Consider the following 71,652-nt stretch of genomic DNA (forward strand, 5'->3'; position numbering starts at 1 on the left):
TGGTTGTTGAACCAATAGATGAACCGGCATGACCCCCGGATCCTGTTGAGCAGCAGCGTGAGGGGCAGCGTGAGGGGCAGAGGGAGCTGGAGCGGGAATATATGCGGGAACCGAGTCATGAGACGATCCCGATGCATGGGAACTGCTCACCGAACTACGTCGAAGACGGGCTGCGGGGCGGGCTTCATCCTCGGCCCTAAAAAAAAAAATTAATACATCAAACATATTTTCAAATCATTTCTATTTTTAATGTTTTCATTTATATATTTACAAAAGGTTTTATAAACGTTTTAAAAAAACTATTAAACCTTTTTTATATATATATATATATATATGTATACAAAATTATAAAAAATTTATAAATATAGAAAAATGTTGTTAAAAATTTATAAATGAAGAAAAATGTTGTTAAATATTTATATATTTTTTTTAAAAACGTTTTATTATACATAGTTTATTAGTGGAAACTTATAAAAAATTATAAAAATTTTTAAAATTTTTATTATACATGATTTACATATATATATATGTATACAAAATTATAAAAAAATTATAAATATAGAAAAATGTTGTTAAATATTTTTAAAAAATTTTAAAAACGTTTTATTATATATATTTCATTACTGGAAACTTGAAAAACGTTTTTAAAAATAAAAAAAAAACGTTTTAAAAAATCAAAAAACGTTTTTAAAAATCAAAAAACGTTTTTAAAAATCAAAAAATGTTCCAAAAAAAACTAAAACAACAATCCAAACAACAATCCTAACTTATATATCCTAAACTATCAATCAAACAACCTAAAATCCGAGATCTAACATCCAAAACCCTAAACAATTGAGATTAAAGAAGGTTTGGGATGATTCTTACATGATTTAGGGTTTGGGGGAGGAATCGCCGGTGTAGAGGGAGGAATCGCCGGTGTAGAGAGAGGAATCGCCGGTGGAGAGAGGAATTTAGAGAGAGAGATGCGGAGATAACGAAGAAAGAAGAAGGAGGAGGGTTATTATATCAGACGATTCCGACGGACACGGGTTCGTCGGTATTCCGTCGGTATAATTAAAATATACCAAATGCCAATTCGCGAAAATTTTCAAGCGGTTTGGTTCTCCCGGGCAAATTGAAATTCCGACGGAATTCCGACGACTTAGTGTTTAGGGTGTTGATTTCAAGTTTCTAAATGCAAAATCCAAATCTCTACAATTTTGATACAAAGGTTGTTTTCCTGCATCCAACATGTCAAAAAATCTCCTAGATTCGGGGTTTGGTTCTTCCCCTCTATAATGATCATGTACCATCTGCTCAGTACCTACACCATAATCTATATCCATTCTAGATTCTTCTAACCTAATATCAGGCTGAGGTTCACTAACAGGCTGAGGTTCGCTAGTACTACGATATTCATAACCAGTTTCCCCATGAAGGTACCAAACTTTATAATTACGTGAAAACCCTTTCATATACAAATGAGTCCAAACATCAAATTCTTTTATAACCTTATTATTATTGCAAGAAGAGCAGGGACATCTTAACATACCACTTTTTGCATCCGGTTGCTGTTGAACAAGCCTCATTAATTCTCCAATTCCTTGAACGTATTCTTCCGTAAGCAAATTGGTGTTCGGATCCAAATGAGGTTTATCCATCCACGAACGATAATAAACTTCTGAAGACATGATTTTCACGGAATTGTTATGACTAAAGAGAATGAAGAGAGAATGAAGTGTGAATGAGTTGAATGAGGAGGGGTTGTATTTATAGGAAATTGCTTACGGACCTCCGACGACTTTCCGACGAAATTCCGACGGATGTAAAGCAGTCCGTCGGAATTCCGTCGGTATTGTCCAATCTCAAACGGCTATACAACGGTCATATATATTTGTCGGCAACGGTCACATGGTTCGTCGGAATTCCGTCGGAAAATACCGATGGAATTCCGACGACTTTGCTGTTAATCGGAATGTCGTCGGAAATTCGTCGGAATATACCGACAAACTTCCGACGACTACAACGGTTACATTTTTTATCGGAATGTCGTCGAAAAGTCGTCGGAAAATTCCGACGAACCGTATGTCGTCGGAATTCCGTCGGAAATGGCCGACGGAATTCCGACGACTTCATTTTTTTGGATTTGGTCGGAAATTTGTCAGTATTCCGTCGCAAATGTCCGACGACCTTGGTGTCCGTCGGAAGCTCCGTCGGAATTCGGAGTGTTTTCTTGTGGTGATAATATAATAATTTTATATATGAATCATTTACTGTTTTATCAATCATTTTATTAAAAATATTAATGAGAGCATACAACTTTTGATTACAGTGCATCTATAACATATTATTACTGCTTTATTATGGGTTCTACCAATCAATCAAGGCCTAAGTTACTTAGAAGATTATGCGTTCACAATCACCTGTCTTTGATGCTACAAGTAGGCTGGAAATGTTCTTGCTTGGCTGCAATATAAGCTTTACATCCTTCAGTGACTCTGTTGATAAACACGAGAGAAGTTCTTCCAATGAGCTACAACACAAGACAGATTTGATCAGACAACATCGAAAAAGATGATCAGATTTTCAAGATGCCCAAGAAACAAAGTTTGTTCTTTTACCAGATAAGCATCGCGTTTGGCCTGAGTAGCGGGGAACTCTTTGGGAACGTTTTTGAGTCTTTCAGCGAAAGAAGAAGATGCATCGGTGAAGAAGGGCTTCCTCGTGCTTTGGCTGATGTGTGGGATCGTCAATGTCTTCAGCAACCTCCTCCAAAAAGTGTAAGTTAAATTTACATGTACCCTAAGATCTTTAAACATCTAGGTTAATCAAATAATAGAATCATATGAATGTTTATAGAGTTACCTAGATTCATTTTGCCTGAGAATTTTCCTGAATGGATTGAATCATGAATGGAAGATGAACAACTCAATCTCTTTTTAGGAACTCTTAGGTTTCTCTCGCCTCGCCTATAACGTTAATTGTTGATTTTAGGATATCTTTATGATGGTCTAAAGATATGTATTTATAGGTGGAGAGAGGACCTAATTCCTCTTTAGAGTTTCCTTTAGATTAATCTCAACCGTCCATCAAGGTAGAGATAAATTAGGAATTACCCTTTTATTTCCAATTTCATTGGTCACCAAATATATTAAGGAATATCAATATTCCAATAGAAAACAGATAACTATAAGACCATATAATAGGAAAATGAAATATTCCTTACAGTCTCCCACTTGGTCGTTAGTGAGATCCACTAATGTTTTCTTTATGGAATCATAAGGCCGGCATAATATGCTATAACTTTATTTTTTTCATTTGGTCATCATAAGTGTCTTGACTAATCTAGTAATCAATGAGAGTCATGGCGGTCGCACATCATTCTGCAACATGATCCCTTCCATGTACTACCGCATTGACCACCTTCATAGTTAGACCATAAACATAAGTAGGAAGTAGGAGTATCGTAATGGTCCCTTTAATGTCTGTAACGAGAGACTCATTTTGTTATCATAAATCCAACCAACAATAATGTGTGTGCACATTGGAAACAGAATATATAAAAGATGTAAAAGTCATAAAAGAGCTCAAATCATTGTCATACATAGGCTAATCGTAAACAAACAACATTAGGCTCTATCCTCAAGACCCATACTTTCAGCATACTTCATGAAAGTCTTTGGAGGTAAAGCTTTTGTAAATATGTCTGCAACCATAAGTTCAGTGCCTATATGTTCAATGACAAACTTTTCTCTTTTGACATCTTGCTTCAGTGATAGATATTTGAGGTCCATATGCTTGGCTCCCTTAGATATCCTATCATGCTTAGCGAAGAAGATTGCAGCTTGATTGTCACAGTAAAGAGTGAGAGGCTTGTCAACAAAACTCAAAGCCCCAAATTCTGACACAAAATTCCGCAACCATGTTCCTTGAATAGAAGCCTCATAACATGCAACATACTCAGCTTCCATAGTGGATGTGTATATCAACTCTGACTTCTGGCTTTTCAATGAGATGTCACCTCCACCAAGGAGATACACATAGCCGAGAGTACAGTGTCTAGAGTCTTTGCATCCACCAAAATCTGAGTCCGAAAATCCAACCATCTGTGGATGTGTTGATTTTCGATATGTCAACATGTAGTTTCTTGTTCCCTTTAAGTATCTCAAAACTTTCTTTGCAGCTTGCCAATGAGCGAGTCCTGGGTTACTCTGAAATCTACCCAGCATGCCAACTGCGTGGCTAATATCAGGTCTGGTACAAACCTGTGCATACATTAAACTTCCCACAAGAGATGCATAAGAGTATTTTTGCATTTCATTACGTTCCATTTCATTCTGCGGACATTGCTTAAGATTAAGCGTGTCACCTTTATGCATAGGAACAATGCTAGAAGAACATTTCATCATGCCGAATCTCTCAAGAACTTTATCAATATATGCTTTCTGAGACAATCCCAATATTCCTAGTGATCTGTCACGGAATATCTAAATTCCTATCACATAGGATGCCTCACCCATATCTTTCATTTCAAAGTTCTCAGAGAGATAACTCTTAGTCTCATGTAATAAACCAAGATCATTACTGGCTAATAATATGTCATCAACATACAAAACCAAAAATATGAACTTACTCCCACTGATCTTGAGGTATATACATGGATCCACAATGTTTTCTTTGATACCGAATTTCGTAATGGTTTCATCAAACTTTAAGTACCATTGCCTCGAAGATTGTTTCAGTCCATATATTGATTTCTTCAATTTGCAGACCATATCTTCCTGACCTTCGATTATGAAGCCTTCAGGTTGACGCATATAGACTTCTTCTTCTAAGTCTCCATTAAGAAAGGCGGTTTTCACATCTATTTGATGTAACTCAAGATCATATTCAGCTACATATGCCATTATAATTCTGAGAGAGTCTTTTCTAGACACTGGTGAAAAAGTCTCACCATAATCAATGCCTTCTTTCTGATTATACCCTTTGGCTACAAGTCTGGATCTACGTCGTTTAACATTGCCATGACAATCGAGCTTGGATTTATAGATCCATTTGCACCTAATTGCTTTGTGTCCTTCAGACAATGGAACAACATCCCAAACTTCATTCTTAACCATTGAGTCTATTTCATCTTTATTGGCCTCGATCCATTGATCAGAATTAACATCTTTCATGGCTTGTGAATAAGAAACCGGATCTTTTAAATCTCATTCTCCAAATTCTATTTGATAAAGCACATAGTCATCAGAAATAGTTGATCTTCTCTCGCGAGTTGATCTTCTTAATGCTGGTTCCTCGTGTGCTTCATGTTCATTATTGGCGATATTTTCATTAAGGAGTGGTGGATCATTCAACTGGTTTTCCTCGTTGTGCAACGGTTCTACAACAGGAGGATTCCCAACATTCGGAGCTAAGGGTAAAGGGATATTTACCCTAATTTCTTGAATGATCACATCTTGAATTTTATCACTCCCACTAATCTCACCATTCTCATAAAATATGGCATTACCGGTTTCTACTATTCTCGTAGTATGGGTTGGACAGTAAAATCTATATCCTTTAGACTTCTCAGGGTAACCAATAAAGAAACCACTGACCGTTCTGAAATCTAATTTTTTTTCATGTGGATTGTATATTCTTGCTTCAGCTGGACATCCCCAAACTTGGAGGTGTGACAAACTAGGTTTCCAGCCTTTCCACAGTTCAAAAGGAGTCTTTGGAACTGCCTTGCTAGGAACTCGGTTCAAGATATAGACTGCAGTTCGTAATGCATCCATCCACAAGGATATATGTAAATTAGCATGAGTCATCATGGATCTAACCATTCTCATATAAGTACGATTACGCCTTTCAGCTACACCATTCTGCCATGGAGAACCAGGCGTTGTGTATTGAGCAACGATTCCTAATTTCTGGAGAAGTTTGGCAAATGGTCCAGGATGTTGTCTTGTTTCATCATATCTGCCATAAAATTCACCACCTCTATATGACCTAATGATTTTCACCTTTCTATCTGATTGTCTCTCAAATTCAATAATGAATACTTGTACAGCATCCACAGATTGAGACTTTGCATGCAATAGATAGAGATAACAATAACGTGAATAATCATCGATAAAAGTAATGAAGTACTTTTCACCTCCAAAAGTTGGAACGTCAAAAGGTTCACAAATATCTGTATGTATGATTTCAAGAAGCTGTGTACTTCTTGTGGCTCCTCTTTTAGTGTGTTTAGTTTGCTTACCTTAATGCAATCTACACACTCTTTACCGTTGGTAAAATCAAGATTCGGTATGACTCCATCTTTTACCAATTTCTTTCACTAGAATTGTGTCCTAGTCTTTTATGCCACAAGAAATATGAATCATTCGCACATGCTTTAGTTTTACGTTTATCTTGCAGGGTGAGATGTATTTCATAATTTTGATCAGACAAATTTAATTTGTAAAGACCATGAACTAATATTCCAGAACCAATTTTATTAGAGTTTAGAAATGAATTGAAACAACCATCTCCTTGAGAAGACTTAAAACCAGCCAAATCAAGTTTGCTTACTGAAACTAAATTACGGGAAATAGATGGAACATAAAGAGTTGAAATAAATCCAAATAAAATCCACTATCTAAAATGAGACGATAAGTGCCAATAGCTTCAACTGGCGCTTTGTCTCGATTCCCCATAAGTATATAGTTTTCACTTGGATTTATGGTCTGGGTTGTAAGGAATCCCTGCAAGGAATTAGTTATATGTACATTAGCACCACTATCAATCCACCAAGTATCAGAAGAAACATGAGCAAAGTTAGATTCGAAAAAGCTTATTGAACCCATAGGATTACGTTTCTTTTCAAACCATTCTTTTCTTTTAGGGCAATCTTTCTGAAAGTGTCCAGACTTTTTGCAAAAGTTGCATCGGTCATCTTTTCTTGCCTTCTTCTCATTGACTTTATTAGAATCATTAATCCTGGGTGGTGCTCTTTTATGACTTGGTTGATGTCTTTTCCCAGCTTTAGGTCCAGTTCCTTGGACATAGTGGGCAACCTTAATACCTTCACGACCAAGCCTTGATTCCTCTTGGACCAGTTTGTTAGCCAATTCAATCGACGTCCACTTTTCAACAATGGCGTTGTAATTGATTTGGAATGGTCCATACTGAGGAGGTAAAGAGTTTAGGATAAACTGGACAAGAAATGAATCATCCACACTCATTCCTAAACCCTTTAGCTTAGCCGCAAGATTGGTCATTTCAATGCAATGTTCATGTATAGACCTTGTGCCATCATGTTTCATGGTTGTAAGATCTGCCATAAGTTTCCCAGCAAGGGATTTTTCTGCAGTCTTAAACCGTTCTTCTATAGCCGCTAGATAAGCCTTAGCTTTCTCTGCAACTGGAAGGGAAGTTTTGATGTTGCTAGCTATTGTCATCCTTAAGAACATGATGCTCAATCTGTTAGCTTTCTCCCACGCTTTATGGAAAGCATTTTCTTCCTCAGTACTATCATTAGTGAGTTGGCTAGGCTCTTCTTCACGAAGTGCCAAGTCCAAATCTAGTACACCTAATGTGAACTCAACTTTCTCTTTCCATACGAAGAAGTTGGTTCCAATGAAGATGGGGACAGAAGAGACCATAGATGACAAACTAGCGGAAGAAGTTGCTGCATTTTAGAGATAGAACAAGTATTAATTAGGCTTCATAACTTAATCAACACGAAAAAATTGAATGTATATGACAAGAAATTATAATGTCCCTGTGAGAATCACAATCTCATTTAAGGTCACAGATTCATGAAACTTTATTGAATGATGTACCGAATTATTCAAACTAAGTTATCTGTGGATATCATTAGCTTTCACGATAACAATCATTCCATTATTGAGTGATGTATTGAATTACTCAAACCAAATCATATGTGGATGTCTTTAGTTTACACAATACATACGCTCTTAAGTAATTAATCAATTCTCATGATTATAGTCTACCTGTAGGTAACTAAATAATTCATAAGAAGATAAAAAACTTGGCTTAAATAATGATTTTTAGTTGCAACTATTAAGGTAAAGTCACTGTGGTGATATCTAAACCCTAATAAGCACTTTATGTGAAATAATGTTTTGTACTAATTGTATTTTAGTATATAAATTATTTCTATACGGATTATGAATAGAAAAGTTTATAACTTTAAGTGCAAAATCGGTTTTGTACGAATTCTGTGCAAAACGATTCTGCAGTATATACAAAACATGATGTACTAATTATGCACAGACCAATTATTATTATCAATTTTGCACAAAAACTTCCCGAATCATTATTTACAGGATAGGTCTTTGGAAACCCTAATTTACATAATCCCGAAATTTGCACGGAAAAGGGTTTGCGGAAAAACCCTAATTTGCAGAACACCGTTTTTGCACGGATTCTGTACTGCAGAAAATTATAATTCGGGTATGCACAAACTATGCACGATTCTTTTAAACAGTAAATTATAATACTTAGATGCACAAACTATGCACGACTCTCATAAACAGAAAAATAATTATTTCAGATGCACAAAGTTCGCACACATACGAAAATAAAACTCATAATAAGCAGATCTAGAAATCTTAATACTCATATCTATCAATTTCAATTATCAAGTTTATAGATCTATTATTCTTAATGGATTAAACATATGTTCATAACCATGCTCTGATACCACATGTAAGTTAAATTTACATGAACCTTAAGATCTTTAAACATCTAGGTTAATCACATAATAGAGTCATATGAATGTTTATAGAGTTACCTGGATTCATTTTGCCTGAGAATCTTCCTGAATGGATTGAATCCTGAATGAAAGATGAACATCTCAATCTCTTCTTAGGAACTCTTAGGTTTCTCTCGCCTCGCCTATAACGTTAGTTGTTTCTTTTAGGATATTTTTATGATGGTCTAAAGATATGTATTTATAGGTGGAGAGAGGACCTAATTCCTCTTTAGAGTTTCCTTTAGATTAATCTCAACCGTCCATCAAAGTAGAGATAAATTAGGAATTACTCATTTATTTCCAATTTTATTGGTCACCAAATATATTAAGGAATAGCAATATTCCAATAGAAAACGGATAACTATAAGACCATATAATAGGGAAAGGAAATATTCCTTACAAAAAGTAGCCATTGGTGAATAAACAAAGCAGAAACTTAAGTGCGAAGAGAGAGAGAGAAAATCAAAAACAAAGTAGTGAGAGAGCAGAGTTGGAGAAGCAAACAATCTTATAAATGGCTTTGAGCTCGCTGAAAAAGACAATTGCATTGTATTATCTTCCTTTAATGGTTAAGTGTACAGTGATACTAATTACCAAAAAAGGAAAGTGTATAAATGCTAGGTATATACATACAAAATGTTTAACAAAAAATATTTTCTACCAAAAAAAATCCTTACATAAATATTAAATACAAAGAGGCGTTGCGTTATCTTTTAATTCGATAACTAGCGCGCGGGTATGAATTTTCGCTTTATGGTTATTTATTTATCTAAATGATGTATTTGTAATATTTGATGTATTATATTGACGAAGTAAATAATTTTTTTGGCATATTAAGGAGGTGTTATTGGTTTATATATTTTGATTGATTTAGAAATCCATATAGTATTTATAAATCCAAGTAAAATATGCAAATCCGGAGGTTTTTCCTCGGATTTGAGTCTTTGTATTTTTAACTAAAAAATCCAAACAAATCCATTCAAATCCATTATTAAATCAAATATATTAGTAAATCCGTACCATTGAATAACACTTGATTTGATATAGAATTTATGAATCATTAAACCAATAACACATGACTTTAATACAAATTTGAAAATCATAGAACCAATAACACTATATTTAGTTCGGATTTTCAAATCCATTAAAATACAACAACCAATAACCCCTACTAAACCATCTATTTATGATGAATATTCGAAATCATATACAAAATTGAACAAATAACCGTAATTAGAGAATTGTATACGATATATAAAAACAATGGTTATTAATGTAAAATATGAAGAAATATTATATCATGACTAAGTATGGCATAAAAGATTATAAATTAGTTATACATGTTTAAAGAAAATAAAATGATTTTTAAACTTCTATGAAAAATTTAACATATAAAAAAGGGTGATGAATTAGTCATCAAATTGTAAATAATTTCATACTTTTGTTAATAATAAATTATTTATAGTATTTGTTTTTTGTCAAGATAATTATTAAATGTCCATAACATTAATATGTTAAAAGGTCATATTATGAAAGTCTATGTTGTAATCGTTTTTTTTCCGGGAAGTGTAACAAAAAAAAATTACCTTTAACTCTTCGTTTTGTTTAAGTTCTGTGTCGGTAAAAGATTAAAAAAAATCTCTCTATCTTTTTCAATGTTCAATTTGAAGCTTATTATGCGAAAATCATACGCAAATATAGGCAATTGGTTGGAATCTCTATATCTTTATATTCTTATAAATTTTAAATTTATTGTTTGCTCTTCTGCAACCAAATCAATTACCGAAGTAATAGATCAATTGGTTGGAATCAAATCTATTCTTATAATTAATGTAATTATGGTTACAATTTCTATATTTAATAGGTACATTAAAGATTCGACTTTGAAGATATTATGTTTTGATTAATATAAGATATTGGATTTTGAGTTTGTATGTATTGATTTGTTTTTTTTATAAAGCTTAGAAAATCAGTGGGATGATTGGTTGGTTGATACATCCTATTAAGAAAACGAAAACTATATGTGGTTTGACTATTGTACATCGATCGATGCATGATGTAAGTTGACTATATAAAACTTGAGCATGATCATTTCAAACTAAAGTATAGGTAGGTTATATGCATTTGTTATATTGTAGCTAATATATTTAAAATATTACATAAGTCAAGTGATTCACGTTTTCGTAAAAATAAAATTCAAGTTCATTATTGGGCCGTACTTGTCCGTAATAAGCTACGTTAAATATGATGTATTTTTAGGTTCATTTAATGACATTAAGTTTAAATTTCATTAAGGAAAACTCATTAATTTAACTGGAAAAGGCAAGTATTAAAATAGGTAGGTTCATTTAATGACATTAAATTTAAATGTGATTAAGGAAAACTCATTAATTTAACTGGAAAAAACAAGCATTAAAATATGTAGTTTAATTTAATTCTCAGTGGCATGAAAGTGTAAATAAGTTAGAAAACTTAGGGGTATTTTTAAGGGAAATTTGCCAATATGGAACTAAATCTCTAAAGTATTGTCCCCTTAGAACTAAATTCTCTAACCTTGTCCGTATAGAATTAATTCTTGTCCCCTTAGAACTAATACTTTGTGAATCTACTGTTTTGTCATTTTCTTTATAATATAATTAATAAAATTTTAAAAACTATATGAATTAAAAAGGAAATACTTAATTAAATAAAAATAGGGCAATTTTTTCCCAACTCTCGGTCCCGTTCTCTCCGACTCTCTTTCCCAATCGAGAGACGATTTCTTTCTCGCCGGCGACACTTTCCGCCTCTGAGATTCTTGGTTCGTCGGAGAGCTTCAACGAGGAGTCACATCGCTTCTCCCTCCTCCTTCTTGCGTATTTCCTCTGTTAGTGCCACCGGTTAGATTATCGTTCTTATCTCCGCCGCCGCCGCCGATCGAAGCTGCTCAAGCTCGGGAGTAGCTTCTCCTCCCCGATTAAGGACGATTAGTTTCACAGTTGTTTTCTTTTGCTCTTCCTTCATCTCGGTTCTGACAATTTGAAGGTTAGGCTTTGAAATCCCCTTTACGATTTTGCTTTTTTTTTGTTTGTTCTTTATGTTTATTTGCATGTACTACAAATTGTACTAGATAGATAGTTAGTTTAAAACACAAATCGAAACAAGTTTATGGTTTTCAGAGGCGGAATGTGGTTGAGTGGGGTGTGAGATTGGCTTGTTGTTGAGGTGATTTTGAGTTCTAGTTTGTTTGGTATCGGCTTTATTAAGGTTTAGAATTCATAATAGACTTGAAAAAGCTAATGACTTTGACATGCTTTAGACATCGATTTTACATACTTGTTTTGGGATCGAGTTTGTTATTTGAATTGAATTTGTCGATAGTGTGTAATCTTTTGTTATTCATTTGGTGCGTAGCTTTGACTCTGTTTTATTTTAGAGGTAAACACATTTGCTAGTTGATTATATTTTGTTTCGATTTGTGTTTCTAAGTAGTTTTGAATTGTAAAAAACTAGTTAAATGTGAGATGGTTATATTTGGTTCGCTGTTAACTTATGGAATTCATGTTTTTTAGGAATGGCTCACCAGTTTCCTAAACGCATTCTTCAAGAAGGTGCTGAGACGTAGATGGATAAGATTAACAACACATGTAGAAGGACGCTTCTGAAGGCGGTAAAGGTGGCTCTGAAAGATGAGTATGAGGAAGTTTTGAAAGACCCTGTCTTCGTGCCTCTTCTGGCGATCATAGAGAACAACCTCATCTACTCAGGGAAGATTATTCACAGCTTCATGTGCAAGCAGCTCAGGGTTTCCAAGCTTCACGAGCTGTGGTTTATTTTTGCGAAGAGGCCTCTTAGGTTTTCTATGCAAGAATTTTATGCTGTGACTGGATTGAAGTACAAAAAGGAACCCGACGTAGACTTCATTAACTGGAAGAATGATAAGGGGTTCTGGGCTAATGCGCTGAAGACCAATGCAAAGATCAACTTATATACTATAAGGGATGAGCTCCTTAAGGTGTGTAACGAGTGGTCGTATGTGGACAGAGTGAGGTTAGTATATCCCTCAAGAATACATCCGCTTGGTGATGGATTTTGAGAAATTGAGGATGTATCCTTGGGGTCTTCGCGCTTATGATGAGCTGATTGCATCAATACTCAGAGCAAGAGAAGATGTGCATACGAAGAACAGCTACATGTTGGATGGATTCTCATATGCGTTTCAGATATGGATTATGGAGGCAATTCCAGACATTGGTTCTATGGTGGGTAAAAAAATAAAAAAATACGTGAAGAAAATGAGATGTAGGAATTGGAAAGGTAGTGGTAAAGTATCCTACCAAGATATCACCAGCCTAGAGTCCCACTTTGATAAGGTAACTGATATTTCTTCTTTAAATATTGAGTTCAATAAATGTTCAATGTAAGCTTAGTGTTTTGTTTGTTCTTGCAGGGAGAGCTGTTCACATTTATATCATCTACTGGTGATTTCGATGTGATTGCTGATACTGAGTTCCTTAGGGAAGATGAAAAGAAGGACGAAAGAGTTGGTCGTATTGTTGAATTGATCAATGCGAAACAAGACTGGACGCATTTCGATTGGGAAGTTGAGTCTTTGCCTGCACATATGGACCTTTCTGATTCAGAACAAGATGAACCGGCTGATGTTGCAGAAGAACCGTCAGCTGTTGCAGAGGAACCGACTGTAGTTGCAGGGGAACCGGCTGTTACTGCGAAAAGAGGCAAGCGCAAGCTAATTGATCCTGGTGCCGAGTCTCGAAAGAAACAACTGCTTTGTCAACGTGCGGCTGAACACAACAGTGGTGTCTCTAGTGAAATGAAGACCTTCATTGAAGGTTTGTTCACCGCTTCTTTCAACTCTTTTAAGGAAGTGGTGCAGAAGGACATACATGAGCGTTTTGACAACGTTGCCAATGAGGTGGCTCAACTCAAGGAACAAGTCTCTCAGCTTAAGGGTCTATCGAAACAGTGGGAAAAGGCAACACATCTGAGATTCTCTCTCCTTCAGCAACAATTGGAAAAGACCAAGGACCATCATCTCATAGTACGGGTCCTCCCGCAGCAAAGGGAAAAGGCAAGGCATCTGCAAATGTGGATCCTCCTCCGGTTCGTCGTAGCCCTCGGCCAGTAAGAGAGGTAACCAAAAAATGAAGCTCTGTGTATTTTGCTATGTCGACTCTTTTGATGTAATGTCCTTGTATTGTAATATGTAATATATCGGCTTGTATGAACTAATGATGATGACTTGTGGGATTGACTATTTTGTAATGTACTTTTCTATATTTTGCTATGGACTGTCTTTTTAGTATTAATGTTATGCTTGTTTTTATTAACAGGATGTTCAAACTGATGAAAATGAAATGATGGATTTTTTGAAGAATTTGACCAAATCAGCGAGATGTGTAGATAAGGGGACCCAAGACTCTTTACAAGAAGCCATGGGAAACCTTTCTCAAGCATCTCATGTTAAAGGTTTTGATCCTTCACAACATCTGGATGGTGATGAACCAGCTGAATTTGCCACTCCACTGTCTTCGTTTAAGCCTGCGGATTGGAGACCACCTACTCTGAAAGACGTGGACTCACTTGAGGACCGGATACATGATCCCGATTACTCACTAGTGTTTGTCCCTGAGGCATTATGGGGCAAACTTGTTGACTGGACCAAAACTTTCAAGTAAGTTGATATTTTTTAATTTTTTTAACAATTCTACCATTTTGATACTGAATTTTGTAATGCAGAGAACTAAAAATTGGACCATTTATGCTCACAAATGAGTTAGTATCTAGTGTCGTCGGACCTTCAGAGTGGCTCCTGAATAAGGTCAGTTATTAGCTTGTTCTTTTTTATTTTGTGTACACAAACTTACAGTCTTTTATCAAATTATGCAGGAAATTGATGGTATGATGTGGTTATTCACTGAGAGGACTTCCTTGCGGCGATGGTTTCCAAATAAAGTAGCCTTCATGACATGCTTGTTCAGTAATCAAATTACGAACTCTTACAACGAGTATAAGAAGGACAAGAAGAAATTCAAAGTGGGCGGACTGCTACGACAGTACGGCATTGGCGAACTTCCAGCACACGGACGAACAAGACTAATGTGGGATCTTGATGTTAACCACATGTATGTCCCCCTAAATGTTGGTAAGCACTGGATCTCTATGTGCGTCAACTTTGTTACTCGGTCGATAGAGGTCTTTGACTGTGAGGGACTGAGACACCCCGGTGCAGTGGAGCCATTTGCAGTTCTCATCCCTAGAATTGTCAAAGCCATTCAGTCTTCTAAGAGTCGACAGTATCAAGTCAAGCAGTATACCGTCTCCTACGTCTCAATGCCCTTCTTATTGAACAAAAGTAGCAGTGACTGTGGAGTATATGCCTTGAAGCACATTGAATGCCATCTTCTAGGCTTGGACTTTTCCCTGGTGAATGACAACAACATTCGTGAAGCGCGGCAGAAGATTGCTTATGACCTATGGGAAGCTGCTATTGATCCTGTCCTTATTGAAAGGATGGCAAAATTTACTCCCCCGAAGACAATTTCAAGTGCTCTAGTGGAACTTGAATAAAATTCTTTCCGTTATGACTTGTGTAGGAAGTATATTGTTGTTTGGTGATTTTATTTGACTCTTTTAGTTACCATTTTACTCCTTTAGTTACTACCTTATTTCACTGTTTTATTTGACTCTTGAAGTTGCTTTCTCTTTACTTTTTAGGTGACAATATGAAACCCTATCTATACCCTAAATGATTGATATGCGATGTCCTAATTCTTATCAAAACATAACCGAAATCTAAACCTATCTATACCCTAAATGGCATTAAAGTAGGACAAACTATATTAAACCTTATACCTTAAATGACACTAAAGAAGACAAACGATTTCAAACCCTATACCCTAAATGACACTAAAATACCACAATCTATTTGGTGCCAAAATTTATCAACACAATCATTAGTAATCTGAAAAATTCATAATAATCAAAACAAATCTTTATAATGAAAACACATACAAGTTGACCATATGTGCCGATCCGATTAGAAACATTGTAAACCCTAATTATATTGCTTATATAAGATCATAAAGCGGCCACAAACACTACATCTTGCGGTGTTTTTTTCTCCTACTTGTTCTTAAAAAATCTCTCCTCAAAAGAGAATGACGAACACGAAATACCATGGAGCGATCCCTTCCAGATGCTGGTGTGGAAAGAAGATTGTCACTTATGTTTCAAAAACGGAAGAGAACCCATACAGACGATTCTTCAGATGTGAGATTGGTTTACAGGTAAATCTGATAATTCATTACTTCATATTCTTCTATATGTCAATTGATTTGTTTTGTGTTTTGAAACAGAGAAAAAAAGAAAATCATCTTTTTAAGTGGGTGGACGAGGCTCTGCTTGATGAGATTGAAAGGATGTCTGAGCATCAGGCGAGAGTTGCTGAGGAAATTGAAGATCTGAGAATTTCCATGAAGAAGACAGTGCAGGAAGAAGTTATGAACCATAAGCATTCGCTTAATGTAGGTTGCGTAGGAACCTTTTCAGTTTGTTATGTCTCTGGTCCAAATGTGATTAATATTGTAATGGTTCTCTGATTCAAGTTATATTTTCAAATATTGAACCAATCTGATTTCCAGTTTTATTGTCGTGTTATGAACAACGTTATCAAACAAACCTAATTTTCATAGTCTCTGAAACATAGTATCCTAAAAAATGTGAAACATAACTTGCATAAATCAAGATGAACAAAGCTGAAACATAACTTTGATAATCTCTGAAACATAACTTGCATAAATCAAGATGAATAAAGCTTGCGTAAACAGAACTTGCATAAAGTCTGAAACATAGTAACCCAAAAAAAACCGGAAACATAACTTGCATAAATCAACATAAACAAAGCTTGCATGAAACAAACTGAGTATCCTATATTGCTCGATCACATGTTCTCCTATCGTGCCCTCGAATCCCACATCGGCTACATTTGCGACCTTTAGAGCCTTGATTTCCTTGTGACGAACGGATCTTATCTTCGGCTGTCTCGTATCTGCGTTTCTTTCTTCTACCTACAGCTCGTCTAGACTCTGGAGGAAGGACTTTCGTCTGCTCCACATGAGATGGAACAGTCCAAGCATCTTCAGGGACACCAATAGGATTTATGCTTTCTTCATAAGCCGTGCGCCATGACGTAGTAGTGTATATGTCGTCTGTGAGTGAGTGTGTTTGTATTCCAACACTGAAGCCTGCTTTTATGGTGTGCCTGCATGGGATTTTCATCAGATCAAACTTCCCACAAGAACACGTGCGTCTGACCAAGTCAACCATGCAGTCAAAAGTGTCACCTTGAACCAAAAACCTGTCATCGCTAATCGGGAAGACCTTAAACTTTTTACCCTTCTCAATCCTTCTGTCTATCTTCTTGTTCACAGCAATGGTCAGTGGCTTCGAGTGCTTAGAACTTAAAGTTCTACGTTGGAAAAACCATCGAGTCATCATTTCCCTAATGCTGTCCATTAGAGGTATTACTGGAAACTCTCTAGGCGTACGCAAAGCAGAATTTATTGACTCCGCAGGGTTAGTAGTGTTGATATCATACCTGTAACCCGGGAATTGACAACGAGCCCACTTCCTCACATCGGCTTCTATTAGATAATTTCCAATTTCAGGACTAATAGAGTAAATAGCAGTGAACAGCTTACGAAAATCAGCAGCTCGATAAGCTTTAGAAGCCTTTGCAACCAAACCAGCCACACCTTTCCCACTAAAATATGTTACGACATTATTCAGCAAGTGGTGAATGCAAATTCCGTGATGAGCTTGCGGGTACAAGTTAGCAATAGCTTTAGCAATCGAGGAATTCCTATCAGACACAAAAGCTAAACTATGCTCGTCAGCAATAACCTCATTAAGTTGTCTCATAAACCAGTTCCACGCTAGGTCATTCTCTGAGTCGACAACTCCAAATGCAATAGGATATAAACTAGAGTTTCCATCTAATGCAGTAGCAACCAGTAATACCCCTTTGTATTTGCTCTTCAAGAACGTCTCATCCACAACAATAACTTTCCGAATTGCAACATAGAAACCGCGAAGACTCTGACCAAAGGAGATGAAGAGGAATCTGAATCGCCCTTCAGAATCCCTTTCATAAGACGTGTGTGACCCTGGATTAGCTTCCCTCATCATGTGCAAGTATTTGGGAATTTTTTCATAGCCTTCCTCTGGAAGGCCTTTCACTTTGTTGATTGCATACTCACGTGCATCCCATGCCAAAGAATAGGATATCTCAAGTCCATCTTCTGAACGCATATACTGGACTATATCATTAGATCTCGGCCCTTCTTTAGCAGTTTCATACATATGCATAACCAGAGTACCAATTGTTTTTGCTGAAGCTGTCCGAACAGAACCCTTCCTTTTGGATGCAGCACATGAATGATGAGGTACATACTTTTTGATGATAAAATAAGATGAACCAGGTAACCCCTCTGCACGAACACGCCAGCTGCAATCATCATCTGCGCAACGAATGTACCACATTTTTTTATCCGACTTGACAAGCTTATAGTCGAAATTATGTTTCATTGCACATATTTCGAATGCTGCCTTCAAAAGCATTTTCGAAATAAAATGTTGACCCTCCTTCACAAAATCCACCAAAGAAAATCGCACATCATTTCCATTGGTCTTCTCTTTGTCACACCATTCAACCTCTTCTTGTGAATCCATAGTTTAGATAGGAAAAAATTAGAGAAGAAGAAAAAAAAAAAGAAATCGTTAGACAATGATGAAGAAGACCACAATTTAGGAAAAATAACAATTAAAAAAGGAAAACAAAATATTTAAAAGATTTAGAGAATATTTCATAACCGTTTTTACCAAGATTTCCGGATTTTGTTTACTAACCGTTATAGAACTTGCATTCTACCAATTTAGAAAATAGAATAATAAATAGGATGTTATATACTACTACAGTAGATATAAAGACATGTTGTAGATTGTATTTTCTTGCGTGGTTTATAATAAGGAAGGATTTAGATTTTATTTTCTAGCGCGGTTGATGAGATGACATTGTTTAGTGTTTTAAATCTACCTGAAATATAGAGCATAGAGGAAATCCTGAACTTCATATTCTGCCTTACTAGTTGTATACGTTTTCGTTATAATATGCATCCTACATGCCTTAGAACATTGTGTTTCTTTCAGATTACGTATTCTAAACCGTCGTAGATGGCAGATATGGTTAACTAGCATATTTAGCCAATTTTTCAAATAATTATGTAAACATCTTTGATGTCAAAAATATTTTTCTCACATGCACATGCTTATCTACATTAAGTTAACTATTTTTCCATATTTTTTTCCTTTGTAAAAAAAAATCATATGAATTTTTATATACAAAAAGGGTAGTCACTGTCCAAATGTGTGAAAATTTAATTTAGTTCTAAGGGGACAATACTTTAGAGATTTAGTTCCATATTGGCAAATTTCCCTATTTTTAATGGGTACTTCTCTTTTAATAATATAGATGCAATGACCTTCTTGTATTGAATTCTTATTGAATGTTAAGATACACTTCTTATCTTATAAATTTTCGAATTGTTATTATTTTTAGTGCTTATAATATCTACACATATATAAAATAAAATAAAATTTTCTTTATATTTAGTGTAAAAGTTAACATTTATATTTAAAAATAAATAAAATACTATTATTGAAGTATATATTAGAGCAAAACTACGGGAAAATAACACTTATGATGTGTATAACTTTTCATAAATATTCTAAATCGGGTTTAGTAAGTTCATAAAAATCAACCAAGCGTTCGTAGCTTGGTGGTAAAGGATGTACAGCTGTACCGCCGCCACCCGGGTTCGAGCATTGACCACAACGGATTTAACATCCCTTCCGTTGGGGCGCTGGACCCCTTTCGGGGAGATAGTTGGAAATGTGGCTGCCCAGATACCAGAGTTATAAAAAAAAAAAAAAGTTCATAAAAATCCTTCCAACAGAAAACCCAAACCCTTCCACTAAAATAGCAGCACTCTCTACACCAATTGTCGAATACCACCAATATATCTCAAACTTAGCCTAGCCTCACACTTTGATACTTACCCAATAAGTGATATCCTCAGCGTCGAGACAGAACAACTCAAGACATACAATTAACAAGTTAAAAATATCTTTGATAGCGGAGCTATGTGACGTAGGGAGGGGGTGACGTAGGGAGAGGGCAGCTGCCTCCAAAGATTTTTTTTTAAATATTAAATGTTACCATAGTAAAAAGATAACGAGAGTTTGATCCGCACCGCCTGTGTGGATGTTCATTTTAAATTAAATATACAGACATTTCATGGGACCTGCGTGGGTGTCTTTTTTGTATATAGATTTTATATACATGGCCAAGTTTATGGATGTGACTGAATGGTATTAATAGCGAAAAAGTTATTTACTCCCATTTCAGCTTACATTTCACCAATCAGGTGAAAACACTTTTAATTCTTTTTACTCAGTGTACTATTTGTATAAAGGTAAATAGTCACACTTATTCTCTCAATGTATTTGAGGAAGAAAACATATGTTACGCTGCTTTTTAACTTTTTGAGCTTTTATTATTTTATTTATTTTGTCATTTTACTCTCAATTGCTCCATTTAATTTACTCTGAATTCCTCTAATTTATTTACTCTGAGTTACTCTTTAATAGAGTTCAAAGAAATCTAAATGAATGTCACGTTAAAGTATTGTTGAAAAATTGCGAAAGCATATATATATTAGTCGGATAATTGGTTTAAAAAAAATAGTCGGATAGTAAATATCAAACTCCAGCACAAAGAAGATCTTACTTTATGTCACGTAATGAAATTGAACTTTCTTAGTTTCAAAAAAAAGAAATTGAACTTTCTTCCTATTTGCCTTGTTCTTTTACAATTTGTATTGCACCAAAATCAACAAAGTCACCAAGGACAATTGTATACAATAAAAAAGTAATATACTACGTAGATCCTAATCGTTAACAAAAGAGAGCAATATATACATTATTCAAGAAACTAAATATCATACCAATTAGGTAGTACGTTTTCAGTTTACCATTAACGATATCTTCATAACTCGCAAGAGAAAGGAAGTGATTGTTGTCACAAAAAATCAGATCCTGTTATTTTAGTGTCACCTATGACCTAATTATATTGATGATTTGTTAGACGATATTACCAGAAGCCTGAGAGATTGTAAAGTTTTTGAGAACCCTCCATTCATTAATAGGTAGATAGTGTTGCAAATGAAACATTTGACTTTTTCGCTGGACGCTTGAATTTTAACACCCTATATGTGAGGCATGAAGTAGTTTAATGTGATTACAGTTTCTTCTTTAAATATGTATTCAAGCGATACTCCTCCATAACTCATGGTTTGTTCTATCAAAAAGCACTTTTGTTGATCGCCATTTAGTCTTTTGTCTTTCTCTCTGTGACTTTTAGATGGGAGATACACACTATATATATATATATATAACGTGATCAATAGAATAAAAAACAGTTAATAGTTATATATGGTGCTTGATTGTAGGGTTGTTGTTGATGATAGAACAAATTGATTGCTCTAAGGGAGGTTAGTTAGGTTTGTATCCTAATATATATGCAAATTATGAATTTATGATGTTGATTTTGCTTAAAATATTCCTATCGTACAATTTTAAAATTGATTGCACTATCTCCAAAATCTTCCAATTAAGAACATTTAAATACGATTGAATCACACCGAATATCTTCAGCAAAACGTGGAAGTTAAGTTTAAAATTTTATATCCACATTTTTTGTTGTTGCCGTAGTAAGTGCATATCTTAGAAGAATTTTTCACAATTTACTAAATATACGACCACCAACTGTTTCATGTATATTTTTTTTAACAAAAGCTTTATTTTTTGTAAGAAAAAAAGAAAAGAAAAAGTTTTAGTTACGTGCTGATTATAGAATTTCTAAAACGTAAAGTATATGATTTTTATGTAATTTTAATGAAATGCTAAATAATTCAGAATGTGGTTACTATGTTATGTAAAAAACATGTATTCTTAGTGTATGTGGGAGGAGATTGTCATGAACGAAATAGTGGATATATATGTCTACTTCTTTTAACTATAATGATAAAGATCCAAGTCTGGGTCCAGCTTGAGGTTCTCCCATTCTCCCCGTACCACTTCAGTGAAACCTTCCTTGCTTAACCAGGTTCTATTGAATTTAAAGTTCCTCTTATTATGCCGATCCTGATTTTTAAAGCTCGCGAATATCGGCCTGTGGTCGGATCCCCATCGCAATAGGTACTTCACGTAAGTGTGGAAAAATATGTTATGCCAGTCTTCATTGCCAACTGCCCTATCTAGGCGGCATTGAACCCGTCCCGCTCTCGTTCTTCTTACCCATGACAGTGAGTTCCCAATAAAAGGAAATTCAACCATCCCACATCCAGCAAGCATGTTCTTGAACGGTAAGAATGAAGAGTCTGCACGTTTCTTGCCTCCTTTCTTCTCCAGATTACTGGTAATCTCATTAAAATCGTCCATGAGCAGCCAAGCTCCCACTCGAGTTGCACTCATTCGGAGGAGACGCTCCCAAACATTCTCTCGGTATTCTATCACCGGATCTCCATACACGAAAGTAATAAAAACTTTATTTCCTTCCAGCTGCGCTTCTATGTCAATCATACGATTGTTAGAAAAATTAACAGTAACATTAGAAGCATCCATATAAAATAAAGCTAGTCCACCGCTACGACCAACCGGGTCGACGGTGAACAAATTATCATAACCAAACTCAAACATAAAGTCTTGCAAAAAATTAAAATTGTTTTTTTGTTTCAGAAAGAAAAAAAAATAGGGTGAAAGCAGGTGTTGCTTAGTCAAGTAGGCTTCTGCCCCTTGACAATTCTATGCGGTTGCACTCATAATAATAACAAAAGGGAAAATTGTACGTTATAATAGGAATATATGATAGAAAATAAAAAATTTCACACAAAGCACAATATAGAAATATTGAACAGAAATTAATTGTAGGTTCCAATCGGTTGTTTCTTTAAAAGAAGTAGATAATTATGTTAAATCAGTAGATATTAACTCAGTGGCATAGGATTAGTAATTCGGAAAAGTCAGGGCTATTTTTTTTTGTACCTGTTTTAATAGTTTAGAAGTTGATTATATTGGCTACTACTCCCACTAACTAAAACTCTTTGCCTCCGTTCATTTATGTTTTAGTCACGTTTTTAATTTTTTTTATTTGGAAAAGGGCTTAATTTACTTTTCTTTTGTTTTAAATTTTCTTCCTTTCCAACATAAATCATAAACGTGCATATGATTTACCTTCCCATAACTGCATTATCTAATTGTCATTACTTGAATGATGATTTCACATATTTGTGAATCTATGATAGATTTCACGCATATTTTTTTTACCATATCTCATTTTAATCATTTTGTTTAATTATCTACTATGTAACTATTTATCAGAATGTATATTTACTTTTAAGATATTATAAAGTAAAAAACCAGTGTTTTGAAAACCGGACCGGACCGGCCGGTCGAACCGGTCCGACCGTGGCTCGTTGAAGAAGCCGAGTCTGGTTCGGTTTAAAACCCGAATTTGAGAAAACCCGGTGAAACCGGCTACAAACCGGTAAAACCGGTGACCCGGTTTAACTTCAAAACCCGGTTCTAAAGAAATCAACATATAATTAATGTCTTTTCAATTTTTATTAAAATTTAATATTTCATAATCAATACTTAATGTTTAAAATAAATGTTTAAAATAAACTCTTTTTGACTTTCATATTCTATTCTCATTTTGCCATATTAGTAAAATTTAAGACTTTTAATTGTAAAAATTAATAAATACGTAATTTAAACGGTCAATCATTTATTTATTTTTATCAATTCAGTTGATATACTATTCATTTGTTAACTGTATATATGACTAAACTTATGGTTATTATTTATTATCTAATTAATAAAAGAGAACATATAACATATTATACGTAGAACTACATTTTAGATCCAAATAGTATATATATATGATTATATATATTTATTTATTCTTAAATAGAAAACCGGGTTGAACCTATTGAACCGGTTGAACCGGTCTGACCACTCAACCAGTAGTTATACCGGGTCAGTATCCGGTCTGGTTTTAAAAACATTGTAAAAAATAATGTTGGGATTACACCAAAACTATATTTTTTTTACTAATTTATAGAGATATTAATTTATCGATATACTAATTGAACCAAAAACTCGATTTGAGACTATAAAATAATATTATTTTACAGAGATTTTTAGTGTATATTAATTTATACAATATTAATTTAAAGAGGTTATACTGTACTATCTGTCTGGTTCCAAAAAATGCACACTTCACATTTATTGATAAAATAACATTCTGCCACATGCATGATAGAATTCCAAATTATAAATAAATTATTGATCTTCAACAACGTCCCGATTTTCCTATCAACAACTTTGGACAAATTACAAAAGCATTACAATAATCCAATTTTTGTCACAAATTTCATTAATTCAAATCTAAGGCGCTACGATTTCATCCGGAAGTGTGCTCGACGGTAAAATGAACAACAATAACATGAAAACAATAAAACAAAAGATATAAGTGTTAAAAGGAGAAACTAGTTCGAAACCGTCTGAAAAGGACCAATGACATTAAGGTTTACATTAATTTAAAAAAACGAAAAAAATTAAAACCGAATCTTATTCCAGTCCTTATAATTGATAATCATTATACATTTATTTACTTCTTCTATTTCAAAATAAGTAATGTTTGAGGTTTTTGCACAACCATTAATGAATTATTAACTTTTTTGTTTATTTCGGTTTGTATAAAAACAACATTAACTATAATTAATTCAACCAATTCAAAATTATACTGCATAATACAAACGATTCAAATAGTTAATGACAATAAATTTTGGCATAGAAATTTGAAAATATCACTTAATCCAAAAAATATATATATATCTAAAATATTACTTAAAGGTGATTTTTTTATTCTAAAACATCGCTTAAAGTGAAAAGAAAGAAGTATAACATTCTACTGTGCATGTATTTTATAGTATTTGGAAGATAGAGGAGAACATTCAATTCAATGTAGCGATAGATAATTGAAGAGGATAGGTTAAAATGGGTCAAGTGGCATTTACTATTTGGGTAATGATTGAAAACATGACTATTACAAATCATCATCATCATCTTGTATCATGTCTGCTCTAGATTTGATTTACCAGAGAATCTAGCTATTTTTCTACTAGACCTATCAATCAGTAACAACAAAGCAATTTGAGTTAGCTTAGATGGTCGTAGACTCAGCCCACATATGGAATATCCGAATATACATGCACAAGAAACTAGTGATATGGCAAATGTATTGGCTGAAAATTTTATTTATAAATTTATAAGATGTTGATAACATCTTTGGACTCAAGTATAAACATGGTTGTACAGGAACCTCCGAAACATTGACTGCACAGTTAGAACCCGGAGCATAGTGGTCGGCTCCACCTCGAAGTCATATTAAAATGTTTTGTTTGAAGAAGTCCTATTAAAATGTATTGCTGGCACCGAGTTGTATTCTTTTTCTTAAAGCTCATTCACTGGGATTTTGTAATTTCTTCTCTTATTCAATTAGGCTACACGAGAACAAGCACATGCACTCTATCTAGCTTACCCCCTCCCCCCACACACACACATCATTAAAGTCTGCTATAAGACTTTATTCTAATTAGTCCTAGTAACTCCTATGTTTATACTATTTTGTCCCTCTTAATAAATTATTTATTATTTATTTTTTTTTAATTACAGAAATATGGCTAAGTACTAAAATAGCCTTAATGAATTATCTAAACTACAACTCAACCTAAATTAAACCCTCTAAACTAGTCCAAAGGTTTCCTTCTCCCCCTCCCCCACACACGTGTTTTCCCCTGTTGATGAATATCAATGGTAGCCTGCGTTTTGAATAAGCCTGGTGAGCTCAATGTCATTTAATATTCTGTTTCGCGATTCTAAACCATATCAATGGTGAGGATAAAGAAAAAGTTATGTTTGTTTCCGCCAATTTTAAGTTCAAATTGATGAATATGGATAAATTTATATTTTTGATGTGTAAACAACAACTATAACCCATAAATATGGAGATTCTTTGAAGAAATTCCATGGCGGCCGTGAAAAATAATTTGCTGAATCAGGAAAACCCTAATAGGAAGATGAAATAATTACGAAACTGCCATTCCACTCATTAAAAAAATAAATAAAAAAGATAACAAATCCGGAGCCGTAAAGTTAAGAAACCAGGAGCATACCACCAGACCGTAAGTTACTTTTACGTATCATCACATCAACTAAATTTTGAATATAAATGTCTTTTTAAAAATTAACGAAGCTGAGTATTGATCCAGGGACTGTCTAGTTAACAATCAAGCAATATAACACCAAACTAGGAGTTATCATTGTGTATATTTTTTTCATAAGTTCATTTTGTATATAATTTTGTATTATAAAATAAAATCTTATGTTATTCCCGGTAAAATAAAATTGTTTTCGTTGGTCGTATGATACGGGTCGGTTCTTTCGGGTACCGGGTTACCCGGTTTAGAAATTAGCGATGTTCGGCATTATAAAATTTTAGATCGGGTTCGATTCGGGTTCGGTCCTGGTGGGTTCAATTTTGATGTAAAGAAACTTGAAAATAACCAAATAACGAATATATCTGAAATAAGTTCAGATAATAGTACCTAAAGTAACCATATTACCCGATTTGGTTCAGGTATTTTGTATTCAAAGTACCCAAATGTAATAAAAATAATCAAAAGTTCTCATTAAATACGGTTTTGTTTGAATATTTCTACCAAACTATCATATTTTATCGGTTTCGGGTAGGTTTTTCGGTTCTGGATATTTTACCCAGCCCTAGTCGTATCAAATCAGATCAGGGATCTCTTTCTAAAAATTATAGACCCAACTCAAACGTACGTGTAATGACTAGAAAATTTTGTAACAAAGCAAAAATTGTTTTTGTTGGTCGTAGCTCGGGAATCTATTTCTTCAAAAATTTGTATATAACATATATTTACAAAATTATTAAATCATACATTTAAAACATGCATACCATCAAATAATATTATATTTACAACTTAGTGAAGTAAGAATAAAAATAAAACACTAAGTGCAAGAAATTTTTTGAACTACTGGTTTTGCTAGGTATTACTAAGCTAAATAAAAAAAAAAATCAAACATGTCTAAAACGTGTATAACATATTTAACACATGTTATTAAAATATAATTAAAAACGTACTCATTTAAAATGTGTTTATGCCATATATTTAAAAAGCACTAGTATTATATTTACACTCAGTAGTACTCAAGGTAGTAGTAATATTATCTTGTTCATAGTAATACTTTTGTCAATTTCAACATTTATAAGTAATACCACGTGAAAAGTAAAATATTGCTAGTAGAACCAATGCATTTAGATAGTTTTAGATTGTATATAACATTTTTGTAGAAACAAAATTTGGAAAATATGTAATTTGTGTGATTTACCTTATTATAACATCACTATCGAGACATTAGATATGGAAGTATAAGGAAGTTTTTGGTGGAAGTGATAATTTTTCTAACGACTTAAGAAATATTAAAGATTTCATGACTAATTTGATACCTTAACACATATGAGGACATATAATTCAAAATATATAAGTTATATCAGCTGAAAATATATAATAACCCAAAAATATAAAGTTATTAGAAATACGTATAATACATAGTAGTCCAAGGTAATACAAAGTAGTACAAAGTAGTTTTAGTAGTGCTAGTAGTCCACACACACATTTATATAAATAAAAATATAATATCAAATCTTCAAATTTATATAAAATAATATATATCTTCTGTTTCAAGAAGAATGTAATTTTGATATTTTTCACAAAGATTAAAAATGTTTTGAATGCATTCATGCTCTTAATAAATATATCTATTTAATCAAAAGATTTTAAGATGGATAAATTATTTATAAAATCAAAGTATTTTGTAAATAATATTAAAGTTAAAATAGCTATAACTGAATTGGAATCTTAAATGATACTCCTTAAATAACAAGAAAAAATGTCAAACTTACTTTTTATAAAACAGAGAATATTATTTATTATTTATATAGGTTGTTAATTTAGTTACAAATATAAACAGTAAAAATATGAAATATATTATTTTTCAATTTGAAGGCCATATAAAATATATAAAAGCTTAAATTAAAGAAATTTGGAATTAATTTTTGATTAAAATATTATTGAAATATATTTTTTATTAAATTTATAGTTTTATAACATTTTTATGTAAAAAAAATTATATATTTTTTATTAAATTTAATTTTAAAATTAATTGTTTATAAAAATTTTATATATATTTTTTATTAAATTTAATTTTAAAATTAACTGTTTATAAAAATATTTTTAAATATTTGTTTTAAACTTTTTGTATTTTTGAAATATTATTGAAATTTTTTTTATTTTTTAAAATTAATATTTGATTTAAATATGAAATATCTTATTTTAAATTTGATTGCTTTTATATAAGAGAAATAAAATTTTAATTAAAGAAAATTAATTTATATAAATATTACCAAATTTATTTTTGAAAAATAATTGTGGATTAAAATATTATTTTAATAATTTATTTTGTTATTTTATTGTTTATGAAAATATTATTTCAAGATAAACAGAAAGTTTTTATTTTCCATAAAATTTCAGCTATATAATCATTTAACAATTTAGAAAAAAAATCTTAAAAAAAGGATCTGGAAAATAAAATCTGTGACCCAGCTGAAAAAGATTAAAAGAAACTAGGAAAAAATCTGGTCGGTAGAGAAAGTTATATGGGACCCACTCGGAAAAAAAAATTAAGGAAAAAAGAGAGAATAATGGTGGGTCCCGTTATGTTTGAAAAGAAAAACAAAAATAATAAAGAAAGAAAGGGTAAAAAAAGAAAAGGGGAAATGTGCAAAAAGGTGGGGTAGTTAGAAAAAAAGTGGGATAGTAAGAATATAAATTTTCTAACTAGGGCATATAAGAATACTTTCCTCTGCTATAGCTATAGACTTGCGTTGAAGTTTAGTTTGGTGCTGATCGGCTTGTTATGACAAAGGATTTTCCCTTTTAGTTATCTGTTGCCGTGTCCTTGAGCCTCTCCCTCACATTGGTGCTTTTCAAGTCAGTAGCTGCCTTGACAATCTGAATGATATACTAAATCAATGAGAAGAAATCTAGTACATGTCGAGTGGTATTTTAAAAGAAAAGTTAAATCAAGAAAAATGTTAATTAACCTTTATATCTATCTAGTTCCTGTAATGTATGTAGAAGTAAGAGAATCACTACGATGTGATCAATTTATAGAGGGAAGCGGAAACCCAACAACAGAGAAAGGTGAAGTTCATTGCTGTGTGTACAAATCCTTGATCCATTTGTTTGGTTTTGGTCTCCCTAAAATACTCTATTTATATGGATTACCAGCAAAATTTAAATTAATAAAAGAGCCAGAAAATGCTTTTATTTTGAATAGGAACTAGAGTAGGACCTCCGCGCTCGCGCGAATGTTTTTTGATTTTTAATTTCTTTTGTTTTTGTTTAAAAGTGTTTATTTTCTTTTAAATACAATTTTTTATACGTATTTGAAACATTTGAGTATGATGTATATTTGTTTAATATGGTAACTGTACGTATAAGAAACTTGTGGTTTATAATAGATAATTTTATTTATTATATACAGCCAAAAAGTTAGTCTTGTGGTTATATATTAAAAGCATTTGGTATGTAGTTTCTTATAAAATTTCTGTGTTTTATATTTTTATTAATAAGGTATAAAAATTAAGAATATCTTAAAATACTTTAGAAATATTTTGTTGCACAATATTATCAATTATTAAATAAAAAAATATTTTCAAACAAAGAAAATTAAAAACCTTTACAAAAACATTTAAAAAATTAAAAATTACTTTTTGAATTCCAGATTTGCATAATTTATAATATTTCATGTAATTTTATATGGAAACATGTGTTATTAGTTGTAAATATATAAACTAAAAACTGAGATTATGAATTAAAACCCAATAAAATTAAAATTTAAGACGAACTAAACATAATTTAATATATTAATATATAGCATTATTTTTATTTTTTATTTATTTCAGTTATATATAAGTTAAAGTGGGATTTAAATTGAATAAACCTACATTAACATAAAAATAAATCAGATGGGTAAGATAATAAATGGACCAAAATATTGGTCCTACAATTGATTAATAGCAATAATTCTCTCGGTGGGTCAGCCTTAACCTTTCTGATCTTCTCAAATTCATTTCTGTGACCTGTAAAAAGATTATTCTGAAAGCCTTCACCGACAGAAAAAAAACCTTCATCTCTAAAGTAATATGTCGATCAGCTTGATAGAAAAAGGTTAGTCTCAATACTTCTTCCTGTAGTTGTTCAGATCGTTTATTTAGTATGTTTCATAATCATTGATTAACTATGTTACATCGTTGTAGATGGGGGAAAATCAGTCTTCTCAGATCACAACTTAAAATTTATGAAGATAGACTTAGTGAAACAGAGAAGAGGGATCAAATTGCATGTTGAAAATTTGTTTAGGACAGGTGCGGAGATCTTAACTCGTGTTCCAAATAGAAGAATTTCAAAGTATTTGCAACAAATTTGGAAACCGGAGCAAGATACACTCAAGCTGAGACAGAGAGTCAGAGAGAATGAAAAGGATATAAAGATGAGAAGCCGTTGTTAATCACAGTGAAGAGAAGGAACATCAATCAATTGTGAGAGTGAAACAGATTGTTGTAAACGACTTGAAGGCTCTATTCTGCGAGTAAGTATGTATTTGGAAAAGACTTGAAAGCTCTATTCAGCAAGAACTTTTTTATTTTTACAGTTGCCTTTGAGCTTAAAACATTCTGTTTCTTTTTTCTTTGGCAGGCTCGGGTTAACTGTGTGTGTGTGTCTACATTCCGTTAGACCAAACTTGAGACGACTAGCAATGGCTTCTTCAACTGTTTTTACTCATATCTTAGGTGATGTACCTTCATCACCACTATATGGAAAATGGAGGTTTGCAAATTTCTTCTTCTGTCTTGACATAATTAATATAACTTTTCCGAATTAGATTTTTGAATCCTCAATGTTTTTTTTAATTGGCTAGCATGCATTTCATTCTCATTGATTTTTTTTTTTTTGCTTATCTGCAGTAATCTGCAGTAGGGTTATAATTAAAAGTTATTGCAGATAAGCAAAAAAAATAATATAATACTACTGCAGATAATCAAAAAATATTATTGCTTCTTTGAAAAAAAATGAATGTCTATGTGATTTTAAACATTTTTTTGTTTGAATGAAAATGTTCATGCTGGAAAAAAAATCAATGCTTGGAGGTCACAGAGATCAATTCATGTGGTATATACTACACGACCAAAAAGTGGTTAGTAATATCATACTTCCTGAATTCAGAAAGTAAGATCTACCCTGCGAAGACTAGTCACCCACGTTCTTGTATATGAGACAGAAGAATAATTTTCTCCATAACAATACCCATCTCTCTTCAGCCGAAACATTCAAATTATTGGACAGAGATGTGAGGAACACGATCACCGCTCGGCGCAACAAGCGCAACTTCAACAACCTCATGGCGCTTTGGATCAGATGACCGAGTCTTCTCAACCGCCTATAACTACTCCTTTTCTTGTTTTTTATTTAATTTTTGCCAAGAAGGATGTATGTAAAAGTCTTTCCATTGTAGAGACAAACTGCTCATTTTAACTAATGATATTTACAATTTAGCAAAAAAAAAAGATCTATTTCTTTGGTAGGTTAAATCTGCAATGATTCAAATAAGGCTGCATAGGAGCATAGGAGCAAATGTCATATTTCATGTCTAAGCAACGGATGATTGTTGCATTTAATGGTTTTATGTTAAGATCGAAATTTTACATGTCCAAAACGAAAACTAAATGATACTGTAGACAATAAGTGGTCCACATAAGCATCTGTCTTCAGAGTTCCAAAAGTAGGATCCACTGCCTTGCGTAAGATTAAGCCTGCAATGATTCAAAATATGACTTAGACAAACAACATAATTTATTTACTATTATGAAATCGAATCTATTGACTTTTCAATAATAGCTGTTTGTGTAAGAAAATAATTAGTTTATATAATGGAGAAGTAACTTACTCTTTGGTCAGCCAAGAGTGCACTCGAGTGTCTCCCCTCTGTAACTCGTGTTTTGCTTCCACAAGTGAAGCAGCTTCACATATATTCACTTCCCGGTTTTACATCTTTAAGGAGTGTAACATCTTTTTGGGTCACTATTTTTATTGGTGTTTTGAAAATATGTGTAATTGGGAATTGAGTAAATAGGAAGAGATGTATGCAAGTACGATAACCCTTAAATAGGAAATTTATTTAATTTCGTACTTAATTAGGGTAGATTTATGCGAGATTATAGGGCATATAAATTAGAATATTCCTTCTAAAAATATGCAAGATTGTGTATCAAGCAATAGATATTTTATAACAATTAGTGGTTATCTAAATTGTAGGAAGTTTTCAGGAATTTGTTCATAAACGAAAATCAAACTTTATTTTGATTTCCGAATTTAAGATAGACTTTTTTTTTTCAATTGGTTGACTATATCTCCGCATATACTTTATTCAATATTTGATTGTGCTACTTATTTATGACGTAAATATTATTTACATATTTGCAAGATATTTAGCTATAGATAATGAGCTTCAAGAATAATAAACGAAAATAATATTTCTAATAAACATATACAAGTCGATATGTTTATATGGTCTAAGAATTTGAAATCTGTTTTGAATTCTAAGATACGACGCAAATAATGGTTGCTGTCATTATATAGGTAATGAGCTTCAAGAATACCTAAGAGTGAAGGCCAGCCCAGAGTAATGATACTTTCCGGTAGGTGCAAAATATTTAGGAAAACCCTGAGTTAAGCCTGTCAATTTAATTAATGGTGTTTAACTAAGGTATAAAACGACTGTGTTTTGTGTTTAGGCCACTGGCATAGATATGTAATTATTGAGGAAAATTCATGGTTATTTCTTTTTTTGTACTCCTGTTTTAATAGATTAGATAAGTATTTTGGTTTAAATTCAGGTTTGGTTTGAGTTCACTTCGGCTTGGTTTATTTGAGCTTAAAAATCTTTAACCAGTTAACCAAAATTAGTTTGTGTTCAGTTAAGTTCGGCTTTAGTTCTATTTTGATTTTTCTTCGGTTCGATTTGTTTGTCTTGGTTCGATTTGGTTTTGTTTGTGTTTGTTTCAGTTTGATCAAGTTGATTTTTTTTATAATTTTTTTCTAATTCGATTACAAAAATATGTTTTTATAAAAACATAAAACAAACCATCATTTGAAAATAAATCATTATTTTCTTAATTATTTCGTATTTAAACGTAAAATTAAACTTTACCAGCCAAATCTCAGTTGACTAGATTTTACCAGCATAAAAATCTCTATTTGAGCCACAAAATGCTTTTATTATTTCCAATATGAAACATTAATAACATTATTCTTCCAATATCTACTAACATTAATAATATAAAACAACCATTTATTTATGACATTTTTATTTTGCTGGGCGGTGTCACAATCTTTTGCTCCCAAAATGAAGATCTTTTAGTAAAGAATCTTTCTTCATCAACTCAAACCAAAACCAAATCAATCCACTGAAACTGGCTTCATCGCTTCTGCTTCTTTCCTCAGCTCATCAAACAGAACAGACGACAGATATCTTTCTCCAAAGCTCGCATGAATCGTCTGTTCAACATAAACAGAATACAAGTTTCCAACGTCCGGTTAAACAATAACACCGATAATAAGGAAACTCAAGTAAAGTTTTGTTTCTCTGTCTTACCACAATGAGTTTGCCTTTGTTCTCTGGCATTTTCGCCAGTCTAATGGCTGCCACAGTGTTAGCCCCAGAGGATATCCCAACCTACAAGTTATGGCTTGTTTAATCAGCACCAGGAGAAAGAAATTTTTTTTTTTTATCTAATTATTCTCCCAAAAAAGAAGAAGAAAAAACTCACCATGAGACCTTCTTTCAATGCCAATTCTCTAGCCATCTTGATAGCATCCTCACTGCTAACCTGCACGTATACTCAAAACATAAGCTTTTACAAGTTGATAGAATGCAAAAAAAAAAAATGGAAGTACTTTACCTCAAGAACGCTCTCCATAACATCCATATCCAAGATATCCGGTTTAAATCCAACCCCATTGCCTGTGATAGCATGTGGACCTAACCCCCAAGTTCAAAACTCTAACCATCAGCAATTTTAAAAACTAGGATCTTCCACTGATTTACACCACTAAGAACAAGTAAAGAAGTAAAGATTCAATATTTGTATATTCACCTGGCTTGCCACCGTTGAGTATGTTGCTTTCAGCAGGCTCCACTCCATATATCTACCATTAGCAAGTCATTAGTGATCAAATGCAATCTATTTTTTCGATATTTACAAGATATCTTCAGAAATTAAATCAATCACCTTGACATTTGGGTTTTTAGACTTGAGGTATTGACCAACACCAGACACCGTGCCTCCACTACCAATTCCCATCACAAAGATATCAACATTCCCTAGTGTATCTTCCCAAATCTCAGGACCAGTTGTATCAAAATGAATCTACACCAATATTCCTAACATTAACTTTAGATAAAATGTGAAAATGCAAAAAAAAAAAATATATATATATATATCAAAACTCTTTAAGTACCTGAGTGTTTGCTGGATTAGCAAACTGTTGCAACATATGAGCATCAGGAGTGCTCTCAAGGAGGTCATAAGCTTTCTTAACGGTTCCACCCATTCCTTTGGCTGGATCAGTGAGGACAAGCTCTGCACCAAAGGATCTCATAGTCACTCTCCTCTCCAAGCTGGTGTAAGAAGGCATTGTCATTATAATCCTGTACCCTTTCAAAGCCGCTATGAAAGCCATACTTATTCCCATGTTTCCTGAAGTTGGCTCAATCAGTGTTGTCTGATAAAACATAAACATATCACTTCAATGAGTTATTTCACCATTAAATTTGAGATTAAGTATGTAAACAATAATTACTTTTCCAGGAGTGATAAGGTTTTTCTTCTCTGCATCTTCAACCATGGCTAAAGCTGGTCTAGAGACAGCAAAAGTACAAAACTAAACAAAGTCAGCGCTTTAGTACTTATGATGTCCTAGGATTATGAGTTCACAGTCACCTGTCTTTAACGCTGCAAGTAGGCTGGAAATGTTCTTGTTTGGCTGCAATATACGCTTCACATCCTTCAGTGACTCTGTTGAGAAACACGAGAGGAGTTCTTCCAATGAGCTACACACATTAAAAGATTTGATCAGACAACATGGGAAGAAGATTATTTTCAAAAAAAAAAAAAACATGGGAAGAAGATCAGATTGTCAAGATCTTTAAAATTTTTAAAATTTTAAAATTTTATATTATTTTACCAGAGAGGCATCGCGTTTGGCTTGAGTGGAGGGGAAATCTTTGGGAAGGTTTCTGAGTCTGTCAGCGAAAGAAGAAGATGCATCGGTGGAGAAGAGCTTCCTCGTGCTTTGGCTGATGCGGGGGATCGTCTCTGTCTTCAGCAACCTCCTCCAAACAGTAGCCATTGGTGATTAAACAGAGTAAAAACCGAAGTTCGAAGAGAGAGAGAAAGACAGAGCGTAAAGAACTGAGAGAGAGCAGAGTTGGAGAAGCAAACAGTCGTATAAATGGCTCTGAGCCCGATGGAAAAGACAAATGCATTGTATTATCTTACTTTAGTGGTTAAGTGTATAGTGCTTGTAATTATCAAAAAAGAAAAGTGTATAAATGGTGGGTAATTATATATATATATATTTTTTTTTTTTGTTCAACCATATATATATATATATCATTCATTTTTGGTGTACTTATATATATATATCATTCTTAAAAGGTTATATATCATTGTTATTGCTCTATAATTTTCACACACATATATATAAGATATGATCTTATCCCCGTTCTAAAAATTGGCCATCTAGCCGCATAGCGCCTAGCGTCACTCTTCCGCTCCGATTTATGCCAAATCGGTTTAAAAAATCGGATATCCTAAATAACCGCCTAGCCGCCTAATCTATTTTTTTATTTTTTTATTATTTTTTTTATTATTATTATTTTTTATTTTATTTTAAATAAAATTTTTATTTGTTTATTTGATCTAAAATTTTATAAATATCATTTATATTCATAATTTTGATGAAAATTATACTATATTAAGTTTATATATTCTATTTGTGTATTTTATACAATCTTAAACATGAAAATGTATTAATGTTATATACAATTAAAGATTAACATGTCTTATAACATAGTAAACCATCTAAAAATTCTGCCCCGCATAATTTCCGATTAATTCCCGATTTTCTCTTTAGACGCTAGATCCAACCCGACTGTCCAACTAGCGCCTACCGCGTTCCCGGACAGGGGATCTTAATAAAGAGATGATATATATATATATTTTTAAAGGTAGTAAAGAGATGATATTAAAGAAATAATCCGTGGAACCAAGATTAACTTTAGTCAACAGATTCTCTAGTTTTTAATATCATTCACGATGTATTGATCCTCTGTATTTAGAACTTTGTTCTGGTCCACTACTCCACTTGCACAGAAAAGGAGATCTCATCTGTTGAAGGCTATCATGTTTTTACCGCTTTTATCTACTTTTACCAACCTTTTATGACACTTACTATTTTTAACATAACCAATGATGTTTTTTCACAAAAAAAACATAACCGATTATGCCAAGTAAATGTAAAAAGTAATAATTTAATAATCCAAGTAAGTGAATGGTTCTTGTCAGAAGAGTTCTAATCAAAGTCGTCATCTTTCACTGAGTGGAACGATGCTGCTTCCTTTCAGTCGTGTACAGTCAATTGTTTACGTCTATTTCTTGCAAATTTTAACTTCTTTCTTAAATTAATTTACTATTAAAGAATCTTCGTGCTTTGTTGAAAAGCATCTGACAATTGGGACCATTTTCCAAGGTGAAGTTAGGTGCACTAAAACACTCTTTCCATTTCAAAAAAAAAAAACTACTCCCTCTATTTAGAATTTTTTATATTGATTTTTTTGTTCTAAAATGATAAATTTTCTAAAGGTACTTTTAATAGTTAATGTTGAAAAGTTGTATACTTAACATTAATTGAAAATATTTAAATTGGTTGAATACTATTGGTTGATATTTATTGTAAAATGTATACTAAAATATGCGTGAATACTCTAGAAAATCATTCTTTCGGGAACGGAGAGAGTATTTTGTAGACATATTACAAAAACTAGTATTTATTATGAATCATGAAGTGGATGATCCATAACCTAGACCATACAAGTTCAAGACTAGAGCCCATTGGGGGTTTACATCCAGCCACATGAAAGACCCATTAAACCTTAGTCTTTATGAGTTTGACCATGTCAGTATGTAGAGTATCTTTGTAATCAATTCTTCTTTTGACTCTACCTTGTATGAACCACTATATATAGTGGTGTAAGCAATAAGAAATACACAGCACATTGTAAGCAATAAGAAATACACAACACATTCTCACAAATCTTCTCTCAAATCTTAACACGTTATCAGCACGAGACTCTCTCCACCTGAGCAATCCCATCCGCCGGCTATCATCTCTTTTCCGGTCATCTCTTCCGGCCCTCAGCCTTGCTCCGCCGGCCAAGTCTATCCCTTTCACGGTTTTCCGGCCAGCTCCTCCACCTCTCTCTCAACCAGCTCATCCGCGGATCAGCTCTCTCTCACGGTGGTCCATTCAGATCAATTTGGTGTTTTCTAAAAGGTAAACTAATCTATCCATAAAATCTAAGAACACCACATATCTGAATCCTGATTATTAGATCTATTTGAATCATAAAACTTATAAAAATCTATAGATCTAAAATTATCACAAATATTAATCTTGAATCTAAGATCTATATAAATCTTGATTCTAAAATTATTTGAATCTCTAAAGATCTAAGAATCTCTAAAAACTTATAAAACTTATTAATAATCTAAAATCTATATGAATCTTGTTTCTAATAACTATTTGAAATTATAAAAGATATTAGAGAAAATCATAAACCCCTTTTAGCTAGCAAGCCTTAAAATCGGTTCCCCTTTCTCCTATTTTGATCCGGCCTTAAATCCGGATTGACTAAAAGATTGAAATAATCTTTGTTTGGCCGTACTACCGGCTGTATAGCCGGATGAATAAGCTGGCCATCAAAATCTTAATCCCATTCGATGTGCTTACCGATCCAAATCGGCCCTTATCCACATCAAAATCTCAAATCCCCTTGTTTGTTTTATAACCGGATATGTATCTTGATGGCCATTATACATATCAATTCCCTAAATCCTTTTTTGCTTGATTTTTATCAATCCCCTAAACTCTAAGCAATAATCGGCTGAACCCCTAAATCCAAATCCGGCCATGATTTTTTTTTTCCGGCCACAATCTTTTCAGCCATAATCTTTCAGTCAAACCCAAAAATATCAAAACTTAAATCCTAATCAATGAATATCTTTGACCATTGATGTTTTATATTGTAAGTGATCAAAATTTAAAACTTTTATGATTGTTTTAAAGGCATATCTTTGACTAGGTAGTATTTATCAAAATATTATAACATATAGTCTTGATTTAAATAGTTATGACATAGGCTAAAATAAATACTAAGTTGAAATCATTTGATCACATAGTTGTTTGTCAAAAATTTATCTAAATCTAAACCGGCCTTGAAATCGGTTCATTATAGTTTGAACAAATGATATAAATTTATCTTGATCTAAAAACCAACCTTGAGAACTGATTTTGTGATGATTGAATTATATACTGATCATATATACATACCTGATAGCATCTATTAGATCAAACATGGATTAGTAAATTGTTAGATCATACACATATCATGAACTGATCATTTCCATGCATCCGCTTGTCATATAGTTTTATTAAAACTGAGCATGCATACATATAATAGATCATTCTAATCATGGGGCATTTAAAATAAAATCTAAATTGGTTCATATTGCTTGCATCTAATTAGATTAAATCGGTTATTTTTAAAGTTAAGCATGTTTGTTTAATTTGAAAACATAAACCAGCTTTGAAACCGATTGATTGAAAATCTAATTGAATTTGTTCTAGACATATCCTGAAAATTATAAAATTTTCTTGTCTTGGTTTACCCTGTAAAAGGGGGAAGGAATCGGTTTTTGCTTTATGATCTTTGAAAACCAAATATCCTCATGCATTAGGAATCACATATAGATTGTTTAAGTCCAAAGCTTAGTTCTGAACATGCATTCAGCTATTTCTTGATCCATGCATTTGCTTGATTTCATCCATCTTGCTTGATCTCATTTAATAAATTGATGATTGATCCTTATTCAAATTCTAAAGGGCCTTAATACCCTATATATATAATCAGTCCAATTTGAATTATAATTAACAGGATTACTAGATGCAATGATCAATTGATCATTCTCATACTAAGATTGCTTAAGCAAATAGATTATATGATTTGGGGGAAACCCTTATTGAAATCATATACATTGATTTATTCTATTGCTTACATAGAATTCTGAGTGCTTAAATTACTCGTTAAATATTCAGATGTCGAGATTTGAACCCTCAGATTACTCTGCCCTAAATCTCTCTGGAGATAATTACCTAGAATGGGTAAAGAATACTCTTGTTGCCCTGAGATCCAGAGGACTCGGACAATGCATCAATGAGTACAATGATATCATTGACAGTGAAAGGCATAGAGCTATAACGATTATTCGTTATCATCTCACTGAAGAATTAAGAGACTTGTATCTCCATGTTGAGGATCCTTGTGACCTTTGGTTACAGTTAAGGAAAAGGTTCAAACCGGTATCGTGGCAAAAGGCCAACCATGAATGGGAGATCCTCAGATTCCAGGATTTTGAACCCATGGACAAATATAATTCTGCTCTGATGGATATTGCTTATAGTCTTGAACTATGTGGTGAAAGGATAACACATTATTCTTTATTATATAAGACCTACTCCGCATTCCATCTAAAGGATGTGCTGTTGCTACACACGGCTAAGAAGTTCACCACTTATAATGACCTTTTGTCATATCTTTTGGTTTCTGAACAAAGAAAGCAGAAAATCAAAGATACCATCAACAGATTTGACAAGCTTCAGAAAAGATACATTGAGCTAAAGAATAATGAGATGAGGCCTCCTATAGCTGATGAAGCTGAAGTTGAGCGCCATATGGCAACACATGCATTGTGAAGGCCATATTATATAATTGTCTTTTGACATTCTCATTTTCATGTTTCCTGAGTTTATGTTTCATGAATTGCTTTGATACTTTGCTTTATACACGACTTCATTAATAAAATGAATTACTTTGAGTTCATCATTATCTTATTCAAACTGTTGTTTGATAAGAAACTATATCTATATGCCTTTATTGTGCCAAGATAAATATGATTGAGGATTAATACCCCAACTCACTTTTCCAAAGAGTTCAAAGAAGCCTTTGACAAATGGCACGACATGCTCTGCCATCCAGGCTCAGTTATAAAATACTCTTGAACTCAACTGGACATTCCTTGAAAGAAAAGAAAAGAAGCTCGACCAAGGCTTTGCCTAAATGGCATTATATTCACCCTATAAGGTCCATTGAATTAAGAAGAAAAAATGGTTTCCAACAATGGACAAAAAGGAATAAGAGTACCTAAATTAAAATCGCCTAAGTGGTCGAGACTACATTCTCTATTGATCTAGTGATCAATATGATATTAGGCAAATAGCCAGGGCAATCATGTTTGATTAACCCACGAAATTTATCACTTAGATGGCATTACCATACTTAGCCATTCGGATTATGATGCAAATATTTAAAAGGGCACAAATGTTATCCCATAAGATCTCACGTGTGTGCAATATATCTATGCACAAAGGAGTTTATTGTCCCAAGCACCACGAATTTGAGTATGTTCATGAGGGGGAGTGAGGACAAATCCCATAATACATGACCATACTAAAATCCGTGAAACATGGTCCACAACCATATTACATATTGGTTGAATTTGATATAAAGACCATTACCTATAAGGTTCAAATTCTAAAAGTCCATATGCTTGGGGACACCATGAGTTATAAAAGAATGAACCTGCATCAGGCCATAGTAATTATATCAGGCCATATAAGTGATCATAGATATTCCCACCTCAGACTGATACGGGTCATGAGTCCAGACATATATCATCTTAAGATATTATGAAAGAATCCACCACAAATATATGTGCCATCTAAGATCATGTGATCTTAGAATCTCATAAAGAGGATTAGGAATATATGTTGGATATATATTATGAATATACTTTCTCCATAAGTTTAAAAGAAACCTTGAGCCAAAATGGGTGATCTAATTATAGACCAAGGAACAAGGATTACATAAGGTTTATGAATCCGAATATCCAACAATGAAAGGAGAAAAGTAATAAGCTGGTATAAAGAATGATAAAGAATGATATCTACCATCTGGTATCAATCATCAATGTCTTGGCAAAGATCCTCGGACTAGAAAATAATTTATAGACGTCCATATGCTACAATGATAGCAAAATAAAATACCAGACACATTGACCCGAGAGAAAGAATGACTATGTCATCCCAGCTTAGCACCACACGGTTTTGATGTCTTAAAGACACAACCAAGTTGCTACAAAGTCTATATAAGATAGACCAAATAAATGTTCCAAATAAAGTTCCATAAATTCTAAGGAACCTCGGAAAGAAAGAAAGGTGCATGAGATAAAATCCGAGTTTTATTAAAGGAAACCATTCCAGACATTGAGATATAAGGCTGGCCAGCTGAACAACTAGGTACCATACCATATAGCTTGGGACGCCAAGTTATAAGGTTATTAAGGTCCTAGATAATGAAATCTCAAATTGATTTATACCATGTCTGGAACTAAAAGGAACTATATATATATATATATATAAGTGTGTCGACACATACATTCATAGAAAATGCGCGAGTATGTAGCACATGAATACAAAGATATGTATCGAGGATCATAAACCCACACAAGAGTACTCATAATGAATAATGAAAGAAACGTGGGGTTTAAAGTGATATATAAAAGGCGTATTGTATTGGCCATGAATATGTAAACGCCATATGATGCCCAGTGAATATATAAATCCTGAAAGAAGGATCAATCGTGAGACAGACCGGGAAAGGTCTATATAATCCAATGTGGTGGATACTACTATATATTTCACTACATATGATGTCTGGAAGAAATTCAAAAGATGTAATATGCTATATATGACTCACTGGATGATGATGATAATATTATTGGTACCAAAAGGTTTACCAAAAGATGAGAAAAGAAGTTCTCTTGAACAACATTTTCCTAAAGTTGTTCATGGACTGAATTAAATTAGTACATGTAAGCAAGTGAAGAGTTCTATAAGAACAATTCAAATCAGTCCATAGAGGAATTTTAAATTCCTTGTGTTTTATACTAACCAGCCTAAGATAGGTTAAATGGTTATTCATTAAACCTTAGAAAAGGTTATAGACCATCACCACAAATTAGCCAAATTTTGGTAATACTTATGGTTGGTCGAATTCTCAGCGTGAACCAACCAAGCTGTGGTATGAATGAATAAGGTATCATAAAGATAAGCTATAAGATCGAAGTTCATCTTTGAACAAAAGGTATAGGACCACATTATGCGTCCATATGCGACCCAATGGGTCCGACCATCATATATGAAGATAATGCAGCTTGCATTACTCAACTCAAAGACGGGTATATCAAAGGTGACTGAACCAAACATATTCTACACAAGTTCTTCTTTACCCATGAGTTGCAGAAAGCTGGAGAGGTCAACGTCCTTCAGATCCGGTCTAGTGAAAACTCAACCGACCTCTTCACCAAATCATTGCCCTCTTGCACATTCAGCAAGTTCACACAACAAGATTGGCACGCGTAGACTCAAAGACCTTCAGTGATGTCCAAATCAGGGGGAGTAATGTGTGTTGTACTCTTTTTCCTTTCTCTGGTTTCCCTTTTTACCACACTAGGTTTTGGGTTTTGCAGGAGAGGTTTTAATGAGGCAACATTAGCATGTTACAAACCCTATATGATTATGGCATCCAAGGGGGGAGTGTTATGAATCATGAAGTGGATGGTCCATAACCTAGACCATACAAGTTCAAGACTAGAGTCCATTGGGGGTTTACATCCAGCCACATGGAAGACCCATTCAACCTTAGTCTTTATGAGTTTGACCATGTCATTATGTAGAGTATCTTTGTAATCAATTCTCACTTTGACTCCACATTATATGAACCACTAGTGCAAGCAATAAGAAATACACAACACATTCTCACAAATTCTCACAAATCTTCTCTCAAATCTTAACAGTATTTTTTTTGTTAATCATTATTTAATTTCTTTGATATTTTAATTAATAAATTTTAAAATAACGATAATTTTTTTTAAGAAATTAATATGTGCATTAAAATGATATAAATAAATTTTAAAAACTAAAATGAAACTTAATATGAAATCGAAGAAGTAAAATTTTGATCCGAAAAACAAAAAAAATGTTAGTTGATGTATTTTTAAATCGAACAGGCTATCCAAATAGTATTATCTCTGTACAAAATCCAGATTAAATCTTTTTGAGTATAGTAAATAAAAATTTCATAATTTTCAAACCAAAATCCCGTTTGTGGTTGTTATTTAGACACGAAAGATTTATCATTTATGTTGAGCATTTGAGAAACTCTGCCTTGTTTACAAGTTACAAAAGATTGCATTAAGGAAGGAAGAGGGCACATACGTTACATACACGCATCTCACACATATGTAATAACAAAAGAGCAACTAATTAAGAACACAAGACGAAACACCAGAGGACTTGATGTCTTGTTTTAACTTAGCTTCTGGACTTGAAGGGGAAGGCTCTAATGACAATCACATGGTAAAGAGCAGCAAATGCAGCACCAATGAATGGTCCAACCCAAAACACCCACTAAAATGGCAAAAAACAAAGTGTCAGAGAAAATCATCTAAACCTAGTTTGGAAAGTGATTAGGTTATAACTATTATATATAATTTGTACGGAAACTCACGTGGTCGTCCCAGGAATGATCTTTGTTGTAGATGATTGCAGCTCCAAGACTTCTTGCTGGGTTGATGCCTGTGCCAGTGATTGGGATGGTTGCTAAGTGAACCAAGAAAACTGCAAAACCTATTGGGAGTGGTGCAAGAATCTGCACAAATTGTCACAAACACACAATCCGATAAGCAACCATGAGAATCAGCCGTTATTGCACACTAATATGTTTACTCGAACCTATGTTCCATGGACTAGTTACTTACGGGAACATGAGAGTCACGGGCATTTCTCTTGGCGTCAGTCGCTGAGAAAACAGTGTACACAAGGACGAATGTGCCGATGATCTCAGCTCCAAGACCACTTCCTTTAGTGTATCCTGGAGCCACAGTGTTGGATCCTCCTCCTAGAGCCTGGTATTGCTTAGGCTGGAACCCTTTAACCACACCAGCTCCACATATGGCTCCCAAGCACTGCATCACTATGTAGTACAAAGCTCTGGTGAGCGACAACTTCCGGGCTAAGAACAGACCAAAAGTGACCGCCGGGTTGATGTGTCCACCTGAGATTATAACAAGGCGCAAATAGAGTGAGTTCCACACAGAGCATGTCCTGAACATAGCTAGAAGGAACATTCGCCTATAACTCATAAAATATTAGCGGTTATAATTTGGTCCCAAATTTACTAAAAACTAGGATAAGACCTGCGCCATGCGCAGGGTGAGTTTATTTATATATATATTTTCGATAGTTTTTTTTATATATGTGATCATTTTATTTATATATATAAAATATTTTTTGTTGTTATTATATAATTTTTTTCCGATGGATCGGATCAATTTTTATTAAAAATAATGGAACAAAACTATAATTAATACATCATGAGTTGATCGGATTGGACATTAAACAAATTATAACATAAAAACCTTATTTTTTTCATCGAACACATTCTTGAAAAAAGTGAACAGTATTGTTTTCACAGTTGAATTATTTTGACTTTTATCTTCCATATGGTTTTGAAAGCTTTCAAATCAACCATCGAATTGATACATGTCATTTTAATGTTTTTAGTCGTATACTTAAGGAAAACTTACATTTTTGTAATTTAAAGTCATTTTAAAAAATTCAAAATATAACATCTAAGAAAAAATCTAACATATAAGAAAAATCTAACATATAAGGTGTCCTCATTTTTGTATTTTAAAGTCGTTTTTAAAAAAAAATAACATATAAGGTTTCCTCATTTTTGTAATTTAAAGTCATTTTAAAAAATTCAAAATATTACATATAAGAAAAAATCTAATTTTTTATTATATGGTTAATGTGATTGTTTATTTTTTTTAATAATATAAAATTAAACAAAATGAAGGAGGATGCAAAAATTGTTATCAAATCTTTATTATTCATAATCATTAATTGCCATATATATGTAAATCATATTAGGTAATTTCGTAGCTTTTATTTAGAGAACGAATACACACTTCTTATATTTTAGGTTAATATAATGTTCTCTAGTGGACATTAAACAAATTATGACATAAAAACCTTATTTTTTTCATCGAACACATTCTTGAAAAAAGTGAATAGTATTGTTTTCACAGTTGAATTATTTTGACTTTTAACTTACATATGTTTTTGAAAGCTTTCAAATCAACCATCGAAATGATACATGTCATTTTAATGTTTTTAGTCGTATACTTAAGGAAAAATTACATTTTTGTAATTTAAAGTTGTTTTAAAAAAATCAAAATATAACATATAAGAAAAAATCTAACATATAAGGTGTCCTCATTTTTGTATTTTAAAGTCATTTTTTTTAAAAAAAATAACATATAAGGTTTCCTCATTTTTGTAATTTAAAGTCATTTTAAAAAATTCAAAATATAACATATAAGAAAAAATCTAATTTTTTATTATATGGTTAATGTGATTGTTTATTTTTTTAATAATATAAAATTAAACAAAAATGAAGAAGGATGTAAAAATTGTTATCAAATCTTTATTATTCATAATCATTAATTGTCATATATATGTAAATCATATTAGGTAATTCTGTAGCTTTTATTTAAGGAAAGAATACACACTTTTTATATTTTAGGTTAATATAATGTTCTCTAGTGGACATTATACAAAATATGACATAAAAACTTTATTTTTTCCAGCGAACACATTCTTGAACAAAGTGAACAGTATTGTTTTCACAGTTGAATTATTTTGACTTTTATCTTCCATATGGTTTTGAAAGCTTTCAAATCAACCATCGAATTGATACATGTCATTTTAATGTTTTTAGTCGTATACTTAAGGAAAACTTACATTTTTGTAATTTAAAGTCTTTTTAAAAAAGTTCAAAATATAACATATAAGAAAATTCTAACATATAAGAAAAATATAACATATATGGTGTCCTCATTTATGTATTTTAAAGTCGTTTAAAAAAAATATAACATATAAAGGTTTCCTCATTTTTGTAATTTAAAGTCATTTTAAAAAATTCAAAATATAACATATAAGAAAAAATCTAATTTTTTTTATTATATGGTTAATGTGATTGTTTAAGTTTTTTTAATAATATAAATTTAAACAAAAATGAAGAAGGATGCAAAAATTGTTATCAAATCTTTATTATTCATAATCATTAATTCCCATATATATGTAAATCATATTAGGTAATTCCATAGCTTTTATTTAAGGAAAGAATACACACTTCATATATTTTAGGTTAATATAATGTTCTTTAGTGTTATATAATTATGGAATAATGTGACACCATTAGATTAAACTATACTTTATATTAGATGCTCTAGAATTCTTTGAAATGAAATTTAGAAGGCATTTAGAGTGCCACCTAGGATTTGGAGTTTTTTTTAATTAATACAAAATTAAGGTTCTAATTTTTCAAATGCTTCTCAATTAATATATAGGGGATATATATTAATTTGACTAAGAAAAAAGTATATGTATTAATCAAATTAATAATTGTTTCAAGCCCATTAATCTCATGACATGCCTTGGTTCACACATAGGAGATAATACTAATGTAAATCAAACCGAAGTTAAGTGACGTACCGGAGATACCGGCGGTGCAGTAGACAAGGGCAAAGATCATTCCACCAAAAGCCCAGGCGATACCTTGGATTCCGACGGAAGCACACATGTTTGGTGACCTTTTCACTCCCATGACGGTCAAGACAGTGATGTAGAGGAAGAGGAAAGTAGCTATAAACTCAGCTATACCAGCTCGCCAGAAGGACCATTAAGAAAGCTCACCAGGCTCGAAAAGTGGCGCAGGTGGTGGCTCGTTGTAGTCCTTGTCGCTCTGAGCCGAAGTTCCTATTGGTTGTCTCTCTGGGAACTTATTAGCTCCAACTCTAACGTCTTCTTCCTTGCCTTCCATCTTGGACTCGAACTAGCTTTGGTTTTGGTTTTCTTTCTCTGTTTGTGGTGTTGTGAACAAGTGGAGTGGTGACTCTACAATATATTGACAATAACATTAAAATTGTTAATGTTATCTTCAATAGTAATCAATCATCATTCTAATATTTAAAATTAACTATTGGGGTCAATGATAAATTAAACGGTTGGACAGAGTTTTGAATGCTCAACTACACCTATTTTGTCGTAGTTTAAGCAATCTTATTATATAAAGTAGACATGTTCTCTCTCCTGGTTAAGAAACATCATCAAATAGTCTCATCTGTGTGTGACACTTGTCCCACCATCTTAAACGATGCGTTTCATTAACTCCATTCAATGAGATACGTGGGCTTCGTTTTGTGTTGGCAGTGCTCGATAATGTCCACAAGGACCCAGCCCCTTATCGATAATTTAGGGTTCATCACAATCTTCGATCTCCGCAATTAGAAACTCTGAGATGCAGAGGTCGGCGTGACGATTCCGTTCGTTGGAGTTTCGATTACGTCCTTTCACCTTCGTTCCATCCATTGAAACGAGACAACTTCCAGATCCATCACATTAAACACGTTCTTAACTGCTGTAGCCATGAACTACAATGTGTGTGAATCTTCTTAGATGCAGTGTTTCTAAGGGTATAAGAAGGTGTGCTTTCCTCCTCTCAAAACCATTATTTGGAAATATGGTTTTCTCTCTCTCCTTTGAGGATTTCTGTGAGATTCTAAGTTCTCATGTGGTTGTTCAGAATTGTAACTGTTTATGTATCTGACCGCAGCATTCGGAGCTTGAAACGACGGTGTTAGGCCATTCCAGGATGCAACAGGTCTTGAATTGATTCATCTCGGCGGTGGCAGTTTTGGCAACTAACGATGCTAACTCCCGAGAACGCTGGTGATTTCACGTCGTTGCTTGAGCCTCCACCTACACAAGCAGTGGAGCTTCTCCATTTCACTGATTTGCCTTTGTTGTATTTTCGAGCACTGGCCCTTACGAAATCGTTTTAGATATCTCCACCGCTTCACCGCTACTGAACATTGACTAGCCAGAACAATCAGTCTCGCAAGAGAAAATGACTCGACAAGAAGGTGAGACATGATATATTGTGTTTTTGGCACATTATATAGATGTCTTACTGATAGTTTTCAAGGTTCTATTGAGTCTTTTTAGTTCCTTTGAGACATTACAGGTCTGGAATTGCATTGGATGAGAGATAGCCCAGCTTGAGGAAAAGAGGAGAAAAGGAGTGTGATTTGGAGTCTTTCGCGCAGAACAGTCGAGCAGAGCAGCATGGGTGCCTGCTCCAGCGGCAGAGATAAAAAAAAAAAGAAGTTTCCAAATATTTCGGGATTTGCCCTAGATTTCCTATTTTTCCCTATAGCCGCCTGTGGCTCCTATATATATAGTCTCCTATTATTTACTTGAGACCTACCTTAGTTTTTACGCAAGAAAAGATCTGAGAGAGCTTTGATTTTAGCGATTGCTACTTGTAAGGGAGGAGGCCTCATCTATCTCATAGAGAAGATTATCCTGAACCCTCTGATTTTTATTATCTATTATATGCAGTATTATTCAGAAATCATGTTTCTCCGTTCTTGTGTTATGTCTGAATAGTCACCGAGTTAGTTTAGGGTTCTAGGGTTTTGGATTCGTAAACTAAGGCACAAATAAGTCATCTTATGATTGTCTACATTCATATATGTTCTTATTACTTGCATTGAACTGATCACTTAGTGCATGAATTAGGGTTAATCAATTTAGCTAACCGTTGGTTGATAACTTGATATGATTTGAATGAGTTTTGCATCCCTAGTCAGCGAGAGTAGATATTAGGGTGTATTGTGAACATATCGGACTTGATCTCTAAAGCTTGCTAACGCGTCTTGATCCAAACGAGAGTTTATGTATCAAGACCGATCTGCAAAGGAATCAACACCACGACAGTGGGTTGTTTCAACCTGAGTGATCCGAGTTTAGACTTGTGTAAACTGGACTTGAATAATTGCTTGGTTTGCGATTTCCTTACCTGAAGAAGAAACCCTAGACTAGCGCCTTTAATCAAATCAAAAACAACCTCACTTGTTACTTGTTATTTACGTTACTTTACTCTTTTAAAAACCCCACTTTTGTTTTAGCTTAATTCTGATCCCATAAAGATAAAGTGTGAACTGGTCCTCTTGAATTGAATCTAAAGATATTACAATTACACTGTTAACTTGACAGTAGACAAAGACTCAATTTTAGTGTATCATGTTTTGGCGCCGTTGCCGGGGACCAGCTTTTTACCTTTATTTTTTCGGTTATTTATTTAGTCTAAAACCTCTAACTTGTTTACTCCTTTTCTCGCAGCGAATGACCCAGGTACGTGACCAGTAGACATACTCGGAGAAATACACAAGGAGAATTACTTTCGCTTACAAATCAGAAATTCGCAAGCTTAGAAAGAACAAACCGTCAACAAAGACCAAATACCGCCACAATGGACAACGTTGGCACTCCAGAGCAACTCACTGCTTCTATAGAACAGATGCGGCAGTAGATGCAACAGATGCAGCAAACAATTGCAACACAGAAACTGGCTGCACATCAGGAACCACCAGTTCCAATCGGTGAGAGGAACTTACCGCGTAACATCCCTGCTACGGGCTCTGCTATTGCTCCACCACCATGTCAAAGGGCGGATTTCGAGATCAAACCCGGCATGATCAATCTAGTGTAGAGAAAGATGTTCCATGGAGTGTCAGCTGAAATACCAATGGAACACATTGAAGCTTTCGAAGAGATTTGCAGTTTCACTCGTGCAAACGGCGTCCCACCCGACTTCATCAAATGCATGCTTTTTCCATTCTCTCTAGCGGACAAGGCTTCACGATGGCTTAAGTCGTTACCTACAGGCTCCATAACTACTTGAGAGCAGGTTATAGCAGCTTTCTTGGGTCACTTCTACACGAAAGCAAAAATGGCTGCCCTGAGGAACAAGATCTCTTCGTTCAAGCAGCTCGCTAACGAACCATTTAATGAAGCGTGGGAATAGTTTAATGATACCCTCAGAGAGTGTCCTCATCACGGATTTGACGATGACCATGTCCTTGGAATCTTCTACGACGGTGTGGATTGGGAGTTCCGCAATGCTCTGAATGCACGAGTAATGGAGACTTCATGACCCAAACCACTGAAGGAGCTCACACACTAATAAAGAACATGGCAGCTAGTTCATCCAACAAAAACGAGGAGACTGGCCGCTCTAAGAAGGTGCACAACATGGACACTAAAAAGATTGATGACCTCGCCGCCAAGGTTGATTAGCTGCCCAAGAACAATCAGAGCCAGATCTATGTAATGGAAGAAGCCACCATGGAACCAGGTGCTACTAATGCTACAACAGAGACCGAGACATCGGAAGAGAATCAACAAGTGGTCAGTTACGTCAACGGTCAGGGTTGGCTGTTCAAGAATTACCATCCAAACCCTAATGTGAGAAACAACCCGCATCTGTTCTCATGCAAGACCAATCCAGACAACCCCAACGACCGATCTCAGGGAAATCAGTTCCAAAACCCTGGATATCAGAAGCCATACATTCAGAATGGAAAGATGTTCATCCTAAGCCAAGCTCAGAACCAGTTTCAGAACAGGCAGAACAATCCGCAAGCTGCTTCAGCAACTGCGAGCGGTCCATCAGATGAACTGAAGGGAATGATGCAACAACTTTTGCAAGGTCAGTAGATTCAAGGAAAAACACTGAACCAGGTCACAACCGAGATCAACACTTGGATGGACAACATGTTCACGGAATCAAATTCCAAATATGATGTTGTAGCAAGCCACATAAGGAAGATGAATGTCCAAATTGCTTAAACTGCTGAAACAATCAAAAGGCAACAGGGAACACTCCCTGGGAAAACATACAAGAACTCCAAGGATTGTAACGCAGTCAAGCTGAGAAGTGGAAGACATCTCCCTGATCCTGCCTCCAAAAAGCTCACTGCTAAAGAGAAGGGAAAACTTTTGGGTACAAGAAGATACTGGACTCGAGCCAAAGCATTGAGAAGATGGTCGCTTTCCTAAGTCTGGGGGAGACGAGAAATCAGGTCCCACCAGAAGGAACAACTGCTCCTAAACGAGGGAACAAACCGACCAGCCTTCTCGATGATTCCTGGAGCGAACTCAAGGCTCCAAAGATCGAATTAAAGTCCCTCCCAGCGGGACTCAGGTATGCGTTTCTTGGACCTAATTCCACATATCCTATCATTGTGAACTCTGAGCTTAAAAATGTGGAAACTGCTAAACTCTTGTGTGAATTGAGAAAATACCGTAAGGCAATAAGGTATTCATTAGAAGATATTACCGGTATTTCACCTGATTTATGCATGCATAGAATACATCTAGAAGATGAATCGATGACTTCTGTGGAACATCAGAGGCGGTTAAACCCAAATCTAAAAGATGTTGTTAAGAAAGAGATAATGAAACTTCTAGAAGCTGGTGTAATCTATGCGATTTCTGATAGTAAGTGGGTTACTCCTGTTCATGTAGTTCCTAAGAAAGGTGGCATTACTGTGGTCGCTAATGAAAAGAATGAATTGATACCTACTAGGACAGTAACTGGTCACCATATGTGCATTGATTTTCGAAAATTAAACACGGCTACACGAAAGGATCACTTCCCGCTTCCATTCATTGATCAAATACTTGAGAGAATGGCTAACCCCCCATATTACTGTTTTTTAGATGGTTATTCAGGTTTCTTTTAGATTCCCATTCACCCAGACGATCAGGAGAAGGCGACTTTCACGTGTCCCTACGGAACTTTCGCCTACATGAGAATTCCGTTTGGGCTGTGCAATGCCCCTGCGACTTTCCAGCGTTGCATGATGTCTATTTTCACTGACCTAATTGAGGACATAATGGAAGTTTTCATGGATGACTTTAGCGTCTATGGGAACTCCTATTCTGCCTGTTTGTCAAACTTGTGCAGGGTCCTTCAACGGTGTGAAGAAAAGAATCTCATGTTGAATTGGGAGAAGTGTCACTTAATGGTGCGTGATGGGATTGTTCTCGGTCACAAAATCTCAGAAAAGGGGATCGAAGTGGACAAGGCAAAGATAGAAGTGATGATGAGTTTACAGCCTCCAAACTCTGTCAAAGGATCCAGGATTTTCCTCGGACATGCTGGTTTCTACAGAAGGTTCATCAAGGACTTCTCCAAAATCGCAAGACCACTCACTAGACTGCTCTGCAAGGAGACAAAATTTGAGTTCGATAGCGATTGTTTGTGCGCTTTCCACTCGATCAAAGGAGCTCTAGTCAGCGCACCCATTGTGCAACCACCAGACTGGGAGCTTCCTTTCGAGATAATGACTGACGCAAGCGATTTTGTGGTTGGAGCAGTGCTCGGCCAACGAAAAGATAAGAAGCTTCACGTGATCTATTATGCGAGCAAAACACTAGACGAAACTCAATGTCGCTACGCAACTACAGAGAAAGAACTTCTGGCAATTGTCTTTGCCTTTGAAAAATTCAGATCTTACCTAATTGGCTCCAAGGTGATAGTGCAGACGGACCAAGGCTGCTCCGATGAATCTTATTGCTCCAAGAATTTGAACTAGAAATCAAGGATAAATAGGGCATCGAGAACGGCGTCGTAGATCACTTTCCAGAATGAAGATAGATGAAGAAACATCCCTTGATGACAGGCTTCCAGTCGAGCATGTCTACTCGATCAGTCTCGGAAGCATCGCAGAACAACCGCTCCGTCTGGATTTCTCCAGCGCACTGGAACACCTAGCCTGTGCGATCAAAAAACAATACCCCAATCTTCCATGGTTTGCTGAGATTGCCAACTATTTGGCTGCTGAAAAAGAACCAGTCAAATTCACTGGCAATGATAAACGGAAATTCCTAAGAGGCGCCAGACATTACTATTGGGATGAGTCATTCTTGTACCGAAATTGCAAGGATGGAGTATTCCGACTGTTTGTATCAGAGTCTGAGATTCCAGGAATCCTCTTTCATTGTCACGGCTCCTCTTATGCAGGTCACTTCGCAACATTCAAAACCGTGTATAAGATCCTACAAGCCGGCTTTTTGTGGCCAACAATGTTCTAGGATGCCCACTCTTACATCTCTAGGTGCGACTCATGCCAGCGCCAAGGGAACATCAGTAAGCGGAATGAGATGCCTCAGAACTTCATTTTGGAGATAGAAGTATTCGATTGTTGGGGGATTGATTTCATGGGACCATTCCCACAATCCTTCAAGAACGAATACATATTGGTGGCAGTTGACTACGTTTCTAAGTGGGTGGAAGCAATAGCCAGTCCCACAAACGATGCAAAGGTGGTGACTAAGATGTTCAAAACCATAATCTTTCCAAGATTTGGCGTACCACGAGTGGTCATCAGTGATGGGGGTAGTCACTTCATCAACAAGATATTTGCAGGTCTAATGAAGAAGAATGGCGTGAAACACAAGGTAGCCACGCCATATCACCCTCAAACACGTGGTCAAGTGGAAGTTTCAAACAGAGAGATCAAGAGCATCCTGCAGAAACAGTCAACACCAGTCGCAAGGACTGGTCACTTACGCTAGACAACGCTCTTTGGGCCTAAAAAACAGCCTACAAAACACCGATCGGGACCACTCCCTATAACCTGGTGTAACGTAAAGCTTGTCACCTGCCGGTTGAATTGGAGTACAAGGCAGCATGGGCTGTGAAGCTACTCAACTCCGACATCAAACCAGCAGCAGAAAGACGATCCATGCAGATCCACGAGCTGGAAGAAATTAGGCATCTCGCCTATGTAAGCTCAAAAATCTACATGGAGCGAACTAAGGCCTATCATGACAAGAGGATCATCAGCCGAAACTTTCAGCCTAAGGATCAGGTTCTCCTTTTCAACTCTAGGTTACGATTGTTCCCTGGAAATCTGCGATCAAGATGGTCCGGACAATTTACCATCAAAGAGTTCCGCCCCTACGGAGCTGTTTTGTTGCTGGACACAAAAGGTGAGGAATTTGTTGTCAATGGCCAACGACTAAAGCCATATCTTTCTGAGACAACAATCGCAGAGGGTGAAGAAATTCTCCTAAGCGATCCTTCCTTAGCCTAACAAGCTAACCAAGTCAAGCTAGTGACTCCCACCAAGCGCTTGGTGGGAGGCAACCCACTGGTGAGTGTAAATATTTCTTTTAGATTTTTGTTTTGTGTTCTTTTAATTTATTTGCAGGATAAAAATCAGAAAAACCCGAGTTACCGAACCAGAACACACTACAAAAAATATGGGTATTGGTACCAGTTCGTGGTAGCAGTTCGTGGTAGCACGAATTCACGAACTGCTACAAAAAATACCAAAATCGGATCACAACTCAATCGTAGCCTTAAATTCGTGCCATGAAAATTTTTATTAAGTTAAAACAAAAAAAATCAGTTTTGTAGCTGAAATGTTATTTTGGAGGGAAAAACACTTAACGAAATTTCACATTCCCACCAAAAATTTATGTTTTCGTAGAAATTGTTATTTTTTTGCCCAAGTCATTTTCATTTTACAAAGAAAAAAAACACAAATTCATTTTCTCTATCATCATCTTCATTGTTTATTTGAATCAATCTATCCATTCCGATTGAAGAAACACATATGGATTGGTCTTGTTCAAAGTCGAACTCAGGAACCCTAATCTGTCAAGCCGCTGGACTCTTCTTCTTCGTCATACCCAAACTCCTCCATACACGGCGAATTGGCTCCTTCACCTTCCTCCGCTGCTTTTCACCACCATCACATTTGCCGCTTCTTCTTCATATTCCCTTTGTTTTATCAATCTCAATTGCACAGAAGTCAAAACTCTAGAGGTCATCGACCTATATCCTTGGACAAGGTATGGCTCAGCGTGAAGACGTTTATGACCTAGATAGCCACTAGATTCCAGGTTTTCTTCTACTCCAAAGCTCTAGTTTCAATTGGGTCTATAAAAATCTCCCTATTTTGTTGTTTAGTCACACTTGTTCAGTTTTCACGAGTTTCTTTTGTTTGATTTCGCTGACAAAACCCCCTTGCTTTTGTTCAATCGATTTCGGCATTACTGTTTATGTTCATTTCTATTAAAAATCTCTCCTTTCTGTTGTTTCCTCTTGACAAAACTCCACCTTGATTTTGTTCACTTACTTTTGTATTTGTTTACGGTATGACCAGAACTGGATTGTTTATGTTGGATTAGCAGAAAAAGGTTTGTCTTTTTGGTGTGTGATTCTGATTGTTTCTCTTTTATTGATTTATGCAACTAGGAACTGAGTTCTTATATGAATTTTCTGTGAAAAGTTTTACTATTTTAATGATGCCTCAAGGAGTTGTACCAGTTCAGGGATGGACCCCTACACCGTAAGTTGTGTCATAAGGGTCGGCTCGGCTCAGTTTCTCCTTCAGGTACCGGAACTGATCACAACAACTACAGAAACTTGCAGCAAAACGAGTCAGGCTAATCTGTCCTCTTGGCGGGATCTATGCATTGTTCTTCCTTGAAGGTTTGAAAGTAGGTTGAAGTTTGTTTGTTATGAATATATAAGTTTAAAGTTTGAGTCTTGGTTGCTTATTAATCCCTCTAAGTAGTCTCCAAACTCATAACTCGTGTACATATTCTAGTTTATGTGACATTATCAGCTGAGAGTTGAGGCTTAGCTGTAAAAATGCTATTACATAACTTGTGTACATATTCTATTTTGTCTCAGATTATGATGAATTAGACATTGCTCTGTTTCTCTCTGTGAGGTTCTGAGAACTATTGTTTAGTGAAACAGTCTTATTCAACGACGCCTTGTTACAAGTATCGTTTACCCTTTTTGCAGGTCATCACACGAGAAGATGAGAACGGAAACGTCAAACTTGAGTGTCCCGCCATTAGTAAACAACAGTTTGCAGCTGGTAGATTTCACATTGACTCACGGATGAAAGCTACTAAAGATGCTGATCGCATTACTAGGCTTGATGTTATTCGTATTATCTATCAATGAGCCTACTGCTACTTCTGTGGTTTATGCTTTTGAAAGGAAAAGCAATTAAATAATTCTTGTCTTTGATCTTGGTGGTGGTACCTTTGATGTCTCTGGTACTCAATTGCAATGTATCTCAAATGGTGACAAAAAGAAAAAGAAAAAATATCTAATTTGGGGTATATGATTAAATTGCAATGTATAAATGATAATTAAACTTTTAGATTAAATTTAATATTTGAAATTAAATAACGAACAATAGAGTTTAAGATTTTTAGTTAGCTTTGGGTATGATTAATTTGGGGTTTAAACCCTTACCCTAAACATAAACATTAAAATTTCAATATTTTCATAATATAATTTCAATCTTAAATTTAAATTTAAAATTTAATAATTTTAAAAATAGAATCCCAAATTTAAATTCTAAACCTCAAACATTAAATCTTAAATCTATACCCTAAATATAATACCCTAAATCCCAAACTTAAATCTTACATACAAAGTCGTAAATCTATTTTTTAATTTATAATATAAACTTTAAACTTATATTCCAAATATATTCTAAAACTCAAATCATACACTAAATTATAAATCTTAACCCTAAACCCTAAACCACATACTTCATATTAACCTACATCATAAATCCTAATTTAAAATTTTCAAAAATTTAAATTGTACTCTAATTTCTAACATATACACTATAACTGTGAACTCTAAATACAAAATCTAAATTTTAAATTTAATCAAACACATACACTATAAATGCCAAACACCAAACCCTACATCAAACCCTATTCTTCAAATTTATACTCAAACTCTTAATCATTTTATAATAATTCTTAATTCTTTTTAAAGAAAATCATAATTATATATCATAATTGATATTTCTGCAATTACTACTTGTAATTACTGAAATTAAACATCACTTAATCTTCAAACATTAGTCTTTGTAAACATATAAAATGATATGTCAAACTTAATAAGATTAAATAAAATAAAATAAAAAAGAAAGAATTGTGTGGTATAATCTCTATCTCACCTCCTTTTACGTTATTCTTCTTTTTTTAATAGCAATCCTAGTGATTCTTTTCTATTGGCTAATACAAGAAAGTGGGGATAACTTCCTTTTTAACCTTAACCGTTGATGAATTTAATCTAAGGGACATAAATATTTGCTTCTTTTTTTAATGATTTTCTCTCCTTCTCGATCTCTGCTTTTTTTTTTTGATCAACAATCTCTGCTCCTCTCCTCTTCTACCGTCATAAACCTGAAAAAAAAATGAAAGCTCCATCTTTTCTTCTTCTCTGGAATAAACCCTAAGAAAACCCAGAAAAATTCTCCATCTTTTACGAAGGACTCCACTTCTCACCTCATTGGCAGCTCAAACGAAATCTCTCCTTTATTTCCGAATTTGTGTAAGTTGTTTCCGTTTGGACTCTCCTTAGATTTGTTGATAAGATTCATTTTCTATTTGTCTACATACTGATTTGGAATGTGGAGGAGACATGAGATTTTACGGTGGAGACAGAAGATTTGGCAGAGGAGAAGGAGGCGCCACCACCTCCATCTGTTGATTCTATCCTTAGATCTGTTGATGAAATTCATTTTGTATGTGTTTACATACTGCTTTGTTTTTTTAGAATGCGGAGGACATGAGATTTTATGGAGGAGACAGAAGATTTGGCAGAGGAAAAGGAGGCGCGACAAGCAGATCGAACGGTGGCTCCAACACCATATTGAATCCTTTCTTCAGCCATAGCATCCAGAGCCGGTTGAGGCGTCGGTGTAGAAGAAGTGGTATGTGACTGAATGATGGTGACGTTGAAGCGCTGTGGCGACGGAGACTAAGGCGCAGCTGATATGTGGGGCTTAGGTTTAGGTTTTGTTAGTTAGGTTTTGGTTAATTAGGTTTGGTTTAATGTGTTTTAATTAGTTTTGGTTTAATGTGTTCTGGTGTATTTAATTTTTTAATTCTGGTTTAGTGTTACATTTTTTTGTAATTTAATTTTAATTAATAAATAAAATTTTATTTTTAATTAAGAATTAATTTTTGCATTTAATTTTAAATTATTTTTTAAAAGTAATCAAATTTAATTAATTAATCAGTATTAATTAATTAAATTTAAGTATTTTATTTTAAATTATAGCATTATATTTATGTCATTATAAAATATTTTACAACACTAAAAAAAAGCCATAGAAAACTACATAATATTACAAATCAAATGCTATAAATGACTATCGTATAACTCATGATTAACGCTATAACATCTCTATTTAAGATAGCACACGAAAAAACGCTATGATAGGGAGGGGGTCTATTATAGCTGCGGCTGTCACGGCGTTCTTCGAAACGCTACGAAAACGATATAGTAGCACATTTTCGACGCTACTAGTGCCGATATTTCTTGTAGTGACAGTCTCCGGCTGTTCATGATTCGGAGCAGCTGCTCCGCAAAGGTAAGTCTCTCGGGACACAAAAAAAAAAAATTAATTAGATTTGAATTAATTTTGTAAAATTGAGGAAAACCCTAGCAAGTGGGAAGTGGGGCACGAAGTGGGCCTATAAAAAGGAAATTTTCCCCATCTCTCTCCCACTTCCACCAAAACCGCCTCCTTCATCGCCTCTCTCCATTCCCCTTTAAAACCTTCACCTCTTTAAACTTCTTCAACTTGTTTTGAAATTTTCGGTTTTTACTTGTTTGGAATTCGAGTTGTTTGGCTAATTTGCAGGACTCTTCCATCAACAATCGAACGGTAAGAGGCGAAATCACATTGTGATTCTCGGCCTAAAATCTCCTTCTCTTCTTTTCTTTTGCGCTTGAGTAGATCGATTTTAGGGTTTATCCAAATCAAAATCGACCTCTCCTTTTGCTGCTAGGATGATTAATAGAAGTTGAGTTGAAATTTTTTAAATCGATTAGGATAGATGGAAAGTTATAACCTTTGCGCCAATGCTCTTAAATTACACATGCATCAATTGTTTAGATATGGATTTTAGGATCTATTGAATCGATTTATGTTGATTGGCGGGTTGATCTAAGTGCCTAGTCTTCTAAGTGATTGTATCTGGTTTACCATTATCAATCGCTTGTTCTTTCTACATTGGGTTATGGAATAGTTTGGAGAGAGCAACTACAATCGCAAAAGCTTCCAACTTTTCCTACTAAACCCAATATATCGAATGGTACTAAGCACTTCCCTTTGGTTTTGTTTTGCAGATGGGTCCCAGACGCACCAAGATGGCTTCAAGAATCAAACCACCACACGCCCGAGGAGAGCCGGAGGACGACGTCGTTCCCCCGACTCACCCGTGGTCACGAGAGGAGGGGACGGCGATATCCCTCACTGACCCAAACATCCCTGCCACTTCGGAGGAACGATGTGATAAGGAAGTCTCGCGTCGCTAAAACTCCTTGCTCAACATCAACATCCTCCCAACACGATTCGTTGACGTTGGGGCTTTGAACGACTTGGGCCTCCATGAGGATTTGCATGCTGTTCTTCAGGTGTTGGGAATAGCTGATCTCTGCCACATTACTCACCCGCTGTACCCAGATTTGGTGAGACAAGTCCTAGCCACCGCGGAGCTAACCTTCAAGAGGCCAGGTTTCCCAATATTTGAGGAAGCCTCCTTCACCTTCTTTGCTAGCGGCGTCAAGCGCTCCATAAGCTTGGAGAAGCTTGCCGAGATCTATGAGATGTCTGAGGAGTACACTAAGACCTCCTTTCCAAGGAAGTTCCCCCCGGAGCAAGCATTCTGGAAGTTCATCGCTTCAGGGGATTTCAAATCCCGATAAGCCAGCTAGTCTCTCATCTGCAACCCTGTTCTGCGGATCGCTGCGAAGGTCCTGAGCAACCTGCTCTTCTCAAAGGACCAGACGTCAAAGGTGACACGAGGGGAACTGCAGATGTTATTTGCAAGAGTTGAGGATGAGAACAAATCCGCAGACATTGGGATTCCGACCTCGGAGATGCAGACCAGTCCAGGATGTGTTCTTGTTCAGATGTTTGTGGACAAGAAAGCAAGGGTGATTAAGGGTTCTCTGAAGAAGGACCATTCTAGGAGTTTGCTCACTCCTCTATTCCGCCACTTGGAGCTTGATCTCAGCTCCTACCAGTGTAACGAAACCGCACAATTCATTGATGTTCCATACTTGATCAACTGCCAGATTCTCCGCGACGAGACGACCTACAGTTTCATTGGTAAGGATGGGAACTACCTCTATTGCAAGCTGCCTCAACCGGACATCACCTCGCTTGGAGATGTGGTTAACATCTGTTTCGTCCCCGAGCCTCAGTATCTCAGCGCCTACCTAAAATCCTCTTACCAGGATGATACTATGGATGAGCCAGCGTTTGTAGGCACTGTTGGAGGCGACACTGGATACAACCTAGGCCCCCCTTGATGACGACGCTGATGACGCCACCTACCGTCGCTGGATGGTAGACTCTCAGCGCAAGAATAACGGTCTCATGAAGAGGATCTTGAAGGCGATCACTGGAGGATGCTTGGGAACTCCGAGCACAGCTGAGCCTCGTCGAGAGCAGCCTACACCGAGCAGTCATCGACCAGGGAAGGAACCGGCAGGAACTGCAAGGGGTGAGGGAGAGACTCCATGTGCCACTCCGCGCAAAAGGAACAGGCGTTCCGCTGGCCAGTCCGAGAGCGATGATACTGACTAGGCAGTCTCCTAGTTCTATCTCCATTATTATATCCGTTTGAACTATTTCTGTTTCATGCACTTGTTTATTATTTTGGCTTTTCCTTGAATTATTTTCTCACCAGGAATGGTGAGAAGTAAGTCTAGGGGAGGCGCTTATCTGCTTATCTGCTACTAATCGTTTACCTTTGGTTTTATGTTTAGAGTCAGTCCGCTTTGAGTCGTTTTGATGTCTTTATCGAGTCAGTTTGTTAAGATTGAGTCTGTCACACCCTGTGGGAACCGAAATTCGCACTGTCGATTTCTTTTTAAATAAGGAAACTAGGAAAACCCTAATTTCCTAGAGGTCTCGGATATCTGCTAATACCACACGCCAAGCAATCAGAACACAATAATGACAACGATAAAGTATAAGAAACCGAAAAGAGAGCAAAGTAGATCTTATTCCGAATTCGCGTTTGAGCGTTACAACAAGGTAAGAGCCTGGGCTACGAGAGCTGTCGGTGAGATTCCTAGTTCTAAACCCTAAGACGGCAATAACCTAGTTGAGTCGCAGCTCGAATAACAAAAACAGAAATATGCCTAATTGCTCTAAGTGCTAAGTTTGCTCTAAGAAAAGTCCTCTCCATGCCTCTCGCCTAGGACTCCTTATATACTGGCTCCTATGTCGGTTTACGCTTTTCCTCTTCTGCCCTTAAGCCGCCATAGCATAAAAATGGGGATATTCCATTTTCCGATCTTCGTAATTATCTTCAAAATTTCGTAATTATCCGCGGAAACTTGACATTTATCTTTCCTCGCAAACCAAGTGTAAACCGTCATGCGGCTTACGGGCTGTTGGTTAAGAAATTGTAAATTGGGCCTCGAGTCATGTTTTAGGTCCCTTTGGGCCGTCTTCTGACTCGAAGCGTTTATTACGGCTTCTTTCGATAAAGAGTGAACTTCCCGCGGTTTTTACCGTAAAGCTTGATCGATGACTTAGAATGGCAGGTAACATGAAATGGGTTCGCTACGGTCTCCGGGAGATAGCATCGAAGGGTAGACGAGAATGCATGGACTAATGTCGTAACAATGTTTCGGAAGAGCTCGGTCGCTACGTAGCGACCGAGCGTTCGGTCGCTACGTAGTGACCTAGCTTCGGCTTGAGCTCGGTCGCTACGTAGCGACCGAGCGGAACACGCGTTTGGTCGCTGTGTAGCGACCCTTTTCGAGTTCTTGTCCGATGTCTCGTGTTTCCTCCGCAAAACTTTTCGTAAGGAAGAATCTACTTCGAAAAAGTATTTGTCGAAGAAGTTTTTTCATTTTTCTTCTTAGGGGATTTGGACGTTAACTTCGTCGTAACCGTTTTCGACCCCAACAGTTAGCCCCCAGCTCGTTAGGATCGTGGATTTCTAGTGAGATCCCAACGTGCGGTATGGCGAGTTCGGACGAGATTGGTGTATTTGGGTGAAGTTCGTGTCCGAAAATCCGCAAGAAAATAGTAATTTCTCATGCCTATAAGAAGGGAGGTAATTTCTTCACAATCTTTACACTTACTCATTCTCATAGAGAGGTTTCTTGAAAAATTCTTTCCTCTTTCTCTTTCTCTCTATCATTTCCTTCTTGATAAAAAAAAGAAAAACACGAGATGTCGAGTAAGAAGAGGAGTTCGGAAAAAAGGTCCTTGCCCGCGAATGTTTCTGAAGAGCTCTGTGTGCCAAAGATGGAATTCGTTCCTCATTCGGTAGACCCGGCCGAAAACGAGGCATGGTGGGTGGCGTGTTACGGTTCGATCACTCCTCCCAAAGAAAAATCGTTCCCGGTCATGAACCATCACCCGGTGGAGGAAGGTGCACCAAGTAGGAGTACTAGTGAATTCCTCGAGGTCATGCGGTCGTTCTACCATATTTCGGACGCGGTGGAGTTCAGGGTTCCTCGTCGAGGAGAGCGCGCTAGTAGTCCCCCAGAAGGTTACTTTACTTGTTACGAAGCATTCGTGGTGCGCTGTCGTTTGTGGTTCCCGATTCCCAAAATTATCGTCTGTGTGTTGGATCGTTTCGGGGTGGCGATAAGCCAACTGAATCCTCTTGGCATCCAGCACCTCATTGGAGTCCTGATCCTGAGTTACGAGCATGGTCTCTCCCTTACCGTCGATCATTTCGAAGCGCTTCTTCGGTTATAGATCATCAAGGATACGGATACGTACAGGCTGGTTCCTCGGAACTTCATGTCAGTGGTAAAGGGGTTTACTTCTAACTTCAACTCGTGGAAGAAGTTTTTCTTTTTCGTTCGTGTAGACGCCGCGTCCGTTGAGAAGAGTTGTATCCCATTGTTCCGGAGGTTGCCGAACAATCGTCCCTTCATCAATCCTCTTGCTCCGTTTCCTGAGGACATTATTGCAGTGAGGGATCTGCTCAGGAACGGTCTTTTTTTTGGACTTTCTTTACGCCGAAGAGAGTTCGAAAGGCGTTGAGGTTTGTGCATCCTAGTCCTGCTTTGGGCGGAGAAACAAGGAGGGATTCCGAGCCTGATGACCAAGGTCCCAACGCTGCTCCCACGATTGCAACAGGACAGAATTCTTCGAAGGGGAAAGATATTGACCTCGGTGACCTGGAGTTTTCGGTGGACGATTGCATGCTTCCAGGATGGGATCCGGATCTTGCTTTCGGCGATGGAAGCGGTACGAGTGATACACTAAAAATGAATCCTTGCTACTGTCAAGTTAACAGTGGTAATTGTAATATTTGAGATTCAATCCAGAGGACCAGTTTACTCTTTACTCTTATGAGTTCAATAATAAGCTGAGAAACAAGTGGGGTTTTGAGAATTAATTGTGATGCAAGTAACTAGAATACCTAGATGGTTCAAATTCAATTTAAATGAAGCCGGCTTAGGGTTATTAATCGGGTGTCAATGCAAAACTGAACAACTATTCAAGTGCAATGAAGTGCAGTCTAGAACCCAGATCACTCGGCTAGAACAATCCACTATCGTGGTCTTGCTCCCTTTGCAGATTGGTCTTGAATCCTAAGTTCTCACTTGGAACAAGACGTGATAACAAGCATTAGAGACAAGATCTGATTAGTTCACTTAATACCCTAATATCTACTCTCGCTGATTAGGGATACAAAGCTCATTCAATATATGTCAATTTATCTCCTAAGCGGTTAGCTAGGTGATTAAATCAGAAATCAAACATTAAGTGATCAATTCAAAGTAAGCAGTAAGAACAATATGAATGAAGAACAGTTAAGATCACTTATTTGTGTTCATTTCATTCGGCTAACACCCTACAACCCTAAGCAAGCTTAGCCTACTACTCAATCATAAAGCATGATGACACAGACATGGTTTCTGAATAATACTGCATATAAAATAAAGTAGAAATACAAGGGTTCAGGATGATCTTCTCGTCAGGATGAAGCCTTCTCCCTTACAAGTTGCTTAATCCAAAGAAAATAGTTCTAGGTCTCTTGCAAAAACTAGCGTAAGAAAAAGAAATGATAGCATAGGCCCTTTTTGTATGGGGGCGCTGGTGGTAAAGAGATAAGAGATGGTGGAATCTAGGGCAAACTTCCGGAATAGGAAGTTTCCTTAATGATCAGGAACAGTCAGACGCTTGTTCTTTTCGGGAACAACCTTCAGGTTGTTCTAGATGGCTGTTCCGCATCGTATCCTTCAAAACGACATCTGACTTCCTGAATCCCTCTTCTTTGCTCTTTCACCTGCTCCAAACCTGGAATGATATCAATTAAACACGAATTAGGACTGAGAATTAGCTCAAAACACACATATAATGGTATTAAAAACACCATATATCAATTCCCCCAGACTTAGATCCTTGTTTGTCCTCGAACAAGGCCAAGCCTCAAGAACAGGGAGAAAGGTTTGAAAGAGTGGGAACTTGCTTTTCCTGAATAACCATGCTCTTACCACACATCTCTGAACCATACAAGCTGTAGACTTAGACCGCACACCCTTACCAGAACACCCACGATCGCTGTTTGAGAATCAGCTCCGTACTCTCTATCTCGTACATGAAAATGTTGCATTATCAAGACAAAACTCCTTAAACATCAATTAAGAATAGCGTGAGCTTCTCTTTACAGGCACCTATTCAGGGTAGACGGGTTGATAAGGAACAAGCTGTTTTATGGTGGAGCTGAGAGTGTTTAGGGGCTACTGTATTTGAGTGTATGCAGGATATCGTGCAAAATAGCAAGAGAGGACGGATCTATTGATGTCCACACCCCTTACTCGTTTCTGCTTCACGGATTTGGTTGTTCTCCACTTCGGGTCAATCATATGACTGTTCTTCAGCTCTTGACTTCTTTTCTTATTCCTCAAAAATCGGTACCAACTCCTGGCTTAACCCTTCCCAGTGGCGTGTATCTTCCGAAGTTACCTTCCCCATCTCCATCAATAAATAAATAAAAGCATACTGTATATAAATAATGTTTTTTTTTGTTTCTTTTTTTGTTTTGTTTTTTTTTTGAATAACAGTGATGGGGTTTCGAGTGAAAGGTATCGGGGTGAATGTTTTTCAGCCACTGGTGGTCTATTCTTTTGTTTCTCACAGGTTGCCATTGTTCCTCTGGTCAGATCATGCACCCTTGAATGTTCTTCTTATTAGGGCTTGATCTTGTCAACTGTTCTCATTATGCTTGCTCTCTCTTCTCTGAATGTAAGGCATTAACGAGTAAGGGGCTGCGTCAATCCTATCCTCTCCGACCTTTTTGCACATATCTGCACATATGACATTGAAAAACAGAGTGCATGAGGGTGAAAATAAAGGCTTAAGTACAAGGTTGGAACTAGCTAAAGATGAGCTAGCCACTCAAGATCAGCAAGATTGGTAAAAAGAATAAGAAGCCCTGAGCGTGGGTCTCGTTTCCCTGATCTAGTGCCCATAACAAGAAGAATTTCAGTCAGGATTAGGTTCAAGTTAGGTGGAGTTGAGTCTACCCAGTGTAACCTAATCGGATGAGAGTTTCTGGAGAGTCAAATGAGATAAGTCAGAGGGTGTTCCAGGTCCAAGTGTGGGTCTTTCATCACTGCTAAGGTCACTGGATAAGAATGTTAGAGCACGAGGTGGTTAAGAGAATATATCACAAGGTCCTAACTCCCACAAGAGTTTTAGCTGACTCGATTCTAAACTGACTCAATAAAACATCCAAATGACATAAGGACTGACTCAAAAACAAAGAAATAAAGTTTCAGCACACAGCGCTTCCCCCAGACTTAATTTACACCATCCCTGGTGTGAAATGAATCTGAGGTCAGCCTAAAATCAACACAAGGCATAAAAATAAAGAGTTCAGATGGATAGAACAATGGATAGAGAATAGTTCTCGCGGACTCAGTCGGACTCGTCGCTCTCGGCTGGATCAAACGAACGTCTGTTGCGCGAGCGATGAACCTCCTCGGTCGAAGTGCCTGTTCCCATAGGCGCCTTTCCTGGTCGGTGTGATCGTGGTGTCTACTCTGCTGGCGGCTGTCGCTGGTTACTTCCGCCAATGCAGCCTCCAGTGATGAGATGGAGGATCCTCCGCATGAGGCTGTTGTTTTTCCGCTGCGAGTCAACCATCCAGCCTCGGTAAGCCTGATCATCGGTCACATCAGCCAGCTCTCCGAGGTCGTATGACGGTTCAGCTTCTGGGGTGATGTCCTCAACATCTTCCATGTCCACGTCAGGGACTGCAGCACGTGGATCAGTTCAAAGGAGCTCAGGTGGAGGGAGGAAGCGTATGTTGTCGAACACGCTGAACCTGGTGATCTCGGGGTGAGGCAGTTTGGTGAACAGCTGGGTACCGGCCTTATCAAAGAAGCTGTAGGTCTCTTCATCACGCATGATGTGGCATGCCATAAGGTACTTGATGTCAAGGTACTGAACCTCTTTGTTGACGTTGTACTTGCCGAGATCAATGCTGAAATGCTTGAAGAGCGGTGTAAGCAAGCTACCACTTCTGTCCTTCTTGTTCGAACCGTGCATAAGACACTACCGCCTCTCGCAGATCATGGTCATGAAGTTGAAACCGGGGTTCGTTTTGACCTTTTGAATTGGAATACCGGACCCAGAAGCTCGGATTTTATCCTCAATACCAACGTACAGGGTTTGCAGCTCCCCGTTGGTGACCTTCGAGGTGAGATCTTTAGCGAACTGGAGGTTTGAGATGATCTTTGCAATGACCCGAAGCGCCGGGTTCCTGATCTGCGACTGGTAAGCCTTTCCGGGTGTAAAGTTCCCATACGCAATGCAATCCAAAAGGTGTTAGAAGGAGAGAACTTTTTCGCGACCGCTACTCCTTTCGGTTCAGTGGCTGTCTCATAGATCTCATTGAGCTTGTCGAGGGACAAGGAGCAGTACTCTCCATCGGCCATGAAAGAGAATGGGCAGTTGGCGTAAGAAGGTGCATTGGAATCCTCGTACGTGATCATGGCGGTGGCGAGCACTTGGCGAGCAAGGTCTGGGTAGAGCTCATATGTTGTATAGCACAGAGGAGCTATCCCTATGGCGTGTAGCATCTCGAACACGTCCTCGTCGATCCCAAGATCAGCCAGAGTCTCCGCGTGGCAGAAACGAGTGGGTAACATGTCAACCCGGAGGAGGGCGTTGTAACGCGCTGCTGTTCCCTTGTCCCATCCCTCGCAGTTGAAGTCCAAGAGCAGTGGGCTGTCGAGATCAATTGGTTCACCCTCTTGTTCACGGGGCCATGGGTAGGTCGCGGAGGTTTGTTGTTGTGCTTGCGGGGGTGGCGTACTGCTCGTGCAGGTTGCTCGCGTTCTCTTGGCTGATTGCTTAGTGCGTCCCATCTGCAAAGCAAACAAAAGAAAGCTTTAGTTCTGTTATGCGCACATGAAAAATGGAATAGAACAATTTCCATCCCTCCTTATGCAAACCGTAATTTGCCTTGACACGAGAACCAACAAATCGAAACTCAACCCAATAACTCCATTCAACTATCCACAAACCGAATCGAAACAGTCCTATCAATTGCAAATCGCAAATGTGAAATGAATCACGAGTTCATCTTCTAAATCAACCCTAACAGCAAAAGGGAAAATCGAAATCAATGTAGTACAACAAAGATCGATCTATTGAAGTGGTTAGAATGATGAACTTTGCAAACTGAGTATTGCGATTTGGATGAGGATTGTCGAGCCTCTTACCTGTAGAAACTGGTGAAATGAACTCCAAAAACAGAGAGAACTCGAAATTCCAAACAAGTGAGAAGCAAAAACCACTTAAAACGGTTGAGAGACAAAGATTTGGTGGTTGCTTAAAAATCGCAGGGGGAAGGGTCAGTGTACGGCGCAGTGAAAAAGGGGAAAGTGGAAGGGTGGAGCCTTAAATAGGCAAAGCCCTAACTGCCCTTCCCTTTTGTTTTTATGTATATATTTTTTTTTTTTTTGGTTCGGTACGCTTACCTGGAACAGGCAATGAGTTGTTCTACCAGAAGAGCAGTCCTTTGGTTGTTCTGACTGAAGTGTCCGATTTTTTTGGCCTACAAAATAAATCTGAAAAGAAATAAAATAGACTATAGAAAACAATGTACACACTAACCAGTGGGTTGCGTCCCACCAAGCGCTTGGTTAAAGTTATTAGCTTGACTTGGATCAGCCGATCAGGCTGATGGGGGATCGCTTAGGGGAATTTCTTCACCCTCTGCGATAGTGGAGTCAGCAAGGTAATGCTTTAAGCGCTGCCCGTTCACTACGAACTCATCTCCTTTTCTGTCCAGTAACACAACAACTCTGTATGGTCGAACTTCCTTAACAGTGAAGGGTCCGGACCATCTAGACTTCAGCTTGCCTGGGAACAACCTCAACCTTGAATTGAAAAGCAAGACCTTATCGTTTGGTTCGAAATGTCTGGCAATGATGCGCTTGTCATGGTATGCCTTGGTCTTCTCCTTGTAAATTTTGAAGCTTTCATATGCGAGGTGCCTTATCTCTTCCAGCTCATGGATTTGGATCATGCGTCGCTCGGTTGCTGGCTTGATGTCAAAATTCAGTAACTTGACTGCCCATGCAGCTTTGTATTCGAGCCCGACAGGGAGGTGACATGCTTTACCGTAGATCAGGTGATCGGGAGTTGTTCCCAGCGGCGTTTTGTAGGCTGTTCTGTAGGCCCATAATGCATCGTCCAGCTTAAGTGACCAATCCTTTCGTGAAGTGTTGACATTTTTCTGGAGAATGCTCTTGATCTCCCTATTGGAAACCTCAACCTGTCCACTCGTCTGCGGATGATAAGCGGTTGCCACCTTGTGCTTCACTCCATTCTTTTTCAAGAGGCCCTGAAATGCCTTGTTGATGAAGTGTGTTCCACCATCGCTAATGAAGACTCGAGGCACTCCAAACCTCGGAAAGATGATGGAGCTGAACATCTTAGTCACCACTTTTGCATCATTAGTAGGGCTTGCTATCGCTTCTACCCACTTAGATACATAGTCAACGGCGACGAGGATGTATTCGTTCTTGAAAGATGAAGGGAATGGTCCCATGAAATCGACTCCCCAACAGTCGAACACCTCAACCTCTAGAATGTAATTCTGAGGCATCTCATTCCTCTTGCTGATGTTCCCAAGTCGTTGGCATGCATCGCACCTGGCTATGTAGGCTTGAGCATCCCTGAACATAGTTGGCCACCAGAAACCTGCTTGAAGGATTTTTGAAACCGTTTTGCATGTAGCGAAGTGGCCTGCGTAAGATGAACCATGGCAGTGATGTAGGATTCCTGGAATATCTGCCTCTGGAACACACCTTCTGAACAAGCCATCCTTGCCATGTCTGTACAAAACGGTTCATCCCAAACATAACGCCTCGCCTCCCTTAAAAATTTCCTCTTGTCGTTTCCAGTGAACTTAAGGGGTTGCATTTCAGCAGCAAGAAAATTTGAAATCTCAGCAAACCACGGGAGGTGAGAATACTGCTTTTGGATCACGGCGACTGGATGTTCCGCGACGTGAAAACAATCGGATCTCCTTCCCAGAGGTTGTTCCGCGATGCTAGAGCAGTCAGATGCGATTCGCAGAGGTTGTTCCGCGAAACGCAGACCAATCGCATTGACGTGTTATACTGGGTGTTCTTCATCAAGAGTTGTGTCGTCATCAATCTTCATTCTGGACAGATGGTCTGCAACCCCATTCTCGACTCCTCTCTTATCCTTTATCTCAAGATCGAATTCTTGGAGCAGAAGAATCCACCTTAACAACCTCGGTTTCACATTATTCTTTGTGAGCAGATACTTAAGAGCAGCATGGTCTGTGTGCACAATCACCTTATATCCCACCAGGTAGGATCTGAACTTCTCGAATGCAAAAACAATAGCCAGGAGTTCTTTCTCTGTTGTGGCGTATCTTCACTGAGCTTCATCCATAGTTTTGCTCGTGTAATAGATCACATGAAGTTTCTTATCCTTGCGCTGCCCAAGTACTGCTCCAACTACAAAGTCGCTTGCGTCAGTCATGATTTCGAAGGGGAGATCCCAGTCTGGCGGTTGCACAACAGGTGCGCTGACTAGAGCTCCTGTGATGGTGTGGAACGCAGCAAGACTCTCACTGTCGAAATCGAACATGATCTCCTTACAGAGCAGTCTGGTGAGTGGTCTCGCAATCCTTGCGAAGTCCTGGATAAACCGTCTGTAAAACCCAGCGTGACCCAAGAAACTCCTGATAGCTTTCACATTTGTTGGTGGTTGCAAACTCATCATTACCTCGATCTTTGCCTTATCCACCTCAATTCCTTTCTCGGAGATTTTGTGCCCCAGAACAATCCCATCTGTGACCATAAAGTGGCACTTCTCCCAGTTGAGCACGAGATGTTTCTCCGCACACCTTTTTAGTACCCTGCACAAGTTTGACAAACAGACATTAAAGGAGCTTCCATAGACGCTGAAATCGTCCATGAAAACTTCCATAATGTCTTCGATCAGGTCAGTAAAGATTGACATCATGCAACGCTGAAATGTTGCTGGCGCATTGCACAGGCCAAATGGCATTCTTCTGTAAGCGTACGTTCCGTAGGGGCAGGTGAACGTCGTCTTCTCCTGATCGTCTGGATGGATAGGGATCTGAAAGAAACCTGAATAACCATCTAAAAAGCAGTAATATGGGTGGTTAGCCAATCTCTCAAGCATTTGATCAATAAAAGGGAGTGGGAAGTGATCCTTTCTAGGTGCTGCATTTAATTTCCTGAAATCAATGCACATGCGATGTCATGTCACTGTCCTAGTAGGGATCAATTCATTCTTTTCATTTGTGATAACAGTGATCCCACCTTTCTTAGGTACTACATGAACAGGGCTGGCCCATTTACTATCAGATATGGCATAGATCACACCTGCTTCAAGAAGTTTCATAATCTCTTTCTTAACGACATCTTTTAGATTCGGGTTTAACCTCCTCTGATGTTCTACAGAAGTCATTGATTCATCTTCTAGGTGTATTCTATGCATGCATAAATCAGGTGAAATGCCAGGTATGTCAGCTAGCGAATATCCTAATGCCTTACGATATTTCCTAAGCTCACACAAAAGCAATGCAGTTTCCACATTATTTAGCTCAGCATTGACAATGACAGGATATGTGGAATTCGGACCTAAG

At 36.1% G+C, this 71,652-nt stretch overlaps 5 protein-coding genes, 3 long non-coding RNA genes and 1 other non-coding gene across 12 annotated transcripts; 5 read left to right on the top strand and 4 right to left on the bottom strand.

The window, feature by feature from the left end:
- The first annotated feature begins 11,172 nt into the window (after positions 1–11,172).
- Positions 11,173–14,015, top strand: LOC106377647. Its single transcript, XM_048753898.1, has 2 exons — positions 11,173–13,080; positions 13,158–14,015. Exons 1-2 carry the CDS (start codon positions 12,793–12,795, stop codon positions 13,854–13,856), a joined length of 987 nt encoding a protein of 328 aa, XP_048609855.1. The 5' UTR covers positions 11,173–12,792; the 3' UTR covers positions 13,857–14,015.
- Positions 14,016–16,657: 2,642 nt separating this feature from the next.
- Positions 16,658–18,460, bottom strand: LOC125585982. The gene has a single exon (XM_048755732.1). It carries the CDS (start codon positions 18,458–18,460, stop codon positions 16,658–16,660), a length of 1,803 nt encoding a protein of 600 aa, XP_048611689.1.
- Positions 18,461–30,067: 11,607 nt separating this feature from the next.
- On the top strand, positions 30,068–31,769 carry LOC106391048. Of its 2 annotated transcripts, none has more exons than XR_007322156.1 (3): positions 30,068–30,228; positions 30,318–30,653; positions 30,757–31,769. It is a non-coding gene; the product is annotated as an uncharacterized LOC106391048 (long non-coding RNA). The 2 variants fall into 2 exon arrangements; XR_001278420.3 differs by having other exon boundaries at positions 30,069–30,228; positions 30,318–30,649.
- Positions 31,770–33,314: 1,545 nt separating this feature from the next.
- On the bottom strand, positions 33,315–35,598 carry LOC106396803 (bifunctional L-3-cyanoalanine synthase/cysteine synthase C1, mitochondrial). The gene is made up of 10 exons (XM_013837293.3): positions 35,305–35,598; positions 35,061–35,170; positions 34,921–34,978; positions 34,579–34,842; positions 34,350–34,487; positions 34,215–34,266; positions 34,020–34,099; positions 33,888–33,947; positions 33,713–33,793; positions 33,315–33,615 (listed from the first exon to the last, which is right to left on the bottom strand). The coding sequence occupies exons 1-10, from the start codon at positions 35,467–35,469 to the stop codon at positions 33,517–33,519; spliced, it is 1,107 nt and encodes a 368-aa protein (XP_013692747.2). The 5' UTR covers positions 35,470–35,598; the 3' UTR covers positions 33,315–33,516.
- Positions 35,599–40,236: 4,638 nt separating this feature from the next.
- On the bottom strand, positions 40,237–47,449 carry LOC125585223 (aquaporin PIP1-1-like). Its single transcript, XM_048753899.1, has 4 exons — positions 47,080–47,449; positions 44,277–44,572; positions 44,027–44,167; positions 40,237–43,926 (listed from the first exon to the last, which is right to left on the bottom strand). Exons 1-4 carry the CDS (start codon positions 47,189–47,191, stop codon positions 43,831–43,833), a joined length of 645 nt encoding a protein of 214 aa, XP_048609856.1. The 5' UTR covers positions 47,192–47,449; the 3' UTR covers positions 40,237–43,830.
- Positions 47,450–47,604: 155 nt separating this feature from the next.
- On the top strand, positions 47,605–48,996 carry LOC125585224. Of its 2 annotated transcripts, none has more exons than XR_007322158.1 (3): positions 47,605–48,069; positions 48,200–48,509; positions 48,592–48,996. It is a non-coding gene; the product is annotated as an uncharacterized LOC125585224 (long non-coding RNA). The 2 variants fall into 2 exon arrangements; XR_007322157.1 differs by having other exon boundaries at positions 48,611–48,996.
- A 1,390-nt stretch (positions 48,997–50,386) lies between these two features.
- Positions 50,387–50,493, bottom strand: LOC125586731. The gene has a single exon (XR_007323266.1). It is a non-coding gene; the product is annotated as a small nucleolar RNA R71 (small nucleolar RNA).
- A 2,589-nt stretch (positions 50,494–53,082) lies between these two features.
- On the top strand, positions 53,083–54,533 carry LOC125585983. The gene is made up of 3 exons (XM_048755733.1): positions 53,083–53,483; positions 53,553–53,998; positions 54,091–54,533. The coding sequence occupies exons 1-3, from the start codon at positions 53,083–53,085 to the stop codon at positions 54,531–54,533; spliced, it is 1,290 nt and encodes a 429-aa protein (XP_048611690.1).
- A 203-nt stretch (positions 54,534–54,736) lies between these two features.
- Positions 54,737–58,441, top strand: LOC111207548. 2 transcript variants are annotated; one of them, XR_007322159.1, is made up of 3 exons: positions 54,737–55,947; positions 56,261–57,820; positions 58,046–58,441. It is a non-coding gene; the product is annotated as an uncharacterized LOC111207548 (long non-coding RNA). The 2 variants fall into 2 exon arrangements; XR_007322160.1 differs by having other exon boundaries at positions 54,737–55,939.
- Positions 58,442–71,652: the final 13,211 nt, after the last annotated feature.

The sequence above is a fragment of the Brassica napus genome, chromosome C4, assembly GCF_020379485.1.
Source record: "Brassica napus cultivar Da-Ae chromosome C4, Da-Ae, whole genome shotgun sequence".
Lineage (NCBI taxonomy): Eukaryota > Viridiplantae > Streptophyta > Magnoliopsida > Brassicales > Brassicaceae > Brassica > Brassica napus.

Bases quoted from the DNA above. Each gene is read 5' to 3' on its own strand.
- LOC106377647 (XM_048753898.1), top strand. From the start codon at position 12,793: ATGGATTTTGAGAAATTGAGGATGTATCCTTGGGGTCTTCGCGCTTAT. The intron at 13,081-13,157 runs GTAACTGATATT...TTGTTCTTGCAG, and splicing joins TAGAGTCCCACTTTGATAAG to GGAGAGCTGTTCACATTTAT.
- LOC125585982 (XM_048755732.1), bottom strand. From the start codon at position 18,460: ATGGATTCACAAGAAGAGGTTGAATGGTGTGACAAAGAGAAGACCAAT.
- LOC106396803 (XM_013837293.3), bottom strand. From the start codon at position 35,469: ATGGCTACTGTTTGGAGGAGGTTGCTGAAGACAGAGACGATCCCCCGC. The intron at 35,171-35,304 runs GTAAAATAATAT...TAATGTGTGTAG, and splicing joins CCAAACGCGATGCCTCTCTG to CTCATTGGAAGAACTCCTCT. The intron at 34,979-35,060 runs GTGACTGTGAAC...TGCTGTCTCTAG, and splicing joins ACTTGCAGCGTTAAAGACAG to ACCAGCTTTAGCCATGGTTG.
- LOC125585223 (XM_048753899.1), bottom strand. From the start codon at position 47,191: ATGGGAGTGAAAAGGTCACCAAACATGTGTGCTTCCGTCGGAATCCAA. The intron at 44,573-47,079 runs GTACGTCACTTA...TTATAATCTCAG, and splicing joins CTGCACCGCCGGTATCTCCG to GTGGACACATCAACCCGGCG. The intron at 44,168-44,276 runs GTAAGTAACTAG...CAATTTGTGCAG, and splicing joins CCCGTGACTCTCATGTTCCC to ATTCTTGCACCACTCCCAAT.
- LOC125585983 (XM_048755733.1), top strand. From the start codon at position 53,083: ATGAAGATAGATGAAGAAACATCCCTTGATGACAGGCTTCCAGTCGAG. The intron at 53,484-53,552 runs GTATAAGATCCT...TTACATCTCTAG, and splicing joins TTCGCAACATTCAAAACCGT to GTGCGACTCATGCCAGCGCC. The intron at 53,999-54,090 runs GTCACTTACGCT...TGTAACGTAAAG, and splicing joins AACACCAGTCGCAAGGACTG to CTTGTCACCTGCCGGTTGAA.